General features: G+C 39.2%; 2 protein-coding genes across 2 annotated transcripts; both read right to left on the bottom strand.

Moving 5' to 3' along the window:
- Window positions 1-28733: 28733 nt before the first annotated feature.
- Window positions 28734-30428, bottom strand: bsx (brain-specific homeobox). Its single transcript, XM_073479943.1, has 3 exons — window positions 30185-30428; window positions 29423-29613; window positions 28734-28976 (listed from the first exon to the last, which is right to left on the bottom strand). The coding sequence occupies exons 1-3, from the start codon at window positions 30426-30428 to the stop codon at window positions 28734-28736; spliced, it is 678 nt and encodes a 225-aa protein (XP_073336044.1).
- Window positions 30429-35419: 4991 nt separating this feature from the next.
- lim2.1 (lens intrinsic membrane protein 2.1) lies at window positions 35420-38826 on the bottom strand. The gene is made up of 4 exons (XM_073479944.1): window positions 38652-38826; window positions 37235-37384; window positions 36626-36760; window positions 35420-35481 (listed from the first exon to the last, which is right to left on the bottom strand). Exons 1-4 carry the CDS (start codon window positions 38824-38826, stop codon window positions 35420-35422), a joined length of 522 nt encoding a protein of 173 aa, XP_073336045.1.
- Between the last annotated feature and the right edge of the window lie 24951 nt (window positions 38827-63777).

Raw genomic sequence — 63777 nt, 5'->3', positions numbered from 1 at the left:
TACGCACCACGTTACTCGTTACAACGAAAAGTACTCTAACGGATCACTTTGTCACAAGTTACCCCCAACACTGGTGCCAGCATAATGAATTCTTGGTCAGAGTGACAAATATTTTTGCTTTACAGACGTACAAGTAAGCTACGTCAGTGAGGCGGATCGCATGCAAAATGTGATAAAACAGATTATGAACGACCGTCGAGCCAGTATTACGTTTTAGAGCCATTTATATCTTTTAGTTACACCTTTTCTTGCTGAGTCAAAATATCTGCTGCTAAATTACTCTATGTGACCTCAGTTGTTGAAAATCGGATCTTTTATGAAGAGCACTTAAAGGCAGCATGTGTGCGTCTGCGTTTCCATGGTAACATGGCCGCAGACCGCTGAGTGGAAACCCGGTAAGTTTATTTACTTCACTTGCTGAACGTTGAATTACCACGAAACAATGAATTCCTGTTTTCTTTGTAACTGTAAATACAAGAAATGCAGTACATGTTTTTACATCATTGAACTTCGGCTTCTCCGTTTTTGCCTACACTACCCTCGTTAGGCTAAATATGTAATAGCTAACTAGTAGCTTTAATGCAGTCGTTCAGCGATAGGCCTGGTATAAAGGCCACCTGTCACGCCACCGTTAAGTGACAACGCGACTATTTTCCACTATAGATAGGTTAGTACATAGATAGATAGATAGATACTTTATTTATCCCGAGGGAAATTTAGAAAAGGTATCAGAGAACATTTATGGTTTTCTTCTTTGGTTTGAGAGCTTCTCACGATTATTTCTCTCGTCAGGTCAGTGAGGTGCCCAGGAGTGCCCTCTGCAGACATTTGGACTTTTGTAACGCAGGTGTAGGCTAATCAGTAATATTAATAATGATGGCTGCAATCTCAAAGACAGTTATCAGACAGTATCACACTGTCAGCGCTTAGTGATGCACCTACAGTGGGTACGTTAAGTATTCAGACCCCTTTAAATTTTTCACTCTTTGTTTCATTGCAGCCATTTGCTAAAATCAAAAAAGTTCATTTTATTTCTCATTAATGTACACTCAGCACCCCACCTTGACAGAAAAAAACAGAAATGTAGAAATTTTTGCAAATTTATTAAAAAAGAAAAACTGAAATATCACATGGTCATAAGTATTCAGACCCTTTGCTCAGTATTGAGTAGCAGCACCCTTTTGAGCTAGTACAGCCATGAGTCTTCTTGGGAATGATGCAACAAGTTTTTCACACCTGGATTTGGGGATCCTCTGCCCTTCTTCCTTGCAGATCCTCTCCAGTTCCGTCAGGTTGGATGGTGAACGTTGGTGGACAGCCATTTTCAGGTCTCTCCAGAGATGCTCAATTGGGTTTAGGTCAGGGCTCTGGCTGGGCCAGTCAAGAATTGTCACAGAGTTGTTCCGAAGCCACTCCTTTGTTATTTTAGCTGTGTGCTTAGGGTCATTGTCTTGTTGGAAGGTGAACCTTCGGCCCAGTCTGAGGTCCTGAGCACTCTGGAAGAGGTTTTCTTCCAGGATCTCTCTATACTTGGCCGCATTCATCTTTCCTTCAATTGCAACCAGTCGTCCTGTCCCTGTAGTTGAAAAACACCCCCGTAGCATGATGCTGCCACCACCATGTTTCACTGTTGGGATTGTATTGGGCAGGTGATGAGCAGTGCCTGGTTTTCTCCACACATACCGCTTAGAATTAACGCCAAAAAGTTCAATCTTCCTCTCATCAGACCAGAGAATCTTATTTCTCATAGTCTGGGAGTCCTTCATGTGTTTTTTGGCAAACTCTATGCGGGCTTTCATATGTCTTGCACTGAGGAGAGGCTTCCGTTGGGCCACTCTGCCATAAAGCCCCGACTGGTAGAGGGCTGCAGTGATAGTTGACTTTGTGGAACTTTCTCCCATCTCCCTACTGCATCTCTGGAGCTCAGCCACAGTGATCTTTGGGTTCTTCTTTACCTCTCTCACCAAGGCTCTTCTCCCACGATTGCTCAGTTTGGCTGGACGGCCAGGTCTAGGAAGAGTTCTGGTCGTCCCAGACTTCTTCCATTTAAGGATTATGGAGGCCACTGTGCTCTTATGAACCTTGAGTGCTGCAGAAATTCTTTTGTAACCTTGGCCAGATCTGTGCCTTGCCACAATTCTGTCTCTGAGCTCCTTGGGCAGTTCCTTCGACCTCATGATTCTCATTTGCTCTGACATGCACTGTGAGCTGTGAGGTCTTATATAGACAGGTGTGTGCCTTTCCTAATCAAGTCCAATCAGTTTAATTAAACACAGCTGGACTCCAATGAAGGAGTAGAACCATCTCAAGGAGGATCAGAAGAAATGGACAGCATGTGAGTTAAATATGAGTGTCACAGCAAAGGGTCTGAATACTTATGACCATGTGATATTTCAGTTTTTCTTTTTTAATAAATTTGCAAAAATTTCTACATTTCTGTTTTTTTCTGTCAAGATGGGGTGCTGAGTGTACATTAATGAGAAATAAAATGAACTTTTTTGATTTTAGCAAATGGCTGCAATGAAACAAAGAGTGAAAAATTTAAAGGGGTCTGAATACTTTCCGTACCCACTGTACATGTAACCGAGCCATCGTTGTTACTGGCTCCACTCCTGTTAATGTTTGCACACAGTCACTTGTCCTACCAGTGTTTCGAGCAAGAGTTTGGATCAACCAAAGCAGAGACTCGTAATGGAATGCTCACTGCAGGAAAACAAAGGGTGTAATATTAAAATGAATGATGGTTGAATGGAACACTTGAAATAAAATAAAGCCATCAATAATATTATTCGCAACACCTGTGCTTTTCGTACTATGACAAGTCAGCATGTCTTCAGTGAAAAAGGCTTAAGAAAGTACATACAGCAGATTTGCCTGCTGGAATGTGAGATTTTCATGAAATAAATATATTAATGCTCAGCATACTTCAGCTCTCACAGTCTTAGATTCATCTTGTGCAATAAAGCTCTCTTTCTCTTTTTGTGTGTAGGTTTGCAGCATTTGTAAGTTATCATAAATGCTCATCTTGATGGAGCAGACTGTCCACCTACAACATAAACATGGATAAAGGACTCAAACATGAGAGTATGTGTCAAGAATTGAAGACTGAGCAAGAGGAGCATCCTTCTCTGAGACAAGCACCTCTGGCCTACCAGTGGGACTCTGTGGAGTCCGATACAGAGAGCTTGGCCCAGGAGATGGCTTATCAACAACAGCTACAAATGTCTATTGATCAAAACAAATACATCCTACCTCAAAAGGAGAATGCTGACAGCCTACAGCATAGGGATGGAGAGGATGAAGATGCGACTGATGATGAAACTGAAGATCTTCAGGTTTATGATAGCCTGGAAGTAGTAGCACGCCCCCATGCCAAGAGGAATCCCACCCTATTACAGACCGAATATGTGGATACACAAATATATGAAAGAGAAGGAACAAGGTAAGTTACACTAATTCTGTTTGTCTGAAAAAACAGCAATTCATTTGATATTGCAATTATAGTATACAAAGTAACATCAGGGCATATAACTGAGTGGTAACTCAGCATAAGTAAGTTGTGGTCAGATTTGTGTTCTGTTGCACATGAAACGTCACCTGTTGTGTCACAACAATGTTACCAGGCTGTAACTGGCACATTCTGAGTACACTTATACTTTTTCACTTTGTACTGAATAGTGGTGGGAACATAAGGGCTCAGATGAAAAATATTTTTTAAATGGTCTTTAACATATATGATTTATTAAATGCAATGGTATGATGTCAGAGTAGATAAATATGGCGGAAAATAAATTGAATCATGGCACATCAGAAGGGCATAACCCAGGTTACTATAGAGACGTCAATATGAAAATAATCAGCATAAAATGCAAAACAATGTTGACCACACAAGTAACAGCCAGTCATCCATCCACAGCTGCAACATCATGTCAATTAAATCCAGTGTCAGTCAGCCCAGCACTTACAATATCCAATACCGCTGTCCTAAAATATGACAGAAGTGAAACAGTTGAAGGAATAACGTTAATGTTAGCTAAAGATAATAAGTCAACCTCCCCTTTCAATTGTAAGTTAAACTGCCTTGTTGTTTTGATGCTGCATATTTTTTGAATGTTAGAAACAGAGTAAGTCAATTGAGTTTAATCAATCCTGACTCATTCTAAGCATAAGGTTTAAATATCGATACATATATTTAATTGGAGCAGGGATTAGATTATTTATAGAAATGTATCCATTTTAATTGTAAAACAAACTCAAATCATTGATTCTAATTCTTATTCATTCTTTTAAATCCTCATAATTTGTACACTTCACACTATTAAACTCTAAAACTACACCTGTCCATGTCCTTCACTAGGGGTTGGCACAGGATGATCAATAATAGAAAAGTGCCGTCGCTAGCTACATATTTAAAAAAATGTGCAGTAGCCTAATTTACAGCAGCTCAAACTACATGAAGTTTAGAGGTAAAGGGAGGGAGGTGTTAGAAACTACAGCAAGCAGCACTGCGCAGACACAGTGATCTTCATATTTTTGCAAACCTTATGGCTATTCTAGCTAGCTAAACAGTCCATCTAATACACTCTGATTTAAATGTGCTGAAAGACTTATTGTCTGATGAACAGTAGCAGTTTTCCTGCACATGTTGTAGATGGTTGCTTAGCCCTATTTTATAGTGTGCTGTACATATCAGGCCCTGGGTTAAAATGTTGTCATAATTTCGCACCAGAATCAGCAGCAGCCAGTTTCAGCTGTACAGCTAATGGAGATGGAGAGAAAAGGGTAAAAGCTATTTTTCCGAACATTTTCAACATAACATCTTTTCAAAAACTTTACAAGCCCAAGACTTTACAGCCTTTACAAAAACTGGTGAGGACATGTCCCCAGGATCCCAAGTCTAAATGACACCTAATTGAATATGGAAAAGTTCTAAATATCCAAGGCAGCAAGAAAAGAAATTAGGCTCTGGTGATACTATAGTTTAATTATTGCAAACAAAATCCACAGTCCAAGTCCAAAACCAACAATGTGTTAGTCTGGCTCTGGTTTTCTGACTTCCTTTCTCTGTGTCCCCAGTTCCAAGTTCCTAATAAAGACCTGATACATTATACATTATTTTTAAAAAAAGGTCAATTTTATTTCTAAAACTGGGCACTTCAATTTGTAGCAAACATTATTCAAAAGAGGCGGAAATAGTGCATGTGTTTGGTGAATTTGGAGCAGTACCCTGTAATAACGGCAGCAGGATGATGTATATGGGGTTGAGTCAAAATAAACTACAAGGTGTGTGTTTGTAGTAATGAAGCAATACACAGATCAGGCACATCCTTAAAACCACTGACAGTTAACAAAGACAGTGAACAACACCGGCCATCTTGTTACAATTAACACACACCACCCAGTCAAACATTGTTGCATACCAACTACACCCCTTGATTGGTGACGGCACTCCTCTATGGCAGTGGAGGAGCAGGAACATGCACCCTGACACACTACAAAATTTGCACAGGAATGGTCTGAGGAATGTGACAAAGAGCTCAAGGCATCGACCCTGCCTCCAATTTCCCCGGATTCCAGCCCAATCAAGCATCTGCAGGAAGTCCTGGAACAAGTCTAACACATGGAGGCCCCACTTCGCAACCCAAGGGCTCAAAGTATCTGCCACAACCCCAGAGGTCCTGTTTCCCTGCCTCGACAGCTCAGAGCCAAGTCTAATCCACAGTGGTGTCTCCATGAATAGGACTCGTTTCGGGACGTCCTGTGGATTCTCAATCAGATTGGGATTTGGAGAATTTGGAGACAAAGTCGATGCCTTGAGCTCTTTGTCAAGTATCTCTGGCCATTCCTGAGCAGTATTTACAGTGTGGCAGGGCACATTGTCCTACTGTGGGTCACACTCTTGAGTGCTGTTGCCCGCTGCTTTGTCTACGACAGTGTGTGTCAGGTGGCATCCACATGAATGCCAGAACCCAAGGTTTCCCAGCAGAACATTACCAAGATTATCAATGTTATTCACTTCACATGTCAGTGGTTTAAATGTTTTGGCTGATCAGTGTATGGTACCCAGTGTAGCAGTTTGGCTCATTAATGTTGTGACACAGAGGAATAAGATATATCAGGCTTTACATACACAAAAAATACTTATTTATTTATTTCCTTACTTACTTATTGCTAGCCTTTAATTAAATTTGTTTCCAGCAAGAAAAATAAAGAATATCACCAGACACTCTTTTAGTGACTCCAGAATACATGACTAATTCTGATATGAAGTTATGCGGTTTGTCCAGTAGATGGCAGTAGTTGATCTGAGTGGCACAATTGCTAAGCACTGACTAGTAAAACAAAACCTGCAGTCATTATTTCTTGATGAAAAAAAAGAGGATTTGTTATGTTCTGATTAAAACTCAATTTCACACTGGGTGGTTATAGAGACAAGTAGGGTATAGACATTGTTGTGAAAAAAATCTGACCAATTACATTTTTTGTGTAACCTTGTGTATCACAATAATACTATAAACGTGGCATTATATAAGCAGTTCACCGGACTGAGATTGTGCCTGAACTTGATCAATTTTCCCATTGAACTGGACTGTCACTTTACTGTCTGTGACAAATGTATTAAAATTAAGCAGATAATAGAACTGCTTAGACAAAATACAACAAGGAGAATCACAGCAGCAATCAAACATTTTACCTTTAGACAGCACAGGGATGACAAAAGATAAATAGCCTTCATTCGTCACTTAATAATGGAATGGTGTCAGTTATTTAATGAGATGCAGGCACCGATGCTACATTGTAGTGAGAATGGCCTAATTCAGGTGCTTTCAGCATAACGGCTTTCATTTGAGGGAAATTAGATTTTTGTTTTGTTTAGGTGGATCTCAATAAGTGGTCACTCGTGGTCCATTACAAGGATCATTGTTGCTGTAAAGGAGATCTCTCTTTCTCTCTTTTGAGCAGAGATAGGCATCTATGGTGAGGAACAACACCACATCTGTTTTTGCACTCTCTGTCGACTCGTACCGTTGTTTCCTCTGCTCTTACCTTCAGACACTGCCTGATTGTCATTTCTCTCCAAAATAGAAAAGGGGCATTCTCCATTTTATTCATAACCCGTGTAGATTGATGCCCATCAAGTGTGGGTGTGCTTGAAAAGTACATTGTTTCAGAGGAAAATGACCATGACATATTCTCACAAAAGGCTCCATTTCATAGAGCCAAGGCAGTGTACACAGTCCCATTCCCATCATCATGTTCTCATAGTCCTCTCTACTGCCTCCTCAAAGCGGGTAAGCCTTTTCACCCATTGCCATTGCATAGTTTTCAGACCCAATGGGCATTCCTCATTCAAGCAGAAGATTCCTATTTAAGCAACTCCATTCATCCCTCTTCACTATATCTTATACCTATCTCACTCGAAATGTTGCGAAAGGATATTTGGGTGTTGTCCGTATAACCAATTTTTTCATTTTCCCATTCAGTGTTCGTCACAATATTTCACTGCCTTTTGTATTTAGGTGTCTGTATCTTGGGCAAGACATAATAGGCTGTGGTGTTTTGCCAGTGTTAGAGGCATCACGCCCAGCTGCATGTTGTCTATAATGCATTCTCCAACTTGTTTAAGTCTGAGTCATTAGAGAGACATCCCTTACCCTTTTGGCCTCGTCGAAGTGAAGGGCCCTACACCTAGGCAACCCTCCCCCCTGATGCCCAGCATCACGGCAAGGGAAGTAGGCTCCCCGCGTCCTCCCAGTAAGCACAACAAAGAGGCTCTCTGCTATTTATTTTAATGAGATCTTTTCATCACCATCAGAAAGAGCATTTTAGCCTGCAATTTTCAAGCCATTTCATAAGCTGAAAATTGCCGTTTGTGAACCATTCCCCCGCTAGTAGCTCTCAAATACACTGTCATTAGTGAGCCTGGAGGTGAAAATACTAAAATTATCTGTAAATACAGGCTCATAATCCCCCTTATCTGTTTCAATTTCAGAAGTCTCTAATAAGGCCTAGCTCTCTTTGTTTGAGGACATCATCATTCTAATAACGGTGTAATGCCTCTTGTTCCTTTGACTTCTCACTACATGCGTATGTGGTATTCAGGTGTCTGTAAAACCTCCTTTGGATATGGAAATGTCATTTATAAATCTGCTTACCAACAATTAAATCAATTATTTATAATATGATTGAGACTTTCCTAAACACATATGGACATCCTCTCTAACAGACATTTAGTTTCCTATCTCAATAACTTACTGATGCAAATGTGCGTCTCAGGCTCGTTGTTTTATATAAATCTTTATTGCTATTGTCTTTCTTTAACTTTACAGCCAGCTACACTCTGATGATGCCTACTCTGACCTGCACTATGACCCCAACTGGAGGACCAACCTGAAGGGAGCTGGGTGCTTCAATGAGAGTCCACAGGTTTCCATCGAGGAATATTACCAAGTCCCTAAAGAGATATCTCATCAGACATGTGCTGATAGACAGGGACCGATAATGAGAGGAGGATACAGATATATTGTTGACGCAAGTCCAGCTGTTGTGGTGACCCCTCGTATGGATGTCAATCAGTCTGACCAGCCATACCGCCTACATCCACAAGATGGTCAGAATAGCACAGTAATGTCTTCCCACTGTCACAACCATGCTTTGCAATTTATATCACCTGAGGCTGAACGTTCAAGGCCAACAAGCATTTTCACTAATAATGAAAGTGAAAACAGATTACAGAGAGGATTCAGACAGACATTTGAAAATGGCTGTGACAGTGCTAGTGACAATATAAGCAGGTCTCCTGAACTGAAAGAGGATGTACATGCTAGGTATTTTCAAGAGCAAGGACTGAGAAACACACAAAGAGGACCCAGTCTAACACAGAGTATGAGCACATCCGCATTGTTGAGTCCTAAGGTTTCATCGAACAAAAAATTAGAAAGACTCACAGACAACGTTGTGGAACGGAACAAAATAACTCTGGGGTGCAACACATCCAAATATGGCTCGTATGCAACGGCGCATGCACAAAAGCAAGGCATGCCTCACAGTGTGAATAAGGTATGTATACAATGTTTTCTCAGCCAATATCATCTGCTTTTGGTTAAATTGCAGAATGAGAATTTGATCTTTGAAATTTGAGCAAATTCCAAGACACCACTGTAATGGTCACTCTCAGCACAGGCCCTCTTTGGAAATAGGTTGCAATTACAGAAACAGACACCAGGAGCTGCACTAGCATTGATAATGACTCCTGCCAACTGAGCTATTGTTAACCTTCAGTGATTTAAGATTAGATTTGACTGGGGACAGACTACCAAAAATATTGTGATCAATGTAAATGTTAGTTTTTAAAACACAGTTTAAACTGACAATTTATAATTGAGTTTTTTTGATGTGCACCGTGGCCTTACAGGTTATGGCTTGGCAGATTAATATCTACAGCATTGAGATTTTTTTACAGACAGAGATCAGTTCTGGGGCTTGTTAGTGCACATTCACAACAAATGGCTTTTGTTTCTTTATATTTTCCAGCATATTTACTGTGAACAGGTGATAAGAAAAGCAGCCAAGTGTCAGTATATTTACTCTGCAAAACTCACTCTAATCTGGTGACAATATTAATGAGCAGTTGCTCATGAGAAAAATATAGGACAAGATTGTTTGCTTCTTTGCCTTTTCTATTTTTCTCCTTCTGCATCAGCCAATCTTAGGCTCATTTAGTGATATTATTGGTATCTGTATGCCTTTTATTGTCATCTCAGACAACAGCCAAGGGAATATCTTATGATGTTTGCTCGGACCCAGTCCTGAAAATTAGTTTGGCAGAGGGGCATAGCTGTTTTCATCTGCCTCCTTCTCCACCATATGAAAAGAGCCATGTCTGCCTATACAGTGCTTATTATGAGTTGATGTGTACAACAAGAACATCAGAGACGCATGGTTACCAATAGGCTCTTAGACGTCCCTGCACCTGGCACAGTGGCATAATTGGTCAGAATGTCCCGCAGTCCCCATTTGTCGGGCCACACGACTGTTTGCTGGCTATAATACCCCCAACCTTGTTCACCCATCTGAGCCCCAGCCCTCTACAATGTCTCATATCATCACCATTTACATAGTCAAGAGCCGTTAGCTTTGTGCAATGGCAAACAGAGCCAGAGCCTTTCTCTCTCCTGAACCCTTGTGTTTTGTCATTTTCCCTCTGAATTCGCTTATTAGTTTTCCATTGGGCTGTCTCCCGAAAGACGTTCTTACTTAATGGGGACATAGGGCATAAAAGAATGGGCACCAATTTGCATGTGGTGTATTTCTTGTTTCATGGTAGGATTAATCTATGAACTGAGTGTGTCACAAAATATAAATGAAATGTATGGCAACTCTTTGTAATGGCCATCATTAAAAAATGATAAATTCATATTTAAACTTTAGTTCATGTTTATTTCACTGTTAACAAACAATGAAATGCTTTATAAACCATTTATAAGGCAACTGACAAGGTTTATAAACATTGAGTTTATAAAGTTTTCTGATCCTGGCTCTCAAACGCCCCTGGGTGCCCTGACAGTCCCGCTGTAAAACCAGAGGGAGGGAGGGAGGTCAGTGGAACATGATGAATTTATTGTTTAACAAGACCACAAACAGACAGGTAGGTACTTCTTTTCTCCTTGTAGTCTTATTAAACATCTATCTGGGGGTTAATGCTTGTGTTTTTCTTACTGGTAAACCGGTAACTGGTAAACCACCATAAATAGAGCAGTTTATGAGCAAGTCAATAAAGCAATAATAAATTCCGGGTCACACAAGATAAATTAAATATCAAAATCAAATTCGGCCCTTGGCCCGTTATTTGCTTTTTTGTATCAATTAATGACAAATCAAACAATAAAAATAATGCTTATTTTAATTTTTTGATTTGGGATTCTCAATTGACTCATTTAAATCAAATGAACAAATGATAAACTGACCATACACAGACCTATGCGCTTATTTTGTTTTTAAATTAAAAATGAATTACGGATTATCCGATGATACCCAGATCAAAGAAGTAACATGAGCATTTTATTTTCTTCATTCAGTATGTGATTGTTGGAACATATCATGTTAAGGTTTGCTTCCTCCCACCCTTCCTTGTCTGTAGCTCCTTGCAAAAGATAGCAACACTCCATGTACAAATCACATCAGTTTCATAAATCAATGCGAGTCCAGACAAGCCAGTTGTTACTAGGCCCTTTAAAAATACCCCATTTGGTCTTTTGAAGAGAACTGCTATCTGAAGGCAACTTGTGATAATTAGACATGTTATTAAATGTACACAATTTCCTAATGCAGCAAATGTTTAGCTCAGCCAAGTGGCAGAGTGGCGGTAGCAATGATTGGCTTCATCGGGGCCTGGGCCTCCTTTGATAAAGACAGAAGTAGCAGATCAATCTTCTGCTATTGCACTCACCCCTTAGAGTCCCTTCTCCTCTAGCAGGCCCTCACTTCAAAGCCAGGGGAACATAATGTACAATCTTTTAATAGCTTTAGTCCAATGCTCTGGGGAGCTCTCTGCCACTGTATACCCTGCCTCAGTCTAAACACCTAATCAAGATTACCTGGGCTGGCCACAATAGCAGCTAAATGCAATTCAAGATCCACAGATCCTTTGAAGTCTTCATTGCAAAAAGCAGATGTTTCCCAGGTACAGGAGGTAATACAGCTAGCTGCAATTGCCAGACTTTGTTGTGACATCGTCTCGCAGAGAAGCAATTATGGGCCTCCCAATTTAGTAGAAAAGATATTACACAGCTTACCATGCTCAACATGCAATACAGGCATGATCATTTGCTCCAACTGATTGGGATGTTTATAATGGGTGACAAAAGGCAATGACAGGGGCAATGGGTAAAGGTGAGAAGCGCAAAGTCTGAGTGTGTTTATTGATAGTAGTCACTGACACCTGATTTTCAAACAACTGCTCTCTCCTTACTGATCATCTAAAAACAGTAGCCAAATGTCCTGGAGTCTCCCTGTCATTTCAAAAAGATTCTCCTTTGGCGTTCTGTTAATGCCCCAGAGCATAAAAAAATGCTGGAGACACAGCTACAGACAAAAGACTAGACCACTTACATATGTAAACAGCTTCAGGTCTAGGTGGTTTGGTCAACAGTGCCCTTAATTTTTCTCAGCATAATAGTAGCCTATTAGATGCAATCACAAACACACTTATTGATGGATGCGTTACAACTGGATCCACTCATTCCTTGTGACCTTCACCTATTCACGCTCACAGAATTAGTGGCATTCAGTGAACAAGTCTTCAGCCTGTCAATATCATTGATCCACTCAGATGGTCCTCTGCCGCTGAGGGGAGTCCTGAAGTTAACTAAATGATTTTCATTACAGCGTTAATAGAACATATTTCCATTCCACAAATGGGTACATTAGGAGCAACTGAAACAGCAAATTGATGTAATATGATGTGGTCAAAGGAGACAGTCATTGATAGAAATGGAGGCGGTATTGATACCACTGAGTAGGTATATTTGTGTCGGTTTTAATGGGCTTTAGTAAAGGCTGCACTTCACACTGTACAGACAGGCAAAATATAAAGACTGTTTGTTTCAACATTCATCTGTATCAGCATGTTGCTTTCTCTTTTCATCTGTCTAAAGGTGCATGAAACTCTGAAGGAGACGGCCATCACAGAACATCAAAAGGACAGTTCAGACCCCAAGCTGAGGTGGCTCCAGAAAACACAGCAGTTGAGGGTAGGACCCTCCTTTTCTTTTGACTTGGTTGATGTGTCGGCCTAGTTTTTCTTGCAATATTGGAAGCTTATGGAAGCTTAATTGCAGAAGGTCCAGTGAGTTCTATCTAGCTCCTGCCCAGGAGGGACACTATCACCCCGGTCTTAATTTCCAAAAAGAAAATGTGGACTCAATCACTGGTGGCGTTGTTGCACCTTTTTTTAAAAGGAGGTCAGAGGGAAAAAGGAGAGGATTGGAGAAGCATTATTATATTGAGCACTTGAGCAGCTACCTTAACACTGCCAAGCAGACGAGAATGAATATTTTCCCACTGGAATGGGCAAAGCTGGTGTTTGCTAAATCAGTTGCATTAGATGCATGAGACACAGGCTCAAAGACCTCCCGCTAAATAATTTGGTGAGATCATGCAAAGAACAGCGCCAGCCTTCTTACACACGGGGAAAAAAATTGTGCCTCTTTTTTTGTTAGAGCTGCCTGTTGTTGTTTTTGTGGTGTAAATGTGTAGGGTGTTTTCACGCCTGTAGTTTGGTTCAATTGGTCCAGATCAACTGAAAAAAAAGATACATTGTTGCATTTTAGTTTTGGTCTGGCTCCTTTTTACACTGACATTTTACATTTGAACCAAGAAGAGTTAACATGAAGTCATACAGACAGACAGGTAACTCATTGATTGAACAGTTTCGGGGATTGTCATCCTGCATCATTAGTGCATCATCATGGCTGATCGGCTGATAATACCGGCCAATTGATAATTTGGTTCAGCTCTAAAACACAGTATTCTAGTTGGGTATGATAGTGACTATACTAGAAATGTATCCTCAAACAGTTAACCCTACTATCCACCCAGGTAACCCAGATCAGCAAAGGGAAGAAAGCCCATTGGAAAGAATACCCCGACCCCCCTCAACAGCAGCAGCCCTCTGCAACAGGGGTCAGTGCTGAGCGGGGAGACAGTCTGAGTTACCTATTAGCAAGACCAACCGCTGGAACTCAGCCAAAACCTCAGAAGACGACTTCATCACAGCCTTTGCCCCACACTGTCCACCTCAACATCAACCTCAACACTTCATCCCATTTCCTTCCATTACTCCAACAGAGGGGCCAAGATGCTGTCATTAATGTAGCATCTCTTCATGGTCCTCAGTGGAGCCCCACAACCGAAATTGAGCTTGCACTGTCCCATGGGTATCAACAAACAAATCCAAGAAAGTCCTCCAAGATGTCTCTTAAAGGGGTAAATGCACAACTTCACCACCGAAACCTGGCGAGTACCCCTGAACAATGGCAAAGGTGAACTGTTTACACTGTTTTTTTTCACTGACGAAAATGATGTTACATTTGAAGGATCTCACAGGGAAAACTGATGACTGTGCCATCAAATAATAGCAGTTGCATGGAAAAAAATAGAACAAATACTGGACATACTGGAGACATCAAAACACAATAGTGAAATAATGATGAATGACAGAATACTTGTGGTCAGTGAGATGAAGAAAATGTGTTGAAATGTATGTGTGATACACCATATGAAAATGAATAAAAATAGGGAGTATATATAATATAAGTAATAATATGAGTAATAATTACATGTTTTACCTCATCATCTATTATCATGGGACCCATCATTATTCATCCACCAATAATTTTGTGTTTCAGGACAACTGCACTACATTGTCCATTATCCTTTGAAGGGAAAGACCAGAAGTGGAGTTCAAATGAGGTTCACAGTACACAATTTCCACAAAGCCTCCCCAGGACACCCACCACCACTTTGTCAATGGGTTCAGGCTCCTACACAGTTCTGCCCCCGATAGGAAAGCCAATGACAGGAAAAGAGTCTGAGCTGAGCCCCTGTCAGAGTGTGAGCACAGTCTACCCTGTCCATAGAAGCAACTCTGATGGCTACCTGGTTCAGATGGAGAAACAGAAGCAGCTGAGGGCGAAAGTCACTTATAAGGTTGGTGTGTCTGTGAGCTTCATTTGTATCCTGGCTGGAAGGATTCTCAACGTTTACTCATTTTTCCTCTGCTGCAAAACAGTTTTATTTGTGTTTAATCAGTGTATTATGTATGTCCGCCATGATATCTGGGATGATAGACATGAAAATAACTCTGAGTATTTGTTTGATATGCATGGATTTTAAGACTGTTTTAAAGCTCAAGGACCACAAAACTCACTCAGCACGTACTGAATAATCACATTCAAGTTAGAAAAATAACAACTCATTATGCAGTTTCACCTAACAACAGTGACACATAAAGTCTTCAATTGAGTGCCATTCCCCTTTAATCCCCATGAACACGAGAGGTTACACAAATACATGCCCCTTTGAAGTCCCAAATAATCCCCTCAGCTTTCTCCATGCAGCGGCTGCTTAATCCAGCAGGAGTGTTCTGGTGACTAAGGCCCCATAACATCAGGTTAATTGTCTAGCTCCACTACGATACACTTAATTGCTATGAGACGATGACTATATAAACCACAGACTCTGAAAAGCCATTTGAAGATGTGTTAGAGGATAAGGTGATTAAAAGGGAGAGTCTGTGAGGCGCAGGGCCACTAAAGAAACCCATTTGCATTTAATGATTTGGCTATTGTTGTTTTTTTCCCTTCTCCTTTGGTTTGTCAGGCTGAGTTGTGCAGGTGGGTCCTGAGTAGAAAGTGACTCAACCATCCTCCCTTTGCCAAGTTGCATACACAGTTTAGCCATATTAGGGTTTTATGACTTGGCTTTTGGAAGGCATTGTTTAACAAACAAGTCAAACTTAGATGTGTAGGCCTATTTAAATAGAGGTACCTGTTGCAGAAATACCACATGCCATACTAGTTATGTGTCAGTGGTGAAACTACCCCTAGTACTGCTTTAAACTGACCTCAAACAAACTTGAAAAATATTGATATTTTTTGCAACCATGCTCAATTGCCACAATACAAGACACATTTTGTGATTGTGCTGAGACTCCTAGCCTCACCTGATAGTAGCAATCTTTAACACAGATAGATTGATTATAACATATATATGATAGGGGTGCAACTAAAGGTTCTTTTTCATTGTCCATTGATCTGTCTGATCGGATTTTCTCAATTGATCGTTTCGTTATTTGGTCTATAAAATATCAGTAACTGTTGAAAAATGTTAGCCAAAAAATGTCCTAAAATGTCTTGTTTTTCCACAACACAAAAATATTCTGTTTACTGTCATAGAGGAGTAAAGAAACCAGAAAGTATTCACATTTAAGAGGCTGGAATCAGAGAATTGGCTTACTGAATTCTGCTTTTTGCTCAAAAATAACTCAGACTAATTAGTTGATTATCAAAATAGTTGGCAATTAATGTAACAGTTAACAACAACAAATCAAATCAAAATCAAATCAAATGTATCATTTATTGTTACATTAACAATAATTTCATTACATTAACATACATTCAGAAATTACATTATTGATAACAGTACAACGTTCTGTGTAAATTTCATACCAGTTAACAGGTAACAATTGAGTTGTATGGACTCAAAAAAATCTAGAAAGTATGCTTAAGTACTTAGAGTTGTATTTATGCTGGAGCCCTCACATAGTCCTCCTGTGGTGCCCACCACTCCCCACCCCTTGACCTACCATCTCTCCCACCGTGTTAGCCATCATGTCTGACAAGATTACAGGCTCAATTTGTAAAGCAGTCTGGCTGCAGTGCCTGGGCATGAAAGCAGATGAGTATGACTTAGGAGCTGGAGAAAGAGGGGAGAGGGCTTGGATTATTTCCATGTACCCTGTTGCGTCCATGACCAGTGGCTAAAGCGAACTGAAATCCTCCTTCCGAAAAGCAACCAGTGCAATCTGGAATGATTAGCTCCCTTTTGTCTGGGGCAGCATGTGGACTGCATGCACCCATGGTCACACACACACACACACACACACACACACACACACACACACACACACACACACACACACACACACACACACACACACACACACACACACACACACAGTCATCATCATCATCATCATCACCAGCACCTGCGAAGGAGCAGGTATGCAGTACACCTCTTTGTGCCTTTGCTTGTATTACTTTTATCACCTCAAACTCAGTTCATCATCAGTGTCCCTGAAAAAAGTACTTCAATATCATATCAGAGCCTAATAAGGTAAAACGGTCTTTTATGCTGTATATGGTGCCAAGGCAAAATCCTTCAAAAACTCACGTATTGTTTGTACTCTTCATACTGTTTGTGTCAATACACTTTTACTCTTCCCCAGGAAAAGAAACATTGGTGCATGCAATAATGTAACATAGTAATAGATTTCATTTTTTTTAGGAGTAAATGGGTAGTTTAGCATAACATAGACAGCCACTATCAAGAGGTGATGTCCCTCCCCTTCTGGTGGGCCACCATGGGACCTCATGTCAGAAAAATATGTATGGTAGTGAATGGCAAGAGGTACAGGATTTTTGAGTTGTGCCATTGATTGCACATGATGTTTGTCAGTCTAAAAGTCCAAAAAAAAAAAGTCCAAAGGTCGCGTAAGTAACGTCATTTCATCTAACACTTACCAAAACCTTGTAGAACTGGTTTCAGTCTTTGCTGAGGTGAAGGGCATGTTGGTGGTGGACACATATATTGCATGAGACGATGTAGTCCACTGAGTGTTTTCTAAACTAAATGATACTTTACAATCTTTACAACAAACTGCAACTTTCTTAACTTGCCATATTATCTTTTAGATTAACAAACACCATACATCTTGGTCATAAATGTATATACAGAACACTCCTCTTGACAAAATTGGTAAAATTCAACTAAATTTGTTAGCTTTCTCACATTGACTTGTTTCTTCAGCACAGTCCAAATGTTCTCGATGGGGTTCAAGTAAGGACAATTCTAGCCTGATTTAGCCATTCCTTTACCACTTTTGATGTATGTTTGGGATCATTCACCCCAACCCAGCAGCCCCACAGTACTTCACAGTAGGTTTGGTGTTCTTCGGGTTAAAGGCCTCACCTTCTCTCCTCCAGACATATTGCTGCTCATTGTGGTCAAACAACTCAGTTTTTGTTTCCTCTGACCACAGAGTTTTCCTCCAGAAGGTTTTTTCTTTGTCCATGTGATCAGCAGAAAACTTCCGTCAAGCTTTAAGATGCCACGTTTGGAGCAAGAGCTTCTTTCTTGCACGGCAGCCTCTCAGCTCATGGCAATGCAAAACATGCTTGACTGTGGACACTGACACCTGTCTTCCTGCAGCTTCTAACACATTGTCGACATGCCTTTTGGTGGTTTTTGGTTGACTCTTAACCATTCCAACAAAGTCACCAGTCACAGAGACACAAATTTATCTTAAAAATCCACAGAAAAAGACTTCACAAGACTGAATTTATTGTTTGACTAAGAGGTGATCTCAGTGAACTACAATGCATAAGCAAGGATCATGTATAGGCCCATAATATGTTTAATGTTTTTTCCTTCAATTTCTGTAGCACCTTAAGCTAAATGCTAACTTTAGAAATCTAACATTATGACAATGACAATCTAACATTATGACAATGACAATTCCAGTGCCAAGTTTACCATGTTCACATCTTAGTTTTGACCATTAGTATGTGAACATTTGCTAATTAGCACTATCATAATGTCAGGGGATCACCCAAAGCCCTATTTGCACAAGACTAGTATTACCTGGGGACATTTATTTATTTATAATAACTGTGGAAGATGTCTGTGATCTCAATCCCCTGCAAAACTGCCACGTCCATAGTTTGTAAAGTAAAAATTCCACCGCATATTACCTACCTTATTTCACCAAACACAGAGGTGATAATATTATTCCAGTGCAAATCGGCATGTTGGTGATTTGGGGTTGTATTTCTTTCTAAACATCTGTTTTCTGTTGTCAGACAACTCAACAAACTTTGATTGTGGCTCATAAGATTTTGAACATCAGTCAACAGCTGTGCTGTGAGATCAGTTAAACTGACGTTTACGTATACAGCAACAGAATGTTGTCATCCTCAAGTAGAGCCACAGAGCATCTTTCACTTGCTCTATATGAGCTACAAATGCATATGTAGGTCTGTAACACATGCAGAAAGCCACACTATATTAATAATGTGGCTGCTGAAGAACAAAAACTAAAAGTTGATGTTACTCAGAGCTTTGACATCATATCCAGTAGAGAATGTCAGCAAATACAAGTAAAATATAGACTTGGCATGTGTGTGGCTGAGCATGAAATAGAATTGGGTTTCATCATGTCAAGAACCCCCTAAATAGATCCACATTAGGTCATCATGCCCCATGATTTTGTCCCAAGGAATGCCCTTTGAGACTCTCCATACACAGCTCTATGTCTATATTGTATTTAGGGATATAATAGTGTCTAGTTCAGTATACGTTTCAGCAGTATGGAAAATCTGTCTGGCTCTTCTTTATAATGCAGCAGAATCCAATGCACTACATATAACTAGAATATATATTATATAGAATAATGTTTGCTTGGTGAGTGTTTTTTTGTTTTGTTTCTGCAAGCGAGTGCTACAGATGGGGTGTTACAAATGTTGGTGGTGGTGAAGACAGTTTCACTCACATTGAGGCTCTGTCTCGCCATGTTGTCTGACAGTCTATCATTTGCTGTATTATTAGTGATTTTTTTTTCTCAGTGCACCATTTGAGCCCAATGAGAGACATAATAATAGACCAAAATTGCTAATTGCTAAATGCCAAAAAGTCAGTCACTCTAAATTGCCTGTAGGTTTGTATGTGAGTGTGAATGGTTGTTTGTCCCATATGTCAGCCCTGTAAAACTGGTGACTTGTCAAGGCTGTACCCTGCCACTTGCCCATTGTCAGCTGGGATCAGCTCCAGCCTCTCATGACCCTGTAAAGAATAAGTGTTACACACAATGGATGGATGGAGTTTATTTTAGTGCCATGGTATGATTTTGACAGCCATAAAAAATGGAGTTCAGTTTGACAAAAGTCCACTTTAAATTAAGTATTCAAAATTGTCACTTGATGTTTGATAGCACTTATTGTGTATGGCAATTGTCAACTTGCAAATCTTTAGTCTCTCTTTCTCCCACTCTCTCTCTCTCTCAGGCATACAGTCTTAAAGACTACAAGCAGCTGAAGTCAGACATAAATCTGCAAGGCCTGGGTCCTGACTACAAAGCCATTGAAAAGACAGTAAGTACTGACCTGCAATGTCAGCGTCATATCAGCAGAAATTGTCACTGAGCCACCAGTTTGTGTCAGGTGTGTTCATTTATCCAGAAACTACACATGAGGATGTTGCCTGATAACACACAAGCAGGCCTGTCATTTTCTTCTTGAAATTATCCACATTGCTGTGAACTGTGAATGTTTTGTGGACTGCTGGTAAATACAGTAGTTATACTGCTTTCTGCAGCTCAGACCTATTTGTGTTTTCCCTGAAATGTTATTCTTAATTAAGCAGCTACAAGGAACTTTCATTTTGTGTTGATTCTGGCAGCCTTTGTGAACAAAAGTGAAAAAGCACCACCATCTTCTGCATACATTTGTTATGGAAGCAAGTGACACCTTGTTTTTAATATTATTTTTCATTTTTAAACACAGATGTTTGCAGGATAGATAGCCATGAGATAATGTATTTATTTGTGTCCATGTAAGATTAATAACTGTAATATGAAGATGGTTAAACAGAGAAAACTTTGTTTAAGTGCCATTCATAAACCTGGGTTACATTCCCTAGTTCCCTGTTATGTCTTCATAGTAATAGGCCAACACAATGTAGCGTGATAGCAAGACCAACATCAAATGTTACAGCGTAAGTCGTAATAAATTGTATACCATTGTACCATTGTTGTATTTCATATTGACCAATACCAATGAAGATTTATCGATATAAAATTATGTCTGGAAATTAGTTTCATAAATATAATAGACATATTAGATACATGTCTAGGAGGAAGAGGTCCAATCCCCAAATTATCTTTGGGAGAAACCTTGCACCATAGTTGATTTGTATTCTTGTCTCGCTCGCTCTCTTAGGTCCAAGGTAGGTTAGGTTAAGTTCTTGCTGCGCTCCTTCTCTACCCGGGCCAGTCACATTGCTTGCAGTTGTATCTAGTCTGACTGGGTGGTTGGAAGATCCTGTGGGCAGTGATCATATCAAGGTTCACTGCAATTAATGCAACCCCTCACTGTCTTTTCCTACATTGAATACATTTGTCTCGTAGGCCACCAGGGCTGTTCAGGCTCCCCGGCCCAATTTACCCCCTGATCCTACTAGCCATAACCACAAAATATAATGCCAAAAAGAAAAATCTCAAAAAGAAAAATCTCCTCGTGGCTCTGCTTCCTTTTAACTAGATAATATACTGCTCTCCGCAAAACGTCTGAGAAAATGATAACATCGGCTGTCCTGGTTTGCGCGCCATAAATTGTTTCTTCTGGTTTTGCGAGGACTATGATCCAGTGGCAGTGTAGTAATGATTGGGAGAGAGAGAGGGAGATAGAACAAAGTGTAGTCACTTTTTGTTTCCTACTGGGCAGAAAGAAGCTAACAAGCAGGAAGACACATGTGCTCCTGTAACTTCTTTGTCAACTGTTTTTTCTTTTTTTTTTACATGCATCTATCCGTCTTATGAGAGCTTTCAGCAATATGAGGCAGAAATCCATCTGTTGACTACAATATATAGCATCTACATGTCACTTTTTCTATGTTTGAGAGTGTGTATGGCCTTTAATCGATTTTCTAGCCAAGAAATAGAAGATGGAACTGAAGAACACGATATCCTACATATCAGGATGCCATATTAATTTGCTGTTAGGCATTATCAGCTAAGCAGTGATTCATACAAAAAACAAACATGTTCAGAAATTGTTTGGACGAACATGTTTAGGGGCGGCTGTAGCTCAGTGGGTAGAGCAGGTGACTAGTGATCAGAAGGTCGCTGGCTCAAATCCCAGCTCCCCTGGGCGGAACCGAGCTACATGTCGAAGTATCCTTGAGCAAGATACTGAACCCCAAAATTGCTCCTGATGTGCAGATGGCATCTTGTGTGGTGGCCTCTGCCATCAGAAAGGGCCCTGCGATGAGCTGGCGACTCATCCAGGGGTGTACCCTGGCCTTCGCCCATAGAGAAACTGGGATTGGCTCCAGTAACCCCCGCAACTCCCTGAAAGGGGATAAAGCAGCAACATCCCCGCGACCCTCACGAAAAAAGCGGTAGATAATGAGATGAGATGAGAGATGTTTAGCTGCCTAAATTCTGATGTCCACTAGTGTTTTGTGTATCCACTGACCCTCTCCTGATTGTCCCAGGTCATCATTTAAAGGCCCTATGCTGTTCCAAAGATAAAATTCCATTTACAAAGCAAATGAGAGTAACCGAAGAAGTTAAGTGCTCGTTGTGCATTGATAAATCTTTTGCCAGTTGTAAAAAGTGAGCATGTTTGGCCAATTTACTCTAGTTTGAGCCATGTGAATCTCCAGGGCTAAGCCTATTAGTGAATGATATGTGTAAATGTTGATAGGCCCACTGAATGGCTCACTGTGTCTGTTTTTTTTGTGGGGTTTTTTTGGACTGCTTGAGTAGGCTCTGCAAAGGGCATACACAAAAGGAAGGGCCTTAAGGGAGAAATGGCTCAGTTAATTAAACCCCCTTTTATAATCCGTTTCTGTTTTTGTCTCATTCTCCCTCTCTTCTCGCTCCCTCTCTCACTCTTTCACCATCATCATGCTGAGAAAATGAAACGACAGAGGCTGTATTCAATTGTTATCCGCGAGCAGAACAGAGAGATGAGTAGGATTCCCTTTCTACCAGCCAATGACCCAGAAGGCAATGACAAGAAAGTTCCCAGGATGAAGGTGTGTATGTGTGTGAACTCTAGGACATGCCTCTTTCACAACCGGCATGTGTCCCTATGATTGTTTGAGAAAGACATATAAGGCATATTGTCACTCTGTGGTACCAGCCTGGGACCTGTCCTTCAAAGCCTTAACTAGGGCAGGTTGTTCACTAAGCAAAACATTGTTTATGCTGGATAACTAGTCTCACACAACTGGTTTGCAAAAAGCAAACATGATAATTCACTTAGGATAAAATACTATGTTTGAATACTAAATAATGAATACCTCAAAGGGTAAGTCCACCAATTTACACATTAAAGTGTGTTTACATGTCTTGGGGAGTACTATGCATGTGTGAAAAAAGTAATATAAAGCCTATTGTGGTTCCAGAGGAGGCTGCATGAAATCTGATAAATTACCTCCAGTGATGTGACTCAGTGGCTAATTTGCATTGTGGGTAATGTAGGCACCAGGTTTTGAAAAGCCGCCCACTGGTCTACACTGCACTCCTATAACATTGTTTGAATGAACAAATGATCAAAATCAATACAGCAGAACCAGAGATAACACCTTTTTAGTTCCACACATTCTTCTTCCTTGTCTGGTGGCCACATTACCCACAATGCAATTTAGCATCACTACATTACATCACTGAAGGCAATTTATCAGATTAAATGCATCTTCCTCTGGAGCCACAAAAAGCTCCACACTACTTTTTTTCACATATGCAGTAGTACTCCCCAAGACACTGTATGGGCACTTGTGCTATTTTTTTAAAAAAATACTTAATTTTTTATTGATTTTCCATTATTGAAAAGACCATATATATGTATATATATGTATACATATATATATATGTATAGTAAAATTCAATACCATAGATGAGCAAATACACATGTATGATATATACTTATACGCGGTATACCTTGAAACCATTTCCCCTGCAACCTTAGTAGTAACGTTTGACAGGTCACAGTGGAGGTGAAAGAGTGGTAGTCACAGTTCTACAGACCTTTTCTGAAGGACCATGGCCATTTCTGACTTCTAACTACAGCTTTTACAGTACACAGTGATTAGTAAGTACATTAACAAATGTGGATCTCTCTCTATCACTCTCTCTCTCTCTCTCTCTCTCTCTCTCTCTCTCTCTCTTTCTCTTTCAATCTTAGGCCTTAGAATATGCCAAGACCATAGCAAAGCCCCCTTTACAGTTTGAACCAAAACAGAGACAGAGACACCAGTCCAAAGGCTTCACTGAGCACACTCCTTTCTTGGAGGACTTGGACATGTCCCAGCCAGCCACACTGGAAGTCCTTAGAAAACGGCATGAAGAAGAAAAGAAGACTGTGGCTCTCTTCAGAAAAGTACATGGTGTCTGAGGCAAGGTGCAGTTCACTTAAACAGTCCATGGAACCCATGCTCTCATAGATATTTGTACTCCAGGATATGAGACACAACATGCTGACTCATTATATTTGCTAGGTGTAGTGTCACATCAACATACAGTATCAATACAGTAAAGATTTGAGACACTGGGCCTTGAAAATGTGTGAAATTTTATGTAGTAATACTACTTACATTTTCACACATTTTTCAAAATTATCACAAGATCCCTAAAGATAATCGCTAAAAAGAGTGGCAGCTTCAATCAGCAAACAACATGGTGATCCATGTTCAGGGTAATTGTATTACGATGTTAATTAATATACACTGTGTGATTGTATGATGTTTAAACAACTATAAAGCCACCTATGGCAAAATAACACATTGTTATATTCAATAGTTATTTGTAATAGTTCATGTCATGGTGACATTGTGTCCTGTCTTGTTGAAATATTATGTTGTGAGCACTGCTGCAAAAAAACAAATAGTTTGATTGCCTTTTGCATGCTGCTCAGTTTACTTTCAGTGCCTTAAAGTGTGTTGAAATATATAAAGCAGCCCTAACAAATCAGTTACTGCAGTCTTTTTGAGAAAGCTGCACATCTATGAAAATGCATTTGAAGGCACTGATTATATTGTCTGATGTGAAAAATCCTTGCTCTGTTCACCTATAGGGAAAAAAAAGAACATACAAGAAGTGTATCCAAATACTATTTGACATGAGCCTGAAAGGGAACAGGTGGGTGAAGATGAGCAATATACTTTTCCTAATGGCATAAATTAATTTTAGCACTGTGGGATGAACACTGCTGTCATGCCTTGTTTATTAGATCTCACTTGTTGTTCTTGACAATGTGCTAAGACTAATAATGATGCAGGTGTAGCCCTTAAGTCAGTCCACAGAATAGGGCAAGGCGATAGGGCCTTAAAATAATATGCAATATATTTTAAGGCTATATCGCGACACACAATATATATTTTGATATTTTAAAATCATCATCAGACGCACTTCATACATGCTAGGACTTGGCGACAAAATCAAATATCACTATGTTTTTGACCAAATACCTTGATAATGATATTGTTGATATAATGACTAAGTGGGTAAAGGCAAGTATTAAAGGAAGTACAACAGTCTGGTAGTTCAGAAAATGACATCATTTTACTTACGCTTATGCCATATCAAGATATAACAGTATCCAAATCTAAGATGATATAATATTAACATATTGCCCAGCCCTACCGCAGAGTAACATTTATCTTATCCTGGTTAGAAACTTTGTATGTAATGTAGATTTGGTGCACTAAATAGATTTTCATATTTGCACTTATACGGTCTCATTGTATATACTAATTGATCAGACATAATTGTATGTACGTACCTATAGACAGATGTAACATAAACAGTGTCACTCAGACTTTGTGTTATTGCCAAGTAAGAGGCAAAAAACACTGAAGATTATGATATAATGAAGTTGTCGTAGTATGTCATCAGTGACATTGAGCAATCATAGAATCCCCAACAGCATTTTTTAATTTTCATTATACAGTCCAACTATCCTAGACCATTGCCTAATGCCCACACTATTTTTTTATGGAAGAGACACGTAATTCTCTTATTGTTATTTAGCCACATGGCCAGTTTGTCTCCTCTCACCACATTACTGTTTACCCTAGAATAGTCAAAACACTCTTTGCTGCGGGTCTGATCCACTCCATTTCTCTGGTTAACACTGTAGGAAATCCTGCTCAAATGATGGATGACACTTTAAAGCTCACCTGATTTGGTTGTAGTCCTACGTTTGTAGCCATGATCTTAGTAGAAACTCCTCCCCAACACAAAACACTCTCAAGCAGCTCATTATACTAATTGAACCCTCAGATCATTATCAAAGCACGATTTACCTCTGTGCAATATTTTAATTAGATTATAGTCTCTATTTAACCCATCATGGACTCTTTGAAGCTCTGTGTTTTTAGTGTTAAAGTCCTCAGATGCGCGGTTGGAAACAAATGACAGAGCCCTTTTTAATTTAATGAGAAACCCTGCCTATCCAGACTGAGTCTCTGTGCATCTTTTTTAGGTCCCACCTACTCGTTTTTTGCCATTGAAATCCAGTTAATTGAAGGAGTCTTTCACCACTATACATGAAGGGGGCCAAATTAGCATCCCTTTCTGCCCATTGGGAAGCTAAGGCAGACGTGGATGCTTTGATGTGAAAAGCACACTTTCAGTAGGCGGCAGGCTTCCTGAAAATGAGCTGATGGCCCTGCTATTAGGCCCAAATGCAGATGCGTCCATGTGTTGCAAAAAGCTTAATCTTTTAATTGATCACCTTCTGCATGGCCTATTCTCCACGTAGGTTTTCTCCCCACTGCCTGTTAATCAGAATCACATTTTGATGATGACATGAATTGCTTTTTAAAAGGCAGCAGGAAAGGATTGCAAATCCAGTGTGAAGGGTAAGAGAGGACTGCATTGTGCAAATGCCTGTTGAGAGATGCTGTTTGTGATGAAACAATTTAATACATGGACTAAGAGCTGTTTCAAAATTCTGAAATGTGAGTGGCTCTTACACACTTTTTAGAAAGTGTTCTGAAATTAATAATTAGTAAATACTTAACTACTCTGCTAGCCTCCATTGTTAAAATAAATGAAAAAAAAGAAAGAAAAGAAAACACTTGAAGGAAACCAGCTCTTTTATTAATCTGCTTCTACAGCCTTACAGCAATGTCGTCTATGGACCTGAGGGCACACACTCAATATGCTGGACAACTGTTTATCAAGACTATTTAAAGACTTTTTTTAATGAGATATTCTACAGCATGGACTAGTAGTAAATTACTTAATTGAAGAAATGCAAAACTTGATCAGGATATGGGCAAACTTACCAAATGACACAATAGGACCCTTAGAGAAGTGATGGGCTCATTTCTCCAGAATACTCACTGACAGTAAAATGCCAAATAGTGCTAAAAATTATATTATTTTGTTGTTGTTATTTTGTTACATTCTTTTCAAGAACAATGTTCAGAAAATTGTCTTAAAGTAACAAAATTATAAAATGTGTAATAAAGATGTGCTCATTTTTGCAACACTGAATTCGGACTATTGAGTTTTTTTCAGTAAAAATACCCAATATTTCCATGGCCATATTCTGCACCAAACATAGTGGATATATCAAAGATTCTTGGTGGTACAAATAATATGATGAAGAAGAATCTCTGTAAAAATACATGAAGTACTTACTTTCAGGCTATTGTATTTCTTGGTATATTGAATTCTAATGCTTTTAGATGAAAACAATGTTTTTAGGTCAAATAGATATGCTCAGATGTATTTTGTCACAGTGGTGTTGACTATATTAACTGTTGTCATGAAGTCCATCTAGTAAACCCTTACCACTGTGAAAGACATTATTATTGTGTGTACGGTCCATGTGCTGCACCTTTAAGTATTCTTAGCGTTGCACTGATGCAAACATTTACACATATTAGAAAATCCTGCATGTGGTCGTCATATTTTTTCTCTCTTCTTGCTCAGTATAAAATTCAGTTGCCCCAGAAAAAACTGTCAAAGCCCTGTCCTTTATTAAAGTGTCAGCTGAAACAAAAAAAAAAAAAACGTCCCGATTTGTAGTGAATTTAATTCTTAATCAACCTTTGTTTATGTAGAATGAACTATGAACATATATCAAGAATACATAAAAAATGATGATATTTACGAGCAGTCTGGTGTAAGCGTTTGGCACCTACTGACTATTGGTAATGTCTCTCTGTCTGTTTTATACGTTTGTGTTTGTTGGTTTAAAAATCAGCGGACTCCGAGCCGTCATGCAGGAAACCCAATAGAGAACACGCAGCCCCGCATTCAAAACTGTGCTCCATGCTGTGGAGACTGGCTCCTCGGGTCTAACAGAGTCAACGGAGCCGAGAACCGAGTCATTATTTATATACTATATATACAGACAATAATATAAATGCCAGTCACTGAAGCAGTGTCTTCGATCAAAACTTGATTTACAAAACTGCCACCAATATGGACACACTGCAAATAAAATATCACAAGTAGACAAATCGGAATAACGGAATAATAACGATACAAAAAGAGAGTAGCATAGAAAATGCCGTTTGAGTTAAAAGTGCAAAAGGATGGGGTAGTATAATGTGTCTATGTTACAAAGAGCTATTCGATTGTTTATATGTTTATACATACATACATACATACATACATACATACATACATACATACATATATATATATATATATATATATATATATATATATATATATGTATATATATATATATATATATATATATATATATATATATATATATATATATACATATATATATATATATATATATATGCACACACATATATATATATATAACCTAATCTTTTGTACAGATTTCCGTCCGACAACAAAGAAGACATAAGTGTGGCATTTTAAAATAAACAAATGTCTACAACTTTTAGTAGGCTAATAATAATTATAATAATAATGATAATAATAATGATAATAATAATGATAATAATAGCGTGATATATTCTGTCTCGTCAGACATACGATGAAAATTCTCATAGGAAAAGGGTAAAAAAAAAAAAAAAATGAAAAAAAGAGAAAAAAAAAGTATGCTTGTTTGAATAAATATTTACATTATATTATTCCCGCCCTTGTTTTTCAACTATATTTGCACTGGAAGCAAAAGAAAATGCGGAGTATATACAGTGCATTTACAGTGTGATTAAAGTCACTCTGCAGCCTACTATAGTAGATGATCCTGGGAGCAAATGTCATCCTCGATATCCACATCGTCGTCGTTCTCATCCAGCATGTACGAGTCCGGCTCCTGTCCGTGTTTCAGCTCCTCCGAGCTCTTGTCATTCAGTTCGCTCTCGCTGGAGTTGTCCGCGGATCTCTCCAGCTCCCCGGGAGTCTTCCGCTCGTCCTGCGCTTTCCTCAGCTGCTTTTTGTGCTTCATCCGTCGGTTCTGGAACCACGTTTTTACCTGCACAGGGGAAAGGTGAATTTCAAAGAGGATCCTAAAATGATCTCTTATTATGAATCTTGTGATTCTCTCAAGAAACCACTCAGTGTAAAACCAACATTCTTAGATTGTTTTAAGGTTATTTAAATAGCACAAACAGAAGCAGGAGTTTTATCGAATAAATTGAATCTGCTGTATATTTAGTACCAAATTGACCTGTAGACTACATTTAATACACAAATACATTAAATATCAGCTATTCCCTCAATGTATTTTATTCATGTATTAAAAACTTAATTCAGCATTCGAAGTAGATTTTGTGTTAGTTTTTTTGTTTGATCACCACTTTTCTTTCGGCTTTAATTGAAAATAAAATAAACAAGGAATCACAGACACACAGACATCATCCGTCCTGCTCTAACTGTAGCCCGGCGCTTTCAGCTGCGTGCGCGCGCGCGCGTGTGTACCTGTGTCTCGGAGAGACTGAGCGCCGTGGCCAGCTCCACTCTCTCCGGTGTGGACAGATACCGCTGGATCTCAAACCTCTTCTCCAGGCCGGACAGCTGCGAGTCGGAGAAAACCGTCCGGGCCTTCCTGCGTCTGCAGTGCTTCCCCGGTAACTCTGCGTGGTGCTGGAACAACGCCGGCATCTGCATCCCTGCGGGTGACAGGAAACAGGGATTTAAAATGATAACTTCACCAACAAAAATCAATACATAAACAGACAAATAAAACTCTTAAAATATCACAGCAACTAAGTTCTCTGTTACTGAATTCATATTGTTGGCGACTTATAGTTTGATGATGGCTGTTATCGACATGAGATAAGAAGAACAGAACATTTTTCATAGTTTGATGCAGCAAATGAGAACGGAAGCTGGCGGTTATTGTGAGGCTATTTCCTATGAGGCTAAACCATAACTCCTTTAACTTTTCATTCATTTTTACTGCATTTTGTAGTGAGCTATGTGAGGTGAATCATCCCGACCCGCCTACCACTGAAAATGATGTTATATTCCCATACTCATTCATGTAATACATGGTTAATAAATCCACAGATTAGTTAGTAATGACAATGACAATGTCCAGTTTGTAAAAGCACGATGCTGTTTTTTAAATACACCGTTTACAGCTCACACACGTCAGCATCACAGCCTACTTTGTACATCTGACACAAGTTTCCTTACTCGAGGCGTGTACCTCCTCCTCACACTCTCTCCTGGTCTTACCAGATGTGAAGAAGTACTGGTGATGCTCTGGCTTGTGCAGAGGATGGTGCGGATGTGGCGCGAGTATTGGGGTTGGCATCAGTGGATATCCATACTCGAGGATGGGCATCCGGGATGCCAGGGTGCTACAGAACGGCGAGGGAATCACCTCTCTCAGCGGCTTGGGTTTGTGCAATAAGATGTCCTCAATGAAAAACGACGTCGACCTCTGCGTGGTCGCCGCAGACGCGTAGTTCATGCTCATGATGTTAGTTTGGGTTTGTGATTTTCCTGCCTTTAAACCTGCATCAGCATCTGCCTCTTCCCCCCAAGTCTCCCAGGTTTAAATGCAGCCTCTGTGTGTGATCAGTGAATGACACTACCTCGAGCATTACATAGATATCAGTGGGAGGCCACATTTCCAACAAGTACTTTTTCACAGAGAGTAGCGGATTGGGGAAACTGATTTGCGCATCAGCCAATTGGAGCTGTGTATGGGCGGAGGGGAGATGCGGGGAGGGGGGGTTGATTGGCTGAGACGCATTGGAGGCAGGTGAAAAAAGCTCACAGATTCCAGCGATGCAGCGCACCTGTAACCGCATCACTGACAGTCCCCACCGAGAATCACCACTCCTAACGGTGCTTATGTGGTCGCCGAGCAACCATGCTGTTTTTGCCGGGTTTGCGCGCATTGAATGGCCTCATGGCAGAAGCCTTCTTCATTTAGTTTAGTCAGTAAAATACAGTTTCCCAACAACATTACGATTAAACGTTCAATTCCTCAGTTCTGAATACAATGGAGGGCCTACTACTATCATGCTGTCATGGGATGTAACCCATGGAGCTGCAGTGAGCTGCTCATTAAGTGTTTAATAATGAACTGTGCTAGGCTGCAGTTAGTTTGTGGAGCCGGTCGTTGGCCATGGTGCTGAAGAAATACGTATAATGGTAGGCCTGTTTTTTTTTTTTTTAAACTAGTTTTACATATTTGAAACTGTAATTACTGTTGCCTATAAATAACAATTTATAGTAGCTTATCCCTGCTTAAAGTATTTCAAAATTCCTACAGTAGTTCATCATTTGTGGTGCTGTGAATCAAATGTGGCTTCGTCCCATAGAAATATTCTAGCCTTTTTATTATCGGTCTGGCCGATATTCAGCATTTTTCCGATTATCAATATGATTGTTTCTTGTTTGTCTTTTGTCCAGCTGCCGATCAAATGAATTCATTTAAAGATGCACTACTTTGGCTCTGACAGTAGTCACCACTTTGTAGTCTCACTTAATGTCCTGCCCACAAAGTGGTTACACTCACACTGAATATAATAATAATAATAATAATAATAATAATAATAATAATAATAATAGTAATAATAATCTGCAAAGTAGGTGAAATGATCAAATAAATGTATTGGAGAGGAAGTATTAAGTTACAGAAAAAGGAAGTTCTTGAGTAAAGAACTCTGTTCACTGTTTTTTCCACAAATTTGACGCCAAGATTTTCATTTTTATTGCAAATGTGTCGGTCTATCAGTTCCAAATATCAGTTAGCCTATCAGTCTCCTTCTTTACTAATAATGGGTATCGGTGTCATGTCTGAAATAACCACAGTCGAACCTCATTTTTAACATTTGTCAGTGTGCAAAATAACAGTGAGTTTGACAGGCTTTATGTTGTTGTATACTGCACATGGCATTTGTATGTCATACATGTTTGTGTGTATTTCACCCAGTCTATAACATGTGTTCATTTCTTGCTCCTCAGTGATTTTATGTAGGCCTACCTCTCGGATTGTTGTTATATTATAATGACTTTCTATAAATAAACGCTGATGGAATAAATGAGGACTTTGACACAAAACTTTAGATTGACTTGTCTTGGAACTTGAACATGCGACCACATAGGGTTTATAATTGTCCATGAAATTCACTCTGACAACTTCAGCACTCTTCCTTGGTGTAGTTTTTGAATCAAGTGATGCAGCCCGTGTCACAGGAGGATTGTTCTGCTGCAGGTCTGTCTAGTAATTCCGCGCAAATTGGCTGTAATTGTCGGTATTAAAATCTGGGAGAGTACAAGTGCCGCTCCTGTGCCCATTTGCGAAAGAAAGCGGTGCGCTGTAATTTGTTGATATGGTGTTGTCATCACATTTCCAATCAGGCCGGTTAATGTGAAAGTGTCTTAATGTAGGCAGAATTCACGCTGCAATGCTATTAGGCAATTAAGGGAGATGTCAGAGCGGAAGTTGTAATCCTTGGGCTGGAGGACAGGATTTCCATTTGATCAGATGGAGGGAGAACAAATTAATTAGTGGGAATCAGTTACGCTGGAAAATCACTGTTCTGCTGCATTAGTTTGCATAGGGCTGTGTTAAATGGACGCGTGCGCTCAAAATGTAAATTAGTATGGTTGTTTTTTGCAAATCAAACACCTTTTGGCATGAAATGGATTGTTCCACCTGAAGACGACTCAATAATAACTCCATCCATGAATAAAGCTTATGCAATATGTGCACAATCCTCCAAAAAGCCGTTCTTTACCTTCTTATTCAGTAAGCATGGCCGCAGCCAGCTATGAGGTCACCGAGGTCCAGACCTCGATAATTATTTCCTAAATATTAAAATAAAAAAAATAAAACTGTATAATCAAGAGTTGAAACGTCTGGCCAGTCCTTTAAGTGTCTGTGTGGCAGCTCTACCTTTATTTATCTATTATTTAATAAATTCATGCACAATACGTTAAGAGTTGGTCAGCTGGTCCCAGGTCTGCTGGCGCTCTGTTATTCTACCACTGTCACTCCTCCACATGACTGTTCAAAGCAGCATAAAGACAGAAGCTGCTGCAGGAGGATGGTTTTCCAATCGCACTGACCGCTAATATTTACAGATGAGTTACCAACACAGTGCAGCAGGCTGCAGCTGTGAAGTCATCAGAGCACCGAGCTGACAGAGAGCAGTAAGTGTGTCTGTTGTGTTTAAACGTATACGTTTAATGTATAAACACCGTACATGCTTCAAAACTACTATCACTCCTGCTTTCTGATGTGGCCACATCTCTGATCTTATTGTCTTCATGTGATTGGACAGACCAGATGTGGTCACACTGGGACTTGGGACATCTACACTGGATTTATCAAAGGACACTGCAACATGTTGACACTTCATATTTATTTTTTGGCAAAAGACATGGTCTATTATGCACATACACACAATTTGCTAATTTATTTTCCGGATCATATATAACATAGGCGATAACAAGCAAACAATATCATTTTAACTTAATAGAGTTTAATTATAATGTAATATTTTGTTCGCACTTGAGAGATACAAACTGGGGATGTTGATGTGGTGTATATGTGGCATTTGATCTAATCAGGAGATGATGATTTGTCATTTCATCACAAATAAATACAGATGTCTCTTTACCTTTACCCATAGAAGACCATCTGTGGTTAAAATAATCAGATCAGTCAGATCCGCATCAAATTAAAGACAGTCATTTTGAAATTACTCACGACTCAAGTCATTTTTAGTACTCTACTTGAAGTAGCTATTTTGACCACTATCTTTATTTCTACTTGAGCAGGCCTACTTGTTTTTGTAAAGTAACGGTACTAATACTTGGGTACAGTTTTTGGCCATTCTACTCCACTGTCTCTGCATATTAAACTGACAGCTCTCAATGAGACAGCTAACTGTGCGGGAGAGACTGGATGTATAACAGAGATGAAGAATCTTTTTTGGATTGTTTTTTTCACTAATGTATAAGACAACACAGTCTTAACAGGTATTAACATATAACAGCTCCATAAAAAAAACAAAAAAACAACTCCATTTAAAAAAATGTCAAGTGTGTTTCCATCAAGTAATCTATTGCTCGAAAAATATTTCATGAGGCTAATTAAATATTTTTTCTTTCGGACAGGTTGGTAAAACGACGATTCCATTAGTCAGAAATTCATAAACTTTTCTATAGCGTTTTTGTATGTAAGGTGAAGAAAAGAGCTTTTAAAGACAGGGCCGAAGCAGATGGAGGTAGCCCTGCTGCACCTGGCTGTGCGTCAATCCCTTTTATGGAGCGCACCAGGATAACAAGTTGCTTTTAGGGGAAAATTAGAAAGTAAATGAAACAAATGGTGACGAAATCGCCTTAAGGATCAATTCTTGAGGCGCGGCTAAGCGGCTTTTTGTGGCCATTTCATTAAGTAAAATTTGAGTCGGTCCAGGCAGTGCGTCACTCCATTAAGTGGCACGTTTGGGTAAGAGGGCTGCAGTAGTGTATTGGGTAATAGTTTTCAAAGCAGCCGTGCTGGGGATAGTGAACGATAGATCCAATGAACGATGGGATGATCATGTGGCTCCTCTTCATTACTTTATTAGTTTGCTAACCCACCTTAAGTATGTTCACATTTTGGGGCTTACAGAAATAATAGTAAAAATCAGTGGTACATACAGTAGGCTATGTCTATCATGGGTCCTTTATGGTCCGTTCTATTCATATAAAATATAGATGACAGACATTGTTTAAGATGTAAATATTACTGATGGACTAGTAACAGAATGATGGTTTATTGTATTTAGTAGCTTCAGTTATCTTCAGTAAGATTTTTTTTCAATACTCTAAAACTTATTTACACCAATAGCAAACACGTATTTCAATGTACCCTCTGGAATGGCGAGGTAAAACGTTTAATTAGCCTACTGCGTCATTATGGACGGTTTCGATGTATTTGCCCACAGTTTGTGAAAAAGTACGTTTGGTTGTACTTTATTTTATGCATCAAATTAGACATAATAACAAACCATCATTAAAATAAAAATCTAGTTTTAACATTTTAATTTCTTTTAAGATATATGTAGAATATGTGTTAGGTCACAATTGCAATCTGAGGTGTAGTTTTTTTTCTATTTCAATTAACAGATTACTGTAATAACTGGACTCGCAGTATTGAAAAGATAAGGGCGGGACATCACATCCTGTGGCCAGCCTCCACTGCGTCACCAGACAAAGCTAGAAACACTGTTACTAGTAAATCACCAGGTAAAGTAAGTAGGAGTAAACAATGCACAGTGTCTGTCGATGAAAATTAAGAGTCAAATATTCACCTTTTTCATCACTTCATCTTTTATTGAAATCATTGAAACGTTGATCGTTCAAGCTCTGCCTCCATGTTGATGGTGAGAGTCTACACACTGCCTCAGTGCCGCTCTCATGATCATAATCCATGGCTTATTTCTGGATGATGGTTGGAGTCTTTTAATGCGAGTTAGCGCTCCTGGGGCATTCATGCATCCGATAGGCACACAAATAGAATATCCCTGAAAAGAAAGAGAGGTTAGATCTGTGTTATCCATTAGCTAATTTAAATTAGGCTACATGAAATTTTAAATGAATGATTTAAAATCCCTTTACATACAAGGAGAAGTATTGGGATTTTGTGGGGAGTCTATGCTTATGTTTAAACCCATATTTGGTGCTGTTTTTTGACACAATATGCACAAATATATGTGATCTGTGTCATTTTAATTAGCTACATTACAGTGGTGGTCAATTGCTATTTTTGGACCCTAATCAGTTATTGAATGTATTTCATTTATACACAAGACACTTAAATTGGTAAAGTGGCTTCACTGGCGTCATTCTGAGACATCATACATTTAATTGAGTTCTTTAAATTCTCTGTACATCAATCTATGGAGCAGCTTTGTTGTGGGACACATTTTTAAGGCCCTCTGCTGTGTCAAAAACGTTTGTAATGCATACAAAATCCATATAGTTGCCAATTCACATTATACATGTGCTGTTTATTTGTATCCAATGAATTCATGCATATTTTGAATAATATAGAAATACCTGTATATCCCAGTCTTTTTGTTTTTCATCACTACCTTACTTATCATAGTAATATTTCTTTGTATTGTGATGATATTTTCACTAACATCATGGTATTTTCAGCATATGGATGCTGCTTCCCTCAATTTTCATATTCAGTATAGTGAAAAGCCTGCTGAACAGCAGGTACTGCACAGCATGGGGGAGGATTCAGAGATGAGTGCTTACTACAAGCATCACTTACTGATAATGTCACATCATTGATCCAGCTGCTTGACTATCGGTTAACCAATACATGGGTTGACTCTGTTCTGCTGAAAAAGTGAGTTATATCTTGTAATTTTACACTCTCTCTGTGGTTTTTGTTTTCTTTTTTAGACATAGTGCGGGCTGAATGCAGTTAACTATGCATGCAGGTACTACTATAGTTTAAGATTTAAAAAGTACCAAATGATGTAGTGGAAAATGAATCCTATATAATGAGTTAAGGTTACACTTTGAAAAGAAGTTAACATTTAGCCAAAGACGGCCTCACCCACAACCACAAGAAAACACTTGGAGTGGAACCCTGACACATCAATGAATTTGAAAAAGAGAGGAAAATGAAGTTTGGTTGTTGTGCATGTTTACCTGAAAAGAAGGTGAGCACCACTGACACCCAGCCAATGATATAGGACCAGGAGAACCTCCAGTTTCCATAGCGTTTCCCATAGTAGTTAATAGTCACACCAGTGTACACTGCCATTGCTAGAAACACTAAAAAGCCTGAGCAAGAAAAAAATGAATATTAAAATGTAAAGAAAATGTTTCTGAAAATTGTACAAATGGGCAACCAATACTGCTGGCTGCTCATAGAAGCTCTAATCTTCAGTCAGAAAATCACTTAAGTTAATCAAGTTATGATTTTTTCATTAATTCAGTTGTGACCATGGGTTGACTCTTAGTTACAGAATAACACCAAACTGTATAACTAATACTGAACAAAGGCCTCTACAAATTATGCAAAAAAAGCATTAAAACACAGCTAAATGGAAGCTATATGTCATGTATGAAGACTTTTAGAAACATGACAAGCAGCTGTCTTTAGTTAGTCAGTTCATGATTAGTGCATTATATTATTTTCAAAAACCTTCCTTCGGTCTCAGGTTTTGGTGGTTACAATCAATCAAGGTATAACCAAATGCAAATTACAGCTCAAACCAAAGCAACAAATTACAGAAACAATCAAGTTGAACTTACATGAGATGAAAAACAATATGCCTGCAGCAAAGGTTTTGTCAAACCTGTCAAAGGAGGAGTAATGGATGAAGGCCATAATGCCAATGATGATGCCAATGAAACAGGCCAAAAGAGACAGGATCATGAGGGCACGGGTGGCATCTAAGTGGGCTGTGGACAAGATCAAAGGTCAATAGGTACACTGTCGGGATCATTGCGAGTCAACAAAGGTGAATGATCTCGCTTGAATGATTGTGACCCTGTTCAGGCCATGTTAACAAGCCAATATGATGAAGAATGGTAGAAATGAGAAAAATAAATCAAATCACAAATCCATCGAACAGTGGTACAATGGAAATCCTAAATCTATCAATCAAATCTTTAACAGACGTGATTAAAACATAACATACTCTACTATGCAGTTTGAAGACAGAGGCAATCTTGCAAGAAGCAACATTATGTAGAAATTGACATTTTGTGTGATTTGGTGCCCCCCACAGTTTCTGACTGCAACATCATCTGTAATAATTTGTCAGGCGTAATGTAGGTGTCACCAACAAACAAAACGCATTACATTATAACAATGTTATGTCTTGAAAACTTGGATCTTGAAGTAAATATGTGTGTCTGTGACCCTACCCTCTCACTGAAGTTACATAAGGCAGAAACAAGTGATAGGAGGCGGAGTGACTGAGACAGAGACGCCATTTACCCTATTATAAGACACTGTGCCATCAAAAGGATTTTGAAGTTGTTATTTTAAGGTAAAAAAGTTACATAATGTTGCTTTAACTAAAACTCAATAAGAGGAACCAGCACTCTTTAGATTATATACCTCGGCTGTGCACACTGTGTTTTTAACTCTAAAAACAAACTAACAGACAAAAAGAAATAACTAAACTGCAGAATCAGGTATCACAGCTGTTTTTTCCTATTAGACAAAAGACCACAACCTCGGTGTGTTTTACAGTGTAATCAAAAATACGGCTCTTATTTTTTTGTAGTATGTTTGTGACAATCACAAATTTCTGTAACATTAGACTGTAATCCAATGAGAAAGGCAAAGAGCAAGAGAGACGTTACCTAATATTATGAAGCCTATATGCCCAAACTACTAACTGAAAAATGCAGTCTTGGTACACTACTGCTCTCTTTGAGTCTAACTAGATAGAAGAACAAGTCAGTCCAGCTGCACTCATAATCAAATTAACTATATAGAGCTGTGCAGATGCTGAGCTTGTTTACTAGCCTGCTGAACATTTGAGATAGTTACTGCAATCTTACAACACTTTAAAATTTAATCTTAGAACTCACCCTCTGAGCTTTACCTCAGCCAATGAACTGATTTCTGCTGAGGAAGAGCTCCATCTTTTTATTGAGCTAACTCTAAGTTAGTAGTTCCCCAGTCATCTATATGAACTCTCCTGGTTACACTTACCAATGCTATCGTTGTGTGGGAAACATTTCCCTGGCATACAGTAGCGCCACAGGCCCTGGTGCATGTAGTTGCTGGACTGCCGATACTGCATCCAGTAATCGGTTGCTGTGGAAACTATCAGGAGGATGTTCCCCACGCCTGCACAGAACAACCCTCCACCCATAAAGCTGTACATCCTGCACCTGCAGACACACACATACAGAGGAACATAAGGTCACTTAGCATCAGCGGTCAGTGACAGGGCCCCCTCCTCTCTCCACCTCGCACACACACACTTCAGGGAGAGAGGGTCTAAGTGTCAGTAATTGCGTTGTAATGAACATATTATTTCCACTGGATTGAACTGTGGGGTCGTCTCTGTGTGTACGCTCCACTTTGTTCTCTAGGAGATCAGTCCCTGAAGATGGGCTTTACATACAACCCCACCCCCAACTGTGTTGCACACGCGCGCACAGACACACGCACACATGCACGCACGTGCGCGCGCGCACACACACACACACACACACACACACACACACACACACACACACACACACACACACACACACACACACAGGTCCAGCCTCTATCCATGCTTTGATACTTGATACATCTATTGCTCATTGTTCCACCTGGATGCAATTTCCTGCAGCCATCGTCTCTTTCTCATAGAGAACTGCCATGGATTTTTTTAGGGGGAAAGGATGGTAGATAGATATATCTTGTTATGTCTGAAACCTGAACGGGATGCTCGTTGAAGAGCTCTGTGTATTCATTGAAGAGCTCTGTATTTCCGCTGGATCCCATTTCCCTCTCAGCATCCTCTCTTGCAAGCTCCAGCAGCTGTCTCAATCTAAAGCAGAGCACTATTTAAATCCATTTGATCCCTAGCATGTCAGTTGTCTCAGAATGTCAATAAAGAAAATTCTAATAATTCTATTTAATGATCAGTCAGCCAATTGGATTTAATATTTTCTTGGTAGTCATTTTCTTGTAAGTCAGGATATACCCCCTGAAACAAGCAGTTATATTTCATTTTCTTTTCATTCAGACAGAGGCCTTGTTTGTGACTGGCACTGACCTCAAGGCTGACTGTTTCCTCTCAATCACAATCACATCACTCAACCTTTTCCCCTCCAATTCTTCAACTCCCACTACAAATGTCTTACTGACAAACACCTGAGAAAATTGACCTATCAAGATGAAGAGAAATACTGTGCATGTCTGTCATACAATCATTTCATTGATACATTTTTTTCCTCTTCTTCTTCTTCTTCTTCTTCTTCTTCTTCTTCTTCAATATCTGCGTGGTAATCAGTTTAGAATAAGGCTTGCATTTCTCCATCTCAAAGGGTTTTAATGTCTTTTCATTCACCATCACCACACTTGTGACTAATTGCCTGCAGAGTGAAAAGGTATGTCTCCCTGGGACTTGAGACTGTTCATATAAAGACAGTTTAAAAGAAAATGTTTGTCGAGCGCCCAGAGCTGGTGCTTTGACTCCACATGGGCAAAAAATCACACAAAGAAATTAAAAAAACCAAAAAGATAAACAACTATGTGAACACCAACAGTTATCGGAAAAATAAATCGACATTATCCTACCTTAATCAACCCCTTTTATGAAGACGTTTATGAAGACAGGGTGACCTGACAAAATACAACAAGAACCTTTGGTGCCAAGACAGGCCGATTTCCAGCAAGCTAATAGCACTTGCGTTTGACGGGGTGAATAGGGAGAAACTGGGGCTACAACAAACACATAGCTGAGACAATAGGCCAGGCTGACCACCAGCCAATCAGCACCCACCAGTTTTGTGGTTTGGGAATCTGCTGAAAAAACAGAAATGGCCAAAGCTTGGCAAGCTGAAGTAATACTGATGACTGCATGGTTTTGATTGAAAGTGGAGGGCTGAATGGGCTTTAGTGAAGAGCAAGTCAGGCATTGGATCAGGATCATTGGCAGCTCTACTTCTGATTTTTGTCTATTTATAAAAGCAAACATTGTCACATTGTTTAAAAAGATTTAATATATAGTGAGTATACTGTATATATATATATATACATATATATGTATATATATGTATATATATATATATATATATATATATATATATATATATATATATATATATATATATATATATATATATATATATATATATATATATATATATATATATATATATATATATATATATATATACGTATATCCATATATGTGTGTGTGTATGTGTGTGTGTGTGTGTGTGTGTGTGTGTGTGTGTGTGTGTAGCATAACAGTCGTGGTCAAAAGTTTACATACTAAGAACATGTATATCATGGCAGCCTTGTGTTAAATGATTTCTACTCTAATGTTTCTGTGATGGAATGAGTGGAACACAAACTACTTTGTCACAAAAACATTCATGAAGTTTGGTTCAATAATGAATTTATTATAGGTCTTCTGAAAATGAGATCAAATCTGCTGGATCAAAAATATACATACAGTAATTCTAATATTTAGTTAAATGTCTCTTGGCCATTTTCACCTGTTTTGATAACCATCCACAAGCTTCTGGTAGTCCATGACAAAATTTTTGTTTGTTTCTTCAGCACAGTCCGGATCTTCTCGATGGGGTTCAAGTCAGGACTTCAGGAAGGCCGTTCCAAAATCTCAGTTCTAGCCTGATTGATCCATTCCTTTACCACTTTTGATGTGTGTTTGGGATCATTGTCCTGTTGTCCAGCTGAACCCAAGACCCAATCTTCTGACTGATGATTTTAGGTTTTCCTGAAGAATTTGGAGAGAATCCTCCTTCTTCATTATTCCATTTACTTTCTTTAGAGCAGCAGATCCAATGGCAGCAAAACAGCCCCACAGCAAAATACTACCAGCACCATGCCTGACAGTAGGTTTGGTGTTCTTGGGGTTAAAGGCCTCACCTTCTCTCCTCCAGACATATTGCTGCTCATTGTGGTCAAACAACTCAGTTTTTGTTTCCTCTGACCACAGAGTTTTCCTCCAGAAGGTTTTTTCTTTGTCCATGTGATCAGCAGCAAACTTCAGTTGAGCTTTAAGGTGCCTCGTCTGGATCAAGAGCTTCTTTCTAACACAGCAGCCTCTCAGCCCATGTTGATGTAAAACACACCTGACTGTGGACACTGACACCTGTCTTCCAGCAGCTTCTAATTCACTGCAGACTTGCTTTTTGGTGGTTTTTGGTTGACTCTTGACCATCCTGCCCAGTTTTCTCTCAGCAGCAGGTGATAGTTTGTGTTTTCTTCCTGATGGTGGCAGTGACACAACTGTGCCATGCACTTTATACTTACAAACAGTTATTTGTACAGTTGATCTCGGGACCTGTTACTGCTTTGAAATAAGTGTATTTTTTGACTTGTTCAAATCAGTAATTGGGCTAATGAGTCTAATGGCTGTATCAAACAAGCCCTATTAAAATGGGCCCAGAAAAGTCACCAGCTGTTATCAATCAGAATCACTCAGAAGACATTAAGAGGCCATGCTTGTTCATTCAATTTGTTATAGGTATATTTTTGATCAAGCAGATTTGGTCACATTTTCAGAAGACCTATAATAAATTCATCACTGAACCAAACTTCATGAATGTTTTTTTTTTTAATGGAGTATGTGTTCCACTCATCACAGAGAAATGAATGCTATTAGACATGATTTAATGATTTAATTCAGTGTATATCCTACTGATCACTGTACATGTAGAATGTAATCTTCTGAAAAAGCAGATACTGTATGTGGGTGATGTATCAGGATTACATTACTACTGTTTTGTCTTGGAAATGTACATGCAGTACTTAGTACATAGCATCCCCATGAGCTGGATATTAGATGAAGGATCCTAAATCCACATACTTGTGTTACGTACTTTTAGTACAGTATGTCCAGCAAAAACACTTATGCAGATCCTAATAAAAGTACAATAAAGTATAATAAAAGATACAGGGTTATCGGGTTTGATATTGGAATAGGCTTGATTGTATCAAAGAGGACTGTTGGGCCTTGGTGGAGGTATATGCTCTACTGAGCGCCGAGTCGCGTTTGCTTGTATCATTTCCTTGTAAAACATTTTGAAACTCATAGGCCATAAGAATTTTACAATGTGATTATTAATCTATCTCAGTGTTTTGCTTACAGCTTGTGTGCTGCCCCAAAGTTGTGAAAAAAAAAAAAATCAATTTCAAGAAAAGAGTTGGGCAGTCAACAATGCATTTACTATCAGTTCAGTGTGTGCCCTAACTTTCAGTTTTGGTGAGGGAAAAATAGGGACAGATTTTGAGTGTAGTCAAGTGTAAACATACTCAATGATGACTTGAAAATCCAAGCATTCATTCTCATTCAGTAGTTACAATGCTGTATAATATAACAACATTTTCTTGTTGAAATACTTCAAATCTATAGAAATTCCACCTTCACAACTGGTAGCACCAAAGGTAAATGGAGGCAGCAGATGTTTGAACAAGCAGCTCACACCAGCACAGATCTCTTCACCGTGCTCTGACTTCATGTTTCTTTCATTTTGACCATCATCTGGCTGTATTACCTCCTGTTGTACCTCTTTCCCATATCCAGCCGGGCCTCCCTTTGCTTTCTCTCTCTCTCTCTCTCTCTCTCTCTCTCTCTCTCTCTCTCTCTCTCTCTCTCTCTCTCTCTCTCACACACACACACACACACACACACACACACACACACACACACACACCCTGAAGATGAAAGGAGAAGAGTAGCTCCATTACCTGCATTACAGCAAGTTGCTCAGACCAATTGACAACAACAAAATGTCCCAGAAAAAGCATTTTTTTCTCCCTGAAATTTGAGTGCTGTACTTACATCTAACTTCATTTTTATAGACCACAGCCTATTTTCTTCCATCTGGAGTGTGGCACCCAGGAGGGCATTTGATATCCTCCCATGCACCATCAAAGTGGACAATATGCCTCTGTGACAGAAGAGCAAATCCGTGTTTTCTTGAATCCATCCAGCTTTTGAGAGATTAATTTTGTTATGGAAAGTCTACATTTATGTGGTATCATTGGTGGGTAAGGAGCTCATGCAGCACTAGGGAAGGTAATGTGACGAGAGTAATTACAAAGAGTGTGTGGCTGGCGTGCCTGCATTGTTGTGGTAAAGTTACTAAGCTTGGGCACATCTGAAATCCTTCTGCACATGGGCTTGCTCATGTGCACCTGCTGTCTGAGCATGATGATCCACTTTTTGTCTTCATGTCGTAAGCTGTTTAAAAGCTACGTCTCATTGAGAAACTCATCACTTGAATTTGGCTTTACTGGCTGATGAAATTATAACACATGGTCTCTGCTTATGCAAGTTGTTAAGGTGATTTCGTGGTGCTTGAAAAAGTAACTAAGTACATCTATTCCAGTGCAATTCTGAGGAACTTTATTTTTGAATTTCTAGTTCATCCTGCCAATATTGTACGTTTTATTTTACCACATTTACCTGACTACTAGATACTTTGGATTTACACACAAAATGGGAACAGGTTAAATTCATAAAAAGTGTGTTAATACAGACTAAAGACTCTGCATACTCAATTATTATGTCTGCTTATACCTACTAAGGTTGGATTTTCATTAGGTCACCAAAAAATACATACCTACAAAAAATGATAAAGTTGTAACTTGTTCCACAACAAAATCTATGAGGAAAGTCAATGAAGCACAGTCTCTGTGAGGCCACAGTCCTGAGAAGTCACATCAAGGCAGTCAAGTTTAAATGACTGTTGGGATGGACCATGCTTACATTTTAATGCATCAGTAATTATAATCTACTAATGCGTATATTCAACATACTGTTAGGAGAATTATTAATAATAATTCTGTACTTTTACGCAAGTAGAATTTTGAAGGCAGGACTTAAAGAGTATCTTCACCTTTGCGATCACCACTGAAAGAAGCAGCAAGGAACCTTCATTTTCTGTTGTTTCTTCGGCCCCTGTGGACAAATGTGGTATGAGCATCACTGCCTCCTGTCTAGAGACCTTGATCTGGCTAGCATGTGCATTTGTTTTGGAAGCAAGTGAAAGAAAGACACAAGATATTTTTAACACTGTTTTTCTTTTTTAAACACAGTTGTTGTTTGTATTTGTGGCTATGTTAGATCAATAACCAATGAATAACTATATTACTTGTTATATATCTTCTCTCTTTATGTTAGTCATATAGAGGCATTGATATAAAATTCAGACTATATTCAGATTATAACCAAACTCCATTGAAGTAAAGGATCTGAATACATTTTCCACCAATTCATATAAGGTACAACAAAGGGAAAGCTGAAAGGAAAAAAAAAACATATTGATTGTATATGTGTATATTCTTTTGTAACTGCATTCTGAAGGAGACAAAGGGCACATCATAGCTTTAAGGCTGTTGTAGGTTTTATAGGAGAGGATCACAATAACTGCCACTATTCTCTCACTATATTGGGTAGCAAGAAATTAGAAAGCTTCCACAAACTGGTTGCAGGTGGAAAAACGGTTGTGTTTCCTTAGTAAGAGATGAGAAATATTAACAAAATATGATTGTTTGTTCATGGAGAGCCCCATTCCAAAAATGCTTGGTACAGTAATCACTGTGATTTAGGTTCCGTAATAATTCATTGTTCTAATAATTTCAAACATCCAACATTATCTCTTGAAAACTGAGAAGAACAACATTAAGATTCACGGCAATATAAATGCCAAATTCAAAATTTTGATGACATACAATATATTTTTCAATTATTATACCTGTTATAAAACAAGATCTCCATTTTCAAAATTTGTGTAGACAAATGTATGAACTCATATTCACAGCTGAAGCAACCTGAAACTGTACCTACATAGTTTAATTTATATTAAATCCTCATTCCTCAAGTCCAGTGCTGGAGTCTAATTTCTGTTTGTTTGTTTTCATCACTTACCTCCAGTTTTTTGTATCACGTTTCTACATTCTACAAAACAAACAACAACAAAGCTGTTCTACAGAAAAAGTCTATAGATCATGTAAGAATATAGGTATGAAGGTGATCAAAATGAGCTAAAAAGTGTGAAATGCTGGTATTTTTCAGCTGTGCTGTTCACAAGGCACAAGGCCACAAAAACCTATAATGGCCTCTGGAAGTTACTGACATTAGTGGGCCAAATGCTTCTAAATCTTTACGTTCCAGCCACGCTTCGCCTAAATGCTTAAATCAACTCCTCGGAATTGAATTTTCAAGCCTTCAAATGGCTAATTTGTGCAGCAAGTGCTTTCAGCATTTTCTCAGCAAATGAACGGTGGCTCTAATCATAAGAGCATGTGGCCTCTCCACACCCACCCATGAGACAGCCGTGTGGACGGGGAGAGAAACATTTCCACTTAACCACTTAAATGAATATATCAAGAAACTAATTTGCCATTTTAATTGCATGATTTAGGAAGACGCTACTTCACTTGCCCCTCTTCCATCTTGGTTGATTTCCAATGTGAGCGCACATTAGATTGATCTATGAAAGACTGCAGAAATCACAACACTTAAGTCTTTTCATTTTCCCTCCCTAATGAAATAATTGAAATTCCTGTCAGTGTCTGCACTTAAGCCACACACAAACATTGCAGGCATGCTGTGTAGCTGAATGAATCGTGAATGGCTTGTTTTTATCTTTTCTTGCTTGTCGCATGTTCTTTTCTTTGCTTTCTACCTTTTTCTTTTTTGTCTTCCAAGAGCTACAGATTCATTCCATCTGTCAAGCCCAGAAATAGATCAGTACATCCATTTTGCTGAGATTTGCCCGTCCCATTAAGTGATTGCTTGTAGAAATGGCAGGGGACATTTCTTCTGATACGTTCCCTGAAACAGCGCTGGCAGACATTAAGGACATATTATTGAGTCCCATTTTCTCCCAGCCACAAGGATATCCATTAGAGTGGCACACAGTCCTAAATTTTTCCATTTTCTCCCTCACCAAACTTGACTTTACACATTATTTCTGCCTCTGTTTTGTAATTTGCAGCCACAAATTATATCAGGGAAAAGCCATCTCGTAGCATGTGGCTCCTCTTCCCAGGGCTATTTGCCAAGACTTGATTCTGAAGTGTCAAAATGGGCCCATCGTTACAGGTAATCATGACTGACAGCAGGGTGCTTAAAAGTCCATACAAGTTGGCCCACACAGGAAACTTTTTGTGTGTGTGTGTGTGTGTGTGTGTGTGTGTGTGTGTGTGTGTGTCAGACCTGCGGATTTTGTTTTGATTCCTGAAGCAAGAGCAAGATTGACTTGCTTTCGATGCTTTACAGACAGAGAATATTTTGTTGTATCTGTATTTTCTGAACCACTGATAGATGGTCAGATTTTGCCTTTACACTTTATAAACTGAATGTAAAGAAGGACAAAAAGAAGATTGTAGATTCCAGATCAGCTAACTAGACCCCATTCAGTGCATATGTGGATTGAGAGGAAGAATGTTATCTAATCCAATGAAATTAGAAATGGCAAAGATAGTAACTGAAGCAGCATTGATGTGAAAGTGGGACAGTGCTACAATTACTCACACTCAACCTCCAACTTGTTTGTGTCTGTGTTTGAAATAAAGATTATTTGAATTTTCCTAATCTTATAAATGGCTTCAAAGTAGTACTTTTGCTGGCAATATAAAATTAATTTTTCAGTGTTTGTTATGTTTGCTTAAATCTGAGGCAATCATGGTATGGAGGAGTGGTTTTGCTACATTTTACTAATAGTAGTATCTCAGGAAATTTGATTGATGATACTACGGTGGTAATGTTTTCTGTTTTTTTTCTATTTTGGCACATAATTGCAGCATACATTGTTATACCTGCACATCCCTAAATCCAACATCTACACATAGACACACAGCATTAGAACAACTTATGAGAGGAACTCTCATGGTTACAGTTTTATATTGAAGATAAAACTGTGTTTCTACTTCACACAGGTTTAACTTGGTTGCATGCGTTACAATTGTATGTGTACGCATTAGCAAAATTATGTCCACTTGATCATGGCCTCATTGTGTTGCTCACTCATAAACTCCAGGGTATTGCCCTATGATAAACACAATAGCTTGTAGAAAAAAATGCATTCAAGACCAGATCCACCAACAAACAGGTCAAGCTTTTTCACAGTGTTGTGGAGAGCACAATCACAGAGGCGTCAGAAGGCAGCTCAAAGGCCACAGCAGCCCCCCGCTGAGCTGACATTCTCATCGTGCCTTGCCCATTAATTCTGTCATTGTTGCTGCCCTGGCCTCCTGGAGTCCTATCAAAGACTCAATAACCACTGCTTAACCAAAGTCCATTGCCAATTCCCCCAATCTCTCTCTTCCCTCTCGCTCGCTCTCTGCTATAAACCATCTGACAGCATGCTGGTGCGCAGAGCAACTGCCTTTCACTTCTACAAGACCGGGTTGAAAAGGCCATTATTACCCTGTAATTGTGGGAGTCAAACCCAATTAAGCAAATCTGTATGGGGGCAGATGCCCACCCCCACCCCTCCACACTTCGTTTACCCTTTTCTCTCTCTTGCTGTCACTTCAGTTAGGCTGATCCCTGATGCGGGCTGAACGTGGAGCGACTCGAACCCCCTGCTGAGAGGGACATGTTGCTTATTGAGTTCTTGCTGGTCATTTGCTTACTCCAAGTGAGCAAGAAGAAAAACAGAAAACTGCTACCTCATCTGCTGAGGCCATGGGAAGAAAAACGGAAAAAGAGGCGAGCAAAAGCCATTCAATTTACAGGGAGAGCAGTGGGAAAAGAGGGGCTTAGGCCTGTTCGGTTGCTCCAGCGGGGATCCACACAGCAGCGAGGGACTCTGACTCCAAGAGCAAACGCTCCCATTCAGGCAGCACGCCACCCCCCCGAGTCTGACACTTCCTGTCTCTGGGAGGGCTGGCTCTGAAATTAGGAGAGTTAAACCAAGGCAATGTTCATGCTTACATGGATAAATCTGAAAATGCATCTGATTAATTTGAAAAAGCTGATCAGGTTATAGTGAGGTAGTGAGTTAATCAGACTGAATTTTTATTTAGTGTCATAAAGTAACTTTTTATATATATTTTATCTTATTGTTACATAACTTTAAATTCATAACTATAAGTCACAAATACAGGTTATGGGCTACAATTGTGATGGTCTGGCTATAGTGTATAGCTACACTACAGCTATAGCTAACAAATTTAGCTCAAATCTCACTTAAATGTATGCAATTATTTATAATGATTGAAAAATGAAACCATTTTCAGTGCCTTACTGGTTAATGTTCTGTATTTCTCTACCTGACATACAGTAATTTAGCTTGTCCTTCTAATCAGGATAGTCGCTTGTGATGTGTCAAATTCAACACGTCTGTAACACAAAATATTACAAAATAACCCTGCACAAGTGCAAGGTTATTTTACAATATTTTACAATATTTTTTTGTGCTTGGTTTTGGCTTTTCCTTATTTAGAACATCCAAACACAGCAGAAGTCTGGCATTTAAACAGGCATCATCACAACAGGACGTCAGACAAGCCGGTTACGGCATCTACTGTATATATTTCATGGGATCCTACTCCTACCCAGTCATACATGAAGATTTTTTTTATTTCACTTCGAGCATTATTTAAGCGGAGGACATTTGCCTCATTTTGAGTGAAACAGGCATCTCACATCTGGGGACCCAAAAAGAAGTAATGCACATTATATAGGGTGTGAGTTGGACCCTTTTAGGGCACGGTCACACGTGCAAAATAAAATATTCACCTCCCGTACACTTCCTTTCAATGCGAGCAAAGAGGCAAATAGAACATTTACATCATTAACATTATGGCCTCACATCCTTCACTGCCCTCATTTAGCACTGGCATTCACGTAGCTAGGTGTGACTGTGCCCTCAGTAATGGGGTATGTGATTGGCTGAAAAGTGAGGGGTGGTCGTCATGAGAAGTGACATTTGCCCTTTTTTACACAGAGATCATGCCACAACAGAGACCCTTCATTCTGCCAGCCTTGTTTACACGGAACCACCAAATATGGTATGATGCTGTCCCAGTGTGTGATTTTAGATAGCATGTCAGCAATCTAGAAGCAGAAGAGGCACGACATGTAGCACAGCAGTATCAGTGTTTAGTGTCATGTATGCTTCAGGCAGCGCTCTCAAACATGCATTTATTCATCATCTGTAAACACTTGTCCTTTACAGGGTCGCAGGAGGCTAGAGCCTGTCCCAGCTGATCAGCTGATCAGTTTGCCAAAAGGAGAAGCTGCTATATTGTTATGCTACTAGCATGCTGGTCCTACACATGATCGTTTGTCCACATCGACAGATTAAGAATAATGGTAAACGACCAGGATACGAGGTGTATCATTCACTTATGTTTTAAATTGGGAAACATAGAGCTACACAGCTGTTGTGTTCCTTCTGTAGCATTTAGACATACTAAATAGCATGCCCCATTACTGACCCCTACTCTGATCTGACCAGTGGGTCATGACTCAGCATGTCTGTCCTACAGTCATTGTTGGCACTGGCGCACAATGCCAAACTGAGTGTATTCATACTGCAAGTCTGACCGCCAGCTTAGGTGATTGATGGTATATCTATCTGTATATATATATATATATATACACACACACACACACACATATATAGAGAGAGTAGTAGCAAGTAAATAAAGGATATTATGAAATGAATAATCATATGATTCATAATCATATGATTAAACTGTGTCATTTTGTAAATATGTGTGTACAGACACACATATTTACAAAATGACACAGTTTAATATGATTATGAATCATATGATTATTCATTTCATAATATCCTTTATTTACTTGCTACTACTCTAATGATTACAGTACACAGTGAGAATGGCCACATGGTAAAAACAAAGGTTTAATCTGATGTGCAGTGTGGCAGTTATTGCAGCCACGTCAGCCTGTTCTGGACTAATATGGAGGCCATGAACAAGCAGGACAATGTCAGTGTTCACCCCTGTGGGTATCGCATGAATAAGAGCACTCATCCAGTTGATTTAAATGTGTGTGATCTCACGCCTCTTTCACTCCCACCTTTGTTGCCTTCAGAAAGGACAGGCCATAACGGGTCAGTGGACACACACACCCGTTAACAGGCTGCATATGTGTTTGTGTGTGTTGGATGGAGGAGGGGGGTTTTGGCTGGTTTTGAGTTCCACCCCTGTTGAGTGTACGCACACTGGTTTTCTTTCTTCTTTTTTTTAACCAGGATATACAAAGCCCAGACCAGAACCCTGGAGGTGCAGGGACTCGTGTGGTTCTGAATAATCCTGGCTTCCTCCACATCCCAAATGCAGACCGACCCACCCACCTTCCCACTTTCATGGGATACTACTCTTTTTTTTTTTCTATACCTCACTGATGTTTGAATGCTAATGTTTGTTACAAACATTCATAAAAGACTGAAGATTGAGTCATACCTGAAGATTTCTTCCTTGGATTTTTATTTCACTTCGAGCATTATTTAAGCAGAAGAAACACTTATTTTGAGTGAAACAGGGTCGGGTGCCAGTGCGAGTTTAGATTATTTGCTTATATTCTTTTGTTGAAGAAAAGTACATGGGGCATCTCACATCTGTATATATCATTATACAAATACTATTATTGTGTTTTTATATTTTATATTGCTATATCATGGCATTTTCTTTGATTGCTATGAAATATAATTCAAAGTATTGTGTCATCATAGTGTGTATTATACATATACTGCACGTATGTATGCATTTTCCTCACATCATGGCTGCAGAATTGCACTATTAGACTTCTTTTGCACAATTTATATATATTTTATTTATCTAGAACTATTATATACAGTATCTAGCTATATAGTATTAGCTGTGATCATGTAAATGTTGTATATTGATTTTTTAATTGTAACCTAAACAACTGAATGATTGTATATTAGCAGATCTGTAAATGCATAAATGTCAAATGTCTGTGTCATGTAATGCCTCATGTTTCAAAAAAATAAATGACCACTGCACATCATGTTTACACTGCAAAGCTCATTCACTGCAGCCTGACTTCTCCTCTTCAGACATATTAATTACTGTTCACAGTAATTCTCAGCCTGCTTTACATGTGTAAATAGCCAATTAATATACCCGCAGATGTCTTGATTCACTCCCATGGTTGCCACCTCTGTCAATCAGGGCATAATGGCAACTAGGGAACAAATGCAGCACTTGGAGGGACAATTGACGAGGCCATAAGTCAGTAATTAAGCAGCTCATAAGGCAATCTCATTAATTATCCCCTTCACTGGTTGTTACATTCTCTGGATGTCCTGATTACATGCTTATTGACTCTGAATCCTATAACAAAATGTTCCTTGCTCCACTTCCTAATGGAGTCTAAAAGAGGAGTCATTTACAAATGGCTTTATTAGGCAGAGTGCCCACATGGACCTTTAAAATGTTACTTGAAAATGCAATTTCACCTGTCGTTTGCAGGAGGCTTTCATGCACTTAAGCAGAGGTCATACAAACAGCAATGTAATTAGCAGGCTCCCTTTTACAGAGTCTACTGATTTGAAAAGCGTTACACACCTTTTTTGCTCCATTCAGCATTAATCATTCGTTTTCAGGGGGAAATTGTCAGGCTTATGAAATACAAATCACCATTCTGGATGGCCGCTGCATAAGGCTCCTTATGGAGCGGATTTGTTAGACATACATGGGGAGGGTTGAAAAGCTTTGTGTCATGTGTTAACCTACTGTAAGAGAGGGCAGACTAATGATTTTCTTTGCTGAGGAGAATTGAGGGACTCAAGCAACACTTTGAAAGTCAAAGGTGTACTTAGCTTTTTCAGGTTTAAAAAGCTTGATTTGCAAGTCCCCATAAAGATCATTTTGAGCTTGAAAGCATCAGCAAAGAGAAAAGAACCAACATTGCAATTATTGAAACAAAAGTTATAGGTAAATATGAATATCTATAAATTTATGTACAAGAAAATTCAGGAGTCCAGTAACAGAACCTCACCTAAGCAGTCCAGAACACAGTGAATACAAACTATTAGCAAATTCCTGGTGCAATGAAAGATCCTCTCAAATTCTGAAATTTGCCAAACCTCCTCCAAGCCCATCCCAGCTCACGTCGAGCCTCTCAGCATGACTCTAAATGCAGATAACGAAGAAATGGAAAAAATGGAGGCCAAATTGACCCTTTCACAGCGTGTTAAGTCAGTTTGTATGGGCACCTGGAGTGACTGTCCCCCTCCCATCAATAAAATAATTTAAGAACATATTATACTCCTTTAAAAGGGCCCATTTGTCAGGCCAGGTGACTCTTAAAAGACCCTGCGGATTAGAGACGCCCTGCATCAGGTACTTTTAATTCAGCCAAAATCGATTTGACTTAGGCTGCTGTTGTGTTGAGAGTGAATATTAAAAAAGGGTATTTCAGTTAAAATGTCTCTTGTGCATAACGTCAATAAAAATGGATGGGGGGCAGACAGAGTTGGAGACCGTACACTCTGTGCTGCAGTTCCACATGTAATTGGCAGAATCTGCACGGGATTTCTTCTAAATAGACATAATAATAATAATAATAATAATAAAAATAATAATAATAACAATAATAACAACAACACTAATAATAATTATAATAATAATAATTATTATTATAAAGTAGTATAGTAATGTCAGCCATGGAACAAAATAAAGACGGTTTCTATAATATACTGCTAACATGCTGGTACATGACCCCCCTCGACCCCCATAACCTTCTCCATCAGTTTTTTTTCTCTCTGTTTCCAGAGCACCACTGTTTCTACACAAACAAAGCAGAGTCACCCTATCAACATGGAATATTTAAAAGGTGCATCACGTCACCGCCCCACTTTGATTCTGCCCCAAAGCATTATTTTGCATCCATCCATCCATTAGCTATACCCATTTATCCTTTAGAGGGTCTTGTTAAAGAACGATATGGAAAAATAATCACTGTACTTATAGTGGATTTTTTCAGTCACTTAATGATCATAGGCGTGTATCACTACAAATTGTTGCTACTGTATTTGGTGAAACCAGTGCAATCTGTGAACCTTTCACTACCTACAGGTAAATAAATTTCCTATATTAAATAATAGCAAATATAATAAATAATCATAACTTCATCGTAAACATGGGTCTATGTTTATATTGTCAAAAATAATGTACAGTAATTACACATAAAGTTACCCCCTGCAAATAATCCATAAGAATCAAATCTATAATAACAGATTATACATAAATATATGCATACATATGCATGATGAAACCTGCTTCATTGGTCTGACTGAGGTGGACAGAGATGGAGACAGCAAACACATTTGCTTTATAATAACCATAGTTAATAAATGGCATTTATAGTAAATTAAAATTTAGTTAATAGTTATTTCACTGAAAAATGTGAAATGCTTTATAAACCATTTTTTAAGCAATTGTTTATTGTAAAGTTGACACTAATCTTTATATACTTAGTGACTCGTCAATGTGTATTTCATCTATAAACATTATTTGGATGGTCATTATAATGACATTTAACATTTCAAGATAGGGCTGACACTTGCTTATTTCTCAGGGAGTGATGCATGGATTTTGATGGAGAAAATCTGGTATATTTAGTCAAGTCAAGTCAGTTTTATTTATATAGTGCCAACTCACAACAAAAGTTACCTCCTGACACTTTTCAATTGGAGCAGGCCAAGACTATACTCGGTTATTTGGTGGGTGGTATCCATGAGTGGATATAAACAAAAGGGTCGCTCACTCCCAATTGGATTGAGTCCTGATGTCACTCTCAAACTGATTGACATGTATTCAAATATGGACAAACACTATACCAGTGCTGCAGGCTATGGTGATATTCCATTGCAATATGAATCACATTTCATGGGAATGATCATTTTTACATCACAATTTTCATTTTCATTGAATTTTTTTAAAAATTAAAATCATGATGATGTGACAGTTGTTGGGGTCTGAACACAAATCTTACCTTACTCAAAAAACTGCAGCTTTTGAAAATTGGATATTGCACTGGACCATATTGTGATTTCGATAATATTTCAATTAATTGTGCAGCCCTAAACTATACAACAGTAAAGTTTTCTTCTCTCTTTAATGGCAACAGAATTGTAAAAGCACTGCTGTTAGTGCAGCATTAAAAAATGTACTGTGGATTATTTGCATGTGAAACAAAAGGAGGAGATAGACTAACCAAGCAGGAAAACAGTGATTGTTCACCACAATTAAACTTAGACAAAATCAGAAAAAGACTAAGGACTGGCTGATCTGGTGAAAAATTTGCAAGGCAGCTCTAACACTCTAACACTCAGTCTGCTGTGAGTGCTCCGGACAGACTCAGGATCAGCACACAGTGCAGAGTCCATGGCACTTGTGGACTGATGCATAGCTATGATTTTAACCTGTCAATTAATCCCCTATACAAAATTATTTTAGTTTTTCTTTAACTGATGATATGTTCAAAGAGAGTTATTGTGGCATCTCTGTGTGCTAAGTAGTTCATCCCTTTAAAAAAATAATAAAGGTTCATCCCTGACGTTTTACGGAAAGATATAATATACGGCTCTGAAATTCTATGGGCCTAAATGACAATGTCTTACTATGTTGTTTTACTTTCATATAATCCTTGCAAATGCACTGCAAATAATATCCATCATCTTCCAGACATTTTGGAACAAAACAGCTTGGTTTTGCATGGCATTTGAAGCACATTTGTCATCCACACTCCTTCTTATCTGCCTTGGACTTCATGTTTTCTCTATCTGTTTGTCAGAGAGTGGAGGTACGCGTCCGCTGAGCGAGGCAGTGATTTGGCATGTTAGTGAGTGTGTTGAGGCTAATCAGACAGAGGGGCCACTGTAATGGACAGAATCTGGGCAGAATCACAGCTAGACCTGCCGCGGTAGGGAGCGGGTAATACAACTAATTTCTCCACTATCTCGGCGACCGCATAAAGGGAAATGGGGTCAACAAAGGTGCAGGCGGCATCAAATGAACAGCTGTTGCCTTTCTCATTGTAGAGCTGCCAAAGAACAGAATCTCAGCAAAGCTCAGCCTGCACCCCCACCTGCTTTTTGTGTAAATGCAGAAGAATGTATGTACAAATTAAGGGCAGGACCTGCCATATTACTTTCGTTCTTCATTTCTGAAGCCTGCCTATCAGTGCTGGCATACTGTGGGAACACATAGTGCAGCTGTGTGATGAAATGTGCATAGGGTTACTCACAGATTCCTTTATTGGCTGAGGTTTGTGCATTGGTTGTGATGGAGAAACAATTGGCTATTATAAAGATGCCTCTTGTAGACATTGAAAAGGCTGGAGGGAGATGTATGAAGTGTGGGTCTTTGTGTATGTATTAATGCAGATATTATGGTCCACTTTCTGTGAGCTCTGAGAGTTTGTTGTCCCATTTTTCTGTGATTGGACTGGTCTAATTCTAATCACAAAGAACAGATGTATGACACTTGATTTCATCAGCATGCTGGCCTCTATGTTAAGTATTTTCAACCATGTGAGCTCTAAAATGTGTACCTAAGTAGTCATCAAACTGTACATATCATATCATATAGTACTAAATCAACTCTCTGTGCCTTCATTTATTAATAGTATTTATAATAGTATAGAGTATTTTTTGTAGTTTAATAGGCAAAGTAATTCAGTGAGTGTTTATGTTGTTTTGTTGGCTTTTATTCTCAGTTTGATTTGAGTTGGTCGGATAAATCTGGTATTCTGTATGAATTTCCTAAACTCCCAGAGGATAATATCATCCTATGAATGGGCTATTCTTCAGCTTCTATTTGCTGAATTCATTAAAGCTGCTGTAAGCATTATTTTTTATAAAAATAAGCGTTAAATACCTACGCTATTCTAGAGTGTTTGGTCAGTAACCCATGGTAATGGACAAATGGCCAAATTATTCTAAAACTGTAAAATACTGTTAGAAACAATGCATTCTGGGCAATATTTTGAGGCATCTTGCCATTTCCTATAAATGTATCATACTGTGAACAGCTTTGCATTCAGGGTGTGATGGTTAGATCAGGCCCCTACCAAACCATACTGTATGTCCGGAGGAGACACGCTGAACATAAAGTCATGAAGCCAGATTTGGACTTTTCAAGGATTACATTGCCCTCTCTTTATGAGCAAACAATACAATGATCTTAAATATATTTTATCTGTCCGGCAATATCATTTTTAAACAAACTGCTACTCAGCAGTAATATTAACTCAGCTAGCTTACAGCACTCTCATGCAGTCCCCTTAGCTTGCCATGCTGTGACTAGAGGATAATGTTAATATTACAGCACATTAAAGTTGATTTATTATTGTTGTAGTGTAGATAACGTCCTGAATAGATAAAATAAGATTCATATTATTAATTACTTCAAATTTTACTTACGTAAAAGAACATTGATAAATTACTATAATATTGAATTATTATTATTATTATTGACATTCTAAGCAGCATCTTATTATCCTCACTGGTCAATTTCGAGTAGGGATGTCAGTTTTGGTTAAGTTAGCTTTCGATAGCCCAACACCTATACCAACACTGTTAACTAACTGCTTAATATAAGAAGAACGCAAAATGATGCGAAATACAAGAGGCACCTTCCTTTTAGTCCTGTGCGCCACTGACCCAATGAGTCTTGCACAGCTGGACTTATTTCCACACTTGGTTTTGTCACTATGGCAGCACTGGAGAAAGGAGCACACTGGACTCCCAGTCAGCACTGATGAAGTTAGTTGTGAAGTTAACGTTCCTTTGGGAGAGCTGTCCAGCAGTCACTTGTCAGAGCTAACTTCAGCTTCTGAAGTGCTTTTCCATATATTTAGTGACAGTCACAGACTCTTGATGTCTTAACATACATACTTGGCCCCAGGTAGTGAACTAGCTCTTTGAATCCCTCGCCCTTTACCATGCTAATATCGCCTCAGCACATCACACAGTGCTAATACTTCTAAACTGAAGAGTATCTAGAGCTAGTAGCTAGTAGAAATAAACAATGGACTTCTGTTGTGGTAGTGTATTTCATACAAGTATTGTATCAGATATCTAAATTCTGGTATTGTGACAACCCCGGTTCGCATTGTATAATTACATTTCCCAACATGTGCAATGTACCTTCACTAAAATGTTAGTTCTGAAATATAAGCAAGTACAACATTTTATGCAACAATGCTTTATTAAAGCAACACAGAATTTTCAAAAGATGATGCAGAACATGATATTCATAATGTCTGTATAACTTTTGTGAGTAACAAAAGGGAGTACAACTGGCAAGCAGCTATAGAACCTTGTGTAAAATGATAACTAAGCCTTGTGACGTAATAGAGAAAATAAGTCTAATGTACTGTTAACAGTACAGAATGGACATGATAGCTTTAAGGATAGCCTGGTGGCCGTGTGCTTGTGCAGCCTGATAAGCAACTTGGTCAGGCTCAGGGAGGACCACTCTGGCAAGAACTGCTCCTTGTTAAGTTCATATACATTGTGTCTGACACTGTCTGACACAACACTGTCTGACACAACAAGTGACAACAATGTCCAGCATAGAAGCAGTTGAAATGTCTTTTCGCTTAGCCAGGCACCTCCAGCAACCCTTGAGATGTTCAAACGCGTTTTCCACCACCATCCTTGCCGAACTCAAACAGGAGTTGAAATTCCATGGCCAAGTGCATGGTGGCTGGTGAACTTCTTCATCAGCCAATTCCTGAGGGGGTAAGCAGGGTCTCTGATGATGTGAACAGGGACTTCCACTCCGTTAACACTGATGGATTTCTGTGGGCAGATCAATGTAGATATCTAAGTACTTTATGCATGTGTTTTAGCTATGCCTGGGACAATGCAAATTCAGACAGTGATATATTGGCCGATATGCACACATTCTTTTTTGCAATGATCTCTAGTTATCAAATGCTTGTGACAAAAAATATATAAGCATATTTTTCAGCATTGTGATCTTTAAAACCAAAATGTAATGCAAAAGGGGTATATATACTTACTTCACGTGGAAAAAGGTATCAACCTTGCTCTTTCTGCCTTTCTGTAGATGGGTTAGTTGGCTAGAACTCGAGTGTCATGCCTGTGACCGGGCCAACCCATGTACACATCTGTGAAGCTGGAACAAACAAACAAACAAACACTTACAGTATTGTATAGCTTGACACAAACAACACATAATTCTTTACTTTGAGAACAAACAAACCTGCAGTTGTGGTCAACAACAGCTTGGAGAACAATGGACTGCCACCCCCTCCGAATGTAGTAGGCTGGTGCGTTGTCATAGGGGGCGATGATAGGAATATGTGCACCATCTATGGCACCAGCGGTTACACTCCGCCTTTCCGAAACCCCGCTGTTCCGAAAATAGACTTCCATTCTTCGTAATGGCGTGGTTTCCCATTTTTTCTAAAGACCCCGCTATTCCGAAAAGTCTATTGGGGAACCCCTGACCCTAACCCTATTGGGAAGTAATTGGAACTTGAAAGTCGGATTCAGAACAGCGGTGTTTCGGAGTAGGGGTGTTTCGGAATGGAGGGGTTTCGCAATGGAGGTGTTTCGGAATGGAAAAAGTCACCGGGCACCAGCACACATTGGATAGCCCTGTTCAGCAAACCTGTCCATTTTCACATGAAGACATGCACCACTTGGCAGGTCAACAGACCATTTGAAAACGGCAGTAACTTGACATAGCAAAACACACATGGTGGAGACACCGACACCAAAAATACAACTAATGGATCGGTGTTCACCTGGCATAGCATACCACCACAAAGCAAAGGTGAGTCGAAGCCGAGGTTCCAGAGGCTGTCGCCTGTTTGTTGTCCTTCCTTCCTCAGCTGTGGCTGAACAAGCTCCAACACAAAGTCAAAAGTGTTCCATGACATACAAAAATGACTCCGTCACTCATCTTCATCAAAATTGTTGAGGACATTAGACCAGAATATGGGCCTGTGTGATCTCTCTCTCCTCAACATTCTCCTTCCTGAGACCAGCGCGAACATAGTCCATCAGCCATCAGCCATTGTTCGCATCATGTTGTACACGATGAACAGCAACTTAGCTTGCATTTGCAGAATTTGCACAGCTAGCAAAACCCCAACACCCAGTTCACCCGCCATTGTTGTTTGGGAAAGTCGCTGCCTGGCGCGTTCTTTAAATGTCACAAGAGACGCTGACGCTGTTGTGTAACGTCACGTCTGTTTTGGTTCTGCAACGCTGGCATGCTGTATGAAATGACACACTGGAGCGGCTTCAGGCTGTTTAGTAGTTTGCGTGTCTTACTGTGAAAAAATGTGCAGGCCAACAAATATACATTTAGTATCTCCACTGTGTATCCACTGTGTGATGAGAGAGTCGGGAGGTGGATACACTGAGCAAACAGATGGCATCTGCTCCTGCAGTTATGATGAAAACACCACTGAGGGTGTTTGGGTGGCTGGTAGATAAGGAGCCTTTGGAAAGGTATGAATCACTTAGAATGATATGCTGCCCACACAACAAAACACAGCCACCACATGCATTGTGTACCATGGAGCTGAAAAGATCCTAGCCTCTGTTAGTCTCAGTAAGATGGAGATCTCCTCTCATATATCACTAGTTGGTGATTATTTACACCATAAGGAGAAACTCATCTTTCGAGTGGGTTGTTGTAGACTAAAACGACAACAGTGCATTGTTATCTTGTTTGCACCCCGCACAAGTGGTAAACACTGTAGCTGAATGTTGAAGGTAATATGAAGGTACAGTTCGGCAAGTTGTTTCTTATAATGTGTGTTTGGGTGGCAGTTTTTTAGGATTAAGTATCTATTAAGGTTAAAATTATTGGAGGGATATCTTGGCCTTGGTTTGCTGTAATACATCAGCCATCTCTGCTCCACTGAGGTTCAAGCTGTTTCCCAAATGTGTTTTTCCTTGCTCCAGTATTAAAAAGATGTCAGTTCATTAACAAGAATTTAGGTGTAAAAATTCATTGATGAAACCCAGGGATAACTACAATTTGGTAAGATGTATTATACAAGTAGTTACGACCAAGCAATCTGATTGGTCAACTAGACATTTAGAATGTGCTCATGACAGGACACCTTGCTCATCACTAAAAAATATTACTCTGCCATTTCCATGGCAACACTGAAACTGCCAGATCTGGAGCAAAAGCCAAAAGCAATATGACATGACAGAGTGTGCTTAAGCCTACCATCATTTTAGGCATGATACGGTGCAGTGATGCGGTCAGGACCGAGGTGCTTGCCAAAAACAAGAAACTAAATTTGTCTATAAAAAAAATCTTTTATTCAGGAGATATCTTAATTACAACGAGCCGGAGCTAGCTAAGCAGTTTTGTGTTTATATAAGTGACATTTGTTCAATTTGGGAAATCCTTTGATTCCACAAGTCTTATTAAAGGTTGGCCTACTTGCTGTAGTAGTAAACTAAGTTTCATTACACATAGGAGTCTACTGAAGTGGCTTTTTAGTTTTTAGTCAGACCCTATGTATTTACGTGAAAATAGAGATAATTATATCAAGTAATATAATAATAACAATAATAATAATAATAATAATAATAATAATAATAATAATATAATGCAATAATATCTTTGCACCTGTGAAATGTTATTCCCTGTTGCTTGGTTTAGGCATTTCTTTAATTTTCTACTTTTTGAAACGATTCTGCAAGATGGCGGTGGTAGAGACTTATCTCAAAGGCAGAATGCGGCATCCACTGCATTAGTCTCACACAGCCAGGCCCTTCTCCACAGCAGTGGCGTATCCAGGACATTTTTACTGGGGTGGCCAAGATGGGACACAAAGCTAGTGTGGGGTGGCCCTGGCATAGCGAAGTTTAATACCACGTACGCAGCCGACCGTGGTTCGAATCCCGGCCGGCCATCCCCTCTCTCTCCCATGATTTCCTGTCTCGTAACTGTCAAATAAAGGTGTCTATGCTGGTAAAAAATCTTTTTAAAAAAAGTCATTTTTTTATTCCATTTCCACCTATCACAGTCCTCAGGAATCTCTGGTTATTTAACATGTCTATTTTTAATCAGTAATTATGTTCAGGATAGTGTACACATTTTCTAAGAGCCATTTCCTTGGAGTGGATTAAAGTCCTCATCTCTTCACAAGTTAGATTAGGGTAGCAAAATTCAACTGCTCTTAACTCATCCTATAGAATAACATTAATCAGTCATCAGCTCATCATCTGTGTCACCTGTATTGTTACCTGTGTTTGCTTTACTAATTGAGGCGCCATCTTGTGGTTACATAAAAACACAGCAATCCAGGCAACACAGCAAACCAAAAACTTCAAATCAAAGCTTAATACTTAAAGATAGGCCTTATTAAAAAGTTTATCTGTAAGCAAAAGATAAACTAAGCTTGTAAGGACAAAACAGAAATATGTGTTGCTCTTTACATGCTTAGTTTATGTTATTATTTAGCTTAGATGTCATTTGTTGGAAATACTGGAATTTGATTTTTTTGGTTTGTTCTTTGCCAGGTGTGTCTTTATTTAACCACAAGATGGCACCTAAATTAGTAAAGCAAAGAAATGTAACTCAATCAATCAATCAATCAGTCAGTCAATTCACTTTGAAGTAATAGCTATAACTACAAACGTCAAGCAGGATCATTGTCAAATTGGGTTAGAATCAGTGTGCAAAATACAGGATGTTCGTGGGGCTCTGGAGGCCCTTAAATAACAGCTATGACTCCATTAAAATGTCAAAAAGAAAGCAGGTGTCAACAATGTGCCTAATTATGTCTATTTATAGTATCTACAAAGGTTGATTTTTACATAACTACCAACATCTTCGATCACTTTTAATAACACAATTAACACATATTGCATCTCAACCATGTGGCATTTGAATGCAATTTGCTCTGCCTGTTCTTGTGTTATAGCTACTTAAATCTAGACTGTCACACTATATTTCACACACTGGTTGGTCAAAAATATAACATTAGCTCTATTGAACACACACATCTGCAAAAAACACCCTCAGTCTTCAGTCCAGAAAACAGCGTTTCATATTTCATGGCGGTATCCACATAACAATAAAAAAAACAAAATGCTAACATTAAATGCTTAACTTGGTTTGCAGGCTGCTAAGCTAGGCTAGCTTAGCAGCTAGTTTGTCTTTTAGCTAGCAGCTAAAAGACGAACTACACTGCACTAGCTAACTTAGCTAGCTAGCAGCTAAAAGACAAAGTTTTCCTACACATTCAGAGGGAACTACGACATAGCTAAACATTAAATTACCATACCTCTCAATTGACAGATTTCAGCATTTTTATCCAGCAGTTGACGTTGTCATTGTGACGTCCTCCTGTTTCATTAACGGCCGGACCAGCAGCAGCAGCAGATGCAGCTTGCCGTGCTCATCTCTCATGGCTCACCTATCAGACCTGCATGGCCAAACGTCCGCTGAGCAGAAATCAGCTCTCACAGCCTCAGTACGACCATTACTGTGTTAGTTAAAAATGGAAAACTGGCCCTAAATCAGCTGATCAGCTGTCATCATTGATTGACAGCATTTCTCTTGTTTCTTGTGTTGACGAACTTGACCAACTACCTATCAGATCTGGGGTGGCCACAGGGGTGGCCAGTGAGTTTTCAGGAGTGGCCCCGGCCACCCCAGGCCATCCCTCATAATCGCCATTGCTCCACAGCGCTGTGTCAGCACCGGATAAAGGTATGCATAAATTCTCATTCAGGTAGCTGGCTTGTTTGTATGTCTTTAAACCTTGGTTTAGGTTAGGCATAACAGTGTCGGGGGGGGAACTTGAGCTCTGACATTTAAATGGCTAAATTCCTGGAAAAAAAGATAACAGCATCTTGCTTGTTAAGGTTTCTACCATTAGTGACTAGGTTAGGTTTAGGGTAACTTACCATTCTCACTGTGCGGGTTGCTTGCTTGGATGTTATTGTTGTTTCCCTTAGCGATGGTGATTTTGAACACAGTGGTTGCGTCCGAAATTCCATACTATATACTACATACTCAATATGTGTACTATCGTGCAACATACTTTTGAGTGAGTAACAGTAGTATGCATCTTTTCCGATGCACTGCTTAGTGCGGAAGTGACGCACTTCCT

This window comes from Pagrus major, chromosome 13 (assembly GCF_040436345.1).
Source record: "Pagrus major chromosome 13, Pma_NU_1.0".
In the NCBI taxonomy this organism is placed as follows: Eukaryota; Metazoa; Chordata; class Actinopteri; order Spariformes; family Sparidae; genus Pagrus; species Pagrus major.
This window is presented reverse-complemented; position numbering and strand designations above follow the sequence as displayed.

Excerpts from the sequence above, each read along its gene's own strand:
- lim2.1 (XM_073479944.1), bottom strand. The coding sequence starts at position 38,826 with ATGTACAGCTTTATGGGTGGAGGGTTGTTCTGTGCAGGCGTGGGGAAC. Across the intron at positions 36,761-37,234 it reads CATATTGTTTTTCATCTCAT|GCTTTTTAGTGTTTCTAGCA; the intron begins GTAAGTTCAACT and ends TTTCTTGCTCAG. Across the intron at positions 35,482-36,625 it reads GGTGCTCACCTTCTTTTCAG|GGATATTCTATTTGTGTGCC; the intron begins GTAAACATGCAC and ends CTTTCTTTTCAG.
- bsx (XM_073479943.1), bottom strand. The coding sequence starts at position 30,428 with ATGAGCATGAACTACGCGTCTGCGGCGACCACGCAGAGGTCGACGTCG. Across the intron at positions 29,614-30,184 it reads CCAGTACTTCTTCACATCTG|GGATGCAGATGCCGGCGTTG; the intron begins GTAAGACCAGGA and ends TGTCACCCGCAG. Across the intron at positions 28,977-29,422 it reads TCAGTCTCTCCGAGACACAG|GTAAAAACGTGGTTCCAGAA; the intron begins GTACACACGCGC and ends TCCCCTGTGCAG.